Source organism: Mixophyes fleayi, chromosome 4 (assembly GCF_038048845.1).
Source record: "Mixophyes fleayi isolate aMixFle1 chromosome 4, aMixFle1.hap1, whole genome shotgun sequence".
Lineage (NCBI taxonomy): Eukaryota > Metazoa > Chordata > Amphibia > Anura > Limnodynastidae > Mixophyes > Mixophyes fleayi.
Window position 1 is genome coordinate 116,409,195 of NC_134405.1, and position 72,089 is coordinate 116,481,283.

Consider the following 72,089-nt stretch of genomic DNA (forward strand, 5'->3'; position numbering starts at 1 on the left):
TAATTTTGTTTTACTTTGTGCTCATGGCAAACGACTGTTGAATGGTCACATAATGGCAAAAAAATGAGTTGCAAGATGGAATTGTCCTTGGGCCCTCCCACCCACCCTTATGTTGTTGAAATAGGACATGCACACTTTAACAAACCAATCATTTCAGCGACAGGGCCTACCAAACAACTGTGGCTGAAATAATTGGTTTGTTTGGGCCCCCACACCAAAAAAGCTATTCATCTCTCCCTGTACAAACTAAACAGGCTCTACTGAGGCAAGATGTCGTCCTCATCCTCAACCAGTGATTCCTCTCCCCCTACAGTGTGTGCTGGACTCCACAACCACAGGTCCCTCTGTACTATCTGGAGGGCAGTGCTGTACTTGATTGAGGAATTGATAATTCATTTTTATGAACATCATTTTTTCAACGTTCTGAGGAAGCAACCTCCTTCGCCGCTCACTGACCAGGTTCCCCGCTGCACTAAAAACTCTTTCCGAGTACACACTGGAGGGGGGACAACTCAGGTAAAATAGAGCCAGTTTGTACAGGGGCTTCCAAACTGCCTTTTTTTTCCTGCCAGTAACAATATGGACTGTCTGACATGTCTATTTGGATGGTGTCAGCAAAATAATCCTCCACCAATTTTTCTATTGTGACAGCATCCAATGCAGCAACAGTAGACATGTCTGCAATGGTTGGCAGGTCCTTCAGTCCGGACCAGATGTTATCAGCATCCCGCCAGCGGGTCTTTTAGGAAAACTGAGCTTTTTCCTCGCAGTAACAGATGTGGAAGAAAATGAGGGTGGAGCTGTTGGCATGTCACGGTCCTCTTCAGAGGACAATCTCCTGACCAGCAGGTCTTTGCACCGCTGCAGACTTGTGTCGACTGGAAACAGAGACAAAACATACGCTTTAAACCGAGGATCGAGAACGGTGGCCAGAATGTATTCCTCTGACTTTAAAATAGTGACCACCCTCGGATCCTGGCAAAGCGTACGAAGGGCTTCATCCACAAGAGCTACATGCTTGGTGGGATCGCAATGGTTTACCAGCTCCTCCCTCACTTTCTCCAGTGCTTCTGCAACAGCCTGATCAGGGAAATCACCTGACTCAAGCTGGCAGTGTCGGAACTGACTTCTCGTGTGGCAAGTTCAAACGGCTGGAGAACCTTGCACAACACGGAAATCAGTCTCCACTGCGCTTGACTCGCATACCCACTCCTTTGCCTATGTCGTAGGTGGCGGTGTAGGCCTGAATGGCCTTTTGCTGCTCCTCCATCCTCTGCAGCATATAGAGGGTGGAGTTCCAGCGCGTCACAACCTCTTGTTTGAGGTGATGGCAGGGCAGGTTTAGGCTTTTTTGATGTGCCTCGAGCCTGCGGTAGGCACTGGCAGAATGCCGAAAGTGTCCAGCAATTTTGCGGGCCACCGCAAGCATCTCCTGCACACCCCTGTCACTCTTGAGGTAATGCTGCACCACCAAATTAACAGTGTGGGCAAAACATGGGACGTGCTGGAAATTGCCCATATGCAATGCCCGCACAATGTTACTGGCGTTGTCTGACACCACAAATCCCCAGGACAGTCTAAGTGGGGTAAGCCACTGCGAAATAATTTCCCTCATTTTCTCTAATAGGTTGTCAGCGTTATGCCTCTTATTAAAGCCTGTAATACAAAATGTTGCCTGCCTTGGCACGAGCAGACGTTGTGTAGATGCTGCTACTGATGCAGCTGCTGCTGTTGCTGCGGATGGGGATGCATCTTCCTAGTGGGCTGTCACAGTCATATAGTCCTTCGTTTTGGCCAGAACCACTTGTCCACATGTCCGTGGTTAAGTGGACAGTGGGTACAACCGCATTTTTAAGAGCACTGAGGACACTTGCTCGTACTTCTCTGTACATCTTTGGTATCGCCTGCCCAGTGAAGTGGAATCTCGACGGGATTTGGTACTGGGGACACAATACCTCCATCAACCCTCTAAATCCCACTCCACTAATGGCGGACACCGGGCTTGTCTAACACCAACATAGCAGTTACAGCCGCAGTTATACGCTTTGCAATAGGGTGACCACTATCGTATTTTGTGGTCATGGCAAACGACTGTTGGACGGTCAATTGTTTTGTGAAAGACGTAGCGGTCTTACGACTTCCCCTCTGGGAAAATGACCGACTAACAGCAGCAACAGCAGCAGTGGCAGTAGTAGGCGTACCGCTGCCGGATTCCTCGGATGAATCCCGTATAGAAGAGGACTCAGTCTGGCTGGTGACATGGCCTGCAGTACTAAATCTAATGGAGATCGTGGAGGAAGTTGACGAGGAGGGTGTTGGTGGTGTGTATCCAACAGGACCAAGGGATTTAGGTGTCCCTGTACTGATGACGGTCCTAGGCCCAGTTCCTGAACTAACCTCTGAACTATGAAGGTTATTCAGGTGACGTATAAGGGAGGATGTCCCTAGGTGGGCAAGATCCTTACCCCTGCTTATTTGAGCTTTACATAACCTACATATGGCCATACATTGGTTGTCCGGATTTGGATAAAAATAATTTCAGACCGAAGAGGTGCATTTTTTTGGTCTTCTGACCAGGCATGACGATGGTCTTTTTCATCCCATGGACATCAGCTGTTTCCCCCCCTGGTGCCTCATTTACAATAACCACATCACCATCCTCATCATCAAGTTCCTCCACAGCGCCAGCTACATCAATAGCCTCCTCCCGGTGTACAACATTGACACCTTGATTATCCAAATCTGGATCTACATTGTGGGTGATCCTTCCAACATATGCAGAGGGTGTGCTGCAAATGCTGGATGGAGTCACCTCTTCCCGTACAGTGATGGGAAGGTCAGGCTTCACAACCACCAACACCCTTGGACTCGCCTTGGGGATTTGTGATGTCATCTGTTTAGAAGGCAGAGTTCTTTGCTGTTTTGTTGTTGTTGCTGACAGCATAACTCTCTTAAATTTTTTGTAGGGGGGGGGGGAGGGCTTAGATCCTTGGGTGAAGCTGGACCACTAGTCATGAACACGGGCCAGGGCCTAAGCCGTTCCTTGCCACTACGTGTCGTAAATGGCATATTGCCAACTTTACGTTTCTCCTCAGATGATTTTAAGTTTCTCTTTTTGCTACTTTTTGAGAACTTGGGCTTTTTGGATTTTACATGCCCTGTACTAGGAGATTGGGCATCGGGCTTACCAGACGACGTTGATGGCATTTCATCGTCTATGTCATGACTAGTGGCAGCAGCTTCAGCATTAGGAGGAAGTGGGTCTTGATCTTTCCCTCCAAATTTTTGTTTTCCATTATATGTAGCACAAGAGAGCGTACCCCTAAGCCACACACACTCGGCAAAGCCTTTAAAAATTATATGCGGCACAAGGGAGTACCACTGGAATTATACTGCTGAATCAGTGAACTTTGTAATATAGCAGTACCAATGGACTTATACTGCTGAATCAGTGAACTTTTTAATATAGCAGTACCAATGGACTTATACTGCATAATCAGTGAACTTTGTAATATAGCAGTACCACTGGACTTATACTGCTGAATCAGTGAACTTTGTAATATAGCAGTACCACTGGAATTATACTGCTGAATCAGTGAACTTTGTAATATAGCAGTACCAATGGACTTATACTGCAGAATCAGTGAACTTTGTAATATAGCAGTACCAATGGACTTATACTGCAGAATCAGTGAACTTTGTAATATAGCAGTACCACTGGACTTATACTGCTAAATCAGTGAACTTTGTAATATAGCAGTACCACTGGACTTATACTGCTGAATCAGTGAACTTTGTAATATAGCAGTACCAATGGACTTATACTGCAGAATCAGTGAACTTTGTAATATTGCAGTACCACTGGACTTATACTGCAGAATCAGTGAACTTTGTAATATAGCAGTACCAATGGACTTATACTGCAGAATCAGTGAACTTTGTAATATTGCAGTACCAATGGACTTATACTGCAGAATCTGTGAACTTTGTAATATTGTAGTACCAATGGACTTATACTGCAGGATTGTTTTTGGATTTTTTTTAATTTATTTTTTTTTATAATTATTTTTAAATTTTTTTAGAACTTGGGAATAATGGGGAAATAACAATGCCCTTAGAAGGACAGAGCACAGGACACAGCACCACTGGACTGAACAGGACACAGCACAGGACCCAGCAGCACTACTGAACTCAGAAGAACAGAGCACAGGACACAGCACCACTGGACTGAGCAGGACACAGCACAGGACCCAGCAGCACCACTGAACTCAGAAGGACAGAGCACAGGACACTGCACCACTGGACTGAGCAGAACACAGAGCACAGCACAGAACTGAACAGCACGAGATATAGTAGGTACAGAGGACCACCTAACACACCCTCCCTCTACTCTGATCAATGCCCGAGTGAAGATGGCGGCAACTAGCGGGGAATGTATAGGATCCGAGTATCGCGAGATCCGACAGCGGGATTATGACTCAGAGCCTCGGTTTCAGTTTTGCAATTGGCGGGAATACCCGGATCTGTCTCGGATCCGGCTCGGATCGGCAACGTTCGGGTGGGCTCCGATTTCAGAAATCCGAGTGCGCTCATCTCTACATTTTACACACATTAGAACTTGTGTGCGTACACGTTCTTGTTAAATTTCAATCATTTTGGGTGTTTTTAATTGCAAACAGTGAACCTCGAACGTGAACGGTAACAGTGCTCGTAGTCCAATTTAAAAATGAGTTAAAATATTTTTTATACAAAATGAGATGCTGTAGGCACTAAATAGTAATACAAAAAAAGACAATCACATTAATATTGTGACAAAAATTATAATAAATTATAAAAAGACAAAAAAGAGTGGTAGCCATCCTTGATGCACCTCTTTTCTCCCCTGGTGAAAAATATCTGTGAGCAATACTATTAAGAATAATGGGAATTCGATGGTGATGTAAATAAGTTCAATGAATTATGATGTACACTGGAGTAGTGAATGAACTTAATATATAGTAATAACAAATAATAATAATGTAGCGAAGGCTTAGCTGTGTTAACAAATAACCCTATGATGTCTTACATGTGCAATTCATTTGTTTATTAAAGATTTTTTTCATAGAAGGCAAGTCTGGTGAGAATTGGGGCAATTATTCCTCCACATTCCTTTCTGCAATTTAGGCTGTTCATCACTCTCTCATGAGTGCTTGCTCTGTGGATACCAAAGCTTTCTTGGATTCCAGAGCCACAGAGAATTTCATAGCTTTGGACTTCACCCACAAAATGTAACTAGCCTTGATTCTGAAGGTCAGGCCAGTGGCCTAGAAGCTGTCGATGCTGACCCATAACACCAGCATCAGTAACGCACTTGACTATACCAGGGCAGATGTGTGTCTGTTCCAGCTCTGGAAGCTGATCCCATTCAGGGATTGTCGTTAGTACTCAGATTCCCTAAGACTTGGATAACAGGAGTAACCCTGGAACAACATCAGGGAACACTGAGGGTTTAAGGAGCATGATACAGAATCAAGGGATGGGCATTAACAAAAACTGGAAGAAAGACACTATGGGACAGGATGACAGGATACACACAATAGACCAGACTAAAAAAAAGAAAGAGACCAGATGAGAATGGAAGTCACAATGTAACATGCTGGGACAAAGACTAAAATGCAGGCCGAGTACACTAAAAGCATGTTCCCACAAAGGTGGTGCATGTAGACTTGAAGAAACAGGTAAATGCACCTGTTAGGAGGTGTATGATTTGCACCTCCTCAGGCTGCTGATGATGATCATTAAACCAGATACATATGTTGCTGACGCAGAGGTGGACGCATCCTGAGATTCATATGGCTCTGCATAAATACGTTTGTGTTCTATGCTCTTTTGCAAGAGTAAGTTACTCCCGCAGGTACTTTTCTATAATACCGTCTCTCCAGCTATCTGGTAAGGAATGCATACCTTATATCAACACCCGGATGGGCTATCTCCCTGAATACTATCTCCCGATATTCCCGGTCTTCTCAAGTTGTCATATTTCTTCTTTCTGGAACATTACATCATATATACGGCTCTGAATATCACCACGTTTTCATATATACTGATGGAACTTATCTTTACATTTTTTACATTTTATATTTTTATTTTTCTCCAGTTGTTGTTTTTTTATATGCGCAATTAGGTCATAAGTAGGTGCACCTACTGTACCTATTAATGTGGTTTATATAGTGGTTTATTCCATTTTGAACATATATATATTTGTGCATGTGATAACTGTGTTGATTATCAATAAATATATTCTTTTTAACCCTCTGCAGTGCATTATCTCTTTGAGTGAGTGTGGTGACCATTGCAATTTTCTGGTTTTATTATTGTATTTATTGTTTGGGGCAGCAGATTCCCTAGCTTTGGCATCTCACCACTCAGTCAATATTAGTACCATAAATATTTGTTGTGCTTATTAAGTTACTCCCACTTTACATCCAACTCAGCATCAGCACCATGTATGAACAAAATCAATTTAATAGAAGAGATCAAAACAGTAAAAAACTAACATAATCAATAGTGTACATTCTGTCATATTAAGCTTTAAGAGATGAATCACAGCTTAATAATATCTTTAAGTTAAAACCAGCACAAACCTGCTCGGAATGTCCTTATTAACAACTGCCTTAATTACGCATATCGGAGGTGAAATAAGCTCATAAACATCCTTGTAATGTTTACTAACAGAGAGAATCTCTATGGATACTAATTATAAATTATTTTTTTAAATTTAAATATGATGACCACAACACTACTTTCTTCATAATAATGTAGTATTTTGCTGAATTCTGAAATGGAAGTAAGAAATAGCAGTACTCTGAGCTCACACTCAGACAAATTGTAAAATGAAAAATTATTATTGTTGCCTCTGAGTTTCAAAGAATATACAAAAAACAATATTTAAAAAGTAAGAAAATAAGAGGGAATGAATTAAATGTAACAACAATAAGACAGAACCTTTTTCAATCAGTTAGAGTAAAAGTTTAAGAAAATCTGTAGACAATCTCACTTTAATGTCTCATTAGTAATTATAAAAACAGTATTTCAATCAGTAATTAAAGCAGCAATCCCATGAATAAAATCATATGTGTTTTTGTAGCATAAAGTACTGTGGCAGTCATAAAAACAATGTTGGTATTTGCAATGTTTTCTTGTTTTCTTTCTTCAGGTTGCTATTAATGATTCTAGAATACCATGGCAACCACAGTCACATGATATACTGGGCAGAGAGGCAATGGAATACCCCTCTGAACTTTGTCTGCTCTGTGACATCCTCCTTCTCTCTATCACAAATCATGATCATAGCTGCAAGCCTGTGTCTGTGTAGCAGACTGACTAGTCTTGGTTTATCAAAGAATGCAAAGAAAATACAATGGGCCTGATTCATTACGGAAAGTAAGGCAAAAAAATTGGGTAAGTTTTCTCCTGGACAAAACCATGTTACAATGCAAGGGGTGCAAATTAGTTTATCTTTTGCACATAAGTTAAATATTGGCTGTTTTTTCATGTAGCGCACAAATACTAGATAACTTTATTTGTACACTGAAATTTAAAGTTAATCTAGTACATGCCCTACCCCAACTATAAATCTGTCCCCACATTTTAAATTTACCTCCCCCTCCAAAGGCAACATGATTTTGCCAATGTGAAAAGTTAGTAAATTTTTTCTTTCCCTTCCTTAATGAATCAGGCCCAATTTGCCTTATTTCTAAAATGGACAGAAATTGCAAGCACATATAGGGGGGTATTCAATTGACGGCAGGATCGCCGAAAATCCCGCGCTCAAAGAATATTACCAATAATACGGTAATTCTGTGCGTAAATACCATTAATACGGTAATTTACTCGCTGGATTTCAGCTCAGGGAGCTGCGAGCTGAAATCCAGCGTGTAATTACCGTTTTAACGGTAATATTCTTTGAGCGCAGGATTTTCGGTGATCCCGCCGCCAATTGAATACCCCCATAAGCGGATGTGAAGAAACGTTTCCATTTGAATTTGGATCTAAGTATGCTCTACACTTGCTGCATGCAGACAGACACAACACACTGCAGGATATGCATAATGCAAATGTGCAATAAGAAGTCCCATCAAAACACACAGTAAAAAAATATTAAATACATTTACACCTGTTAATAAACTAATCATTAATAAAAATGCATTGGAAAAAAATGTTTGTTTTTTTTAATTTTCTTTTGACATAAAATACATTTATCAGAAAAATATTAATGCCTACTGTACATAAAAAATTTTTTTACAGTTGCTTTTAAATGATAACACATGTTCTGGCATGCATATGTGGTCACTATTATTTGGCACTTACACCTGCCCTATCGCTGGTGCAAGTGATATGGTTAAAAGTCACGAGAGATGTCCAGAGCTTAAGCCATGGAAGCATCCTATCACGAGGGAATGCCCTCGTGATAGGAAAAGTGGTTGCTGTAGGCAAGGCCAGCACTGGAATCTCCAGTTACCCTTTGCCGGAGCTTGCACATGCGCAAGTGAAACCCATTTGGGGCTTCACTGAGTATGTGCTGATCCCCCGTAGCGTTGCAATTATTCAGAACCCTGCTCTAATCAGAATACAATGACACACATCACCAGACTCCCCCAAAAAAATATTTTTAGGTGGAGGAATCTCTCAGAGCACTCCAGGAATCCTGCACCCTTCTGCTGCTCTTACCAGGCCTACTGTATTCCTCTGACACTAGGTGTAGACAGAAGCACACTTAGTGGTGTCAGTGACGAACTCTTCCCTACCTGGCGTCAGTGTTTGTTCTCTTTGCATCTATCTTTCTGTTAACCTGATGTGCCTTTGTCTAGTTATTTATCCTCTGTCAGGATCTGACCTGTGGGCAAGTTTACATTTTATTATGGATTCCTAGTATGAAAATCATGGAGAATAATTGTAAATGCAAACAGATTGTCTTTATTTTGAGCACTGGTCACACAGAATATAACCAAATGCAGTCAATGGTAATGAAGCTAACATGAGTCCATAGGTACAACAGGTAATGCTGGTAAGATATATTTGCAGACAGGAACAAAAGTACTTGATAACGCTGGTTAGATATATTGCAAACAGGAGCAAAAGTACTTGATAATGCTGGTTACCAGGATTAGCAGATGAGCTGGTCACTAGGCACAATAGGTCAAGTGCAGATTCAGATTACCAGGTTTAATCAGGAGGTACGAGACACAGGTTAACCAGGAGGCACGAGGCACTGGATGATCCACGGGAGAATCGGGCAAAAGGTTTAGGCAAGCCAGATGTCAGAACCCAGAGATTCACAATATACTAGGGAGTAAGCAGGAGCAAGGTCAAATGAAGCCATGGTATTCAAAAGGAGGTGCATGACGATGGATAAAAGCATGAGTCAATTGCCAGGGAAAAGTCAGGATCCAAATATGAGTATCACAAAAACCAGCAGCAAAGACAAACTAACTGGCATCTAGTCTGTAGGAGAAGTCAGTTTTAAAAAGGCCAGACGCAGGTGTTCTGATCCAGATCAAATGATGAGGGCTCTGGTAGTACAGAGGTTTTGCAGGCCAAATGCAGAATAAGAACAAAGTCCTAACACTGTTCTGGTCCTTGACCTTTGGCTCTGTTAGTACCTTCTCTGAGTTCCCTCTAAACCTGACTGATTCTAATTAACCCTTTGTAATCTTCAATCCTTGCTAGTTCTCTCTAGCTCCTGTGTCCTGAATATAATTTACCATTTAAGAACACCAAACATCTGTCACTGGCCGCCGCGCTGCTCCCGACAGCCCGTCTCTGTCTTGCAGCGTCTCGGCTGCTGCCTAGGCAACCGAGACATCGCTTCTGCTCTGAGCATCCTGGTTGCCTGGGCAACAGCCGGGAATCTCTCTCTCCTTTGCCGCCCCGCCCAGCGATCTGTCAAACAGCCAGGCACACGTGCAGTTTCACCTGGCCAACCACAGCCTTCTGAGGCTGATTAGATGCAGGTGAATGACTGCATTCTCATTGGACAATAGTATTCTTTAAGGCAGAGAAGGCTTAGCCTCCCTGCCGGTTATAGCTTTAGAGCCCTGTGTGCTAATCTGCACCTGTTCATTCCTGAGACTCTCAGTTTCCATTGGATTACCTTCTGTTGTGATATTTGCCTGTTTACTGGATTTTGCTTGAACACTTGTTGCCCTGACTTCTGTCTGCTTACTGGATTCTGCTTGTCCACCAGTTGTCTTGCACCATCCCGGACTCAGTCCTGTCTCCAGGTATCCTCCTACCACACACAATAAACTCACCAAATATAAGCTCCTACTACTTAGAGTTAAAGACTTGAGTGCATCTGAGTACCTGTGACCAATACTTGCGCTATGGGAAAGGCGGCTGCTATAGGCAAAGACCTCTACTGCCTGTTCTAGGAGTTTATATTTGGGACGCTAGCCTAACAACAGCATAGTCAATTAGTTTATTCATTTCTTGTAATAAACATATGCAATTTGCAGCAGCTGGGAGGAATATATAAAATGCTACTCCTCCATGTTCGTGTTACGATGGGAGTGTGGCACTTGGCTATGATGTCTGAGGATGTTGCCCCCACCTCCTGTCTGCAAAGGTAAGAAGAAGCATGGGTGGGGCACCACCCTGCATATGCTGGCTCTCAATTCAAATTGACTAGTAGAAATGAAGATTCATCAGACCAAGTACTATCTATGAAATCCTATTGTTTGTGTTCCTTAGACTACTGCATCCACACTCTTTTTGCTGACATGAGGGAAACATGACAGTTGTCATTTCTGATAAACCTCTTTCATCACTACACTTAAATTTATAGATTACCCATCTAGTACTATGAAGCCTCATTTGAACCCTTTCAATAACAGTCTGTTGCCAACTACCAGACCGCAACTGACTGGAAGTTCTTTAGGTGGTGAACCCTTCTTGAAACACCAGTGACAACGTCTGGCATTAAAACCCAAGTAGTGTTGCATTTCCTCATAACAACCAGACAGCATATCTAGCGTCCACTACCATGCAGTGTATTAAGCTGCACTCTCAGATAACCATGGGAGTTATTTATACTCATCACCTTTAAACAACTGCTGAGCAGGGGGCTGAGTGGGAGAGACAGTTAGAAGCCTTAATCTCTATGGTATGAAAGATTGTGACTTTTTATTGTTCCTCCCATTCACACACTCCTTCACAGCATCACACAGCCAAAGTTGCAAGATAAACCACAGAGCCCCAAAAATCAGCTGCAAGAAACAGCCCTGGGGATGTAGTGAATGGCTCCCTGGGTACAATGGATATTTCACCCTATCTGGCAGTCAGTTAAATATTTTGCCTCTACCATTATCTTTTTTGAATCACTTACACTGTTTGTACTTTTATAACTGTTTTAATATAGCATTATCTACAATTCCGATGCTGTCACTAATTGAGTTATCGATAACATTTGAAAAGTGCTACTCAATGTATAGATAATTCAGTTTATAATCTCTGCAGTTTAGTTTATACAATGATTCCAGATATTGGGCCAATGGTTCTATTTCCAGTGAATCAATAACAAATAATATTTAAGAATATGTAGTACAGATATAAAACATATTTTATAAAGTAGATCTGTTCATTGTTGTCATCTGTTAAATTTTCTTTAACTGTTCACAATGTGTCCAAAATGGCCTTTAATTTTTTTTTAGACTATCAAACTATATTTCAGCCCAACTGTCACAAAGTATCTTGCTGGTCACAAAACAATGCCATTTGTAGAAACTTGAAAATGACGGAAATGTACACTGACATGTATGTTTCTTTCTAATGTAAAATAAAAGACTATTTTAAGTATTTTCAGATGACAAGTTGCTATATTTATCTTTGATTATATAGTACCAAATGCGTTCACATGTTCCATATCTCAAGACATGCCTTACAAAAAACTGTGGATAGGGGTAATGATTAACCTAGTCCAAGATTAAAAAGTTCCTATATACACATCTATCTATAACAGACTGTACATAGGAACTCTCCACTTAATACACATCACCACATTCATAAATACCCAAAGCCAAAAATTATTATTACCAGTGCTGAAAGAAGGTATAATAAATATAGGTGTGGTCTCAGCTCTATTATACCTTTCAATAAGAACATTGCACATTTAACACAGAAAGATATTTTAGAAATGCACATTTAAAAAAACGAAATCATGTGGAAAACTTTTAGGATGAGCTGGGTTGTTTTTTTTGCGTAGTTTTATCCAGCCAATGATTGCAGCCATGGAACTTTTTGGCAGTATATGAATCAGTCCTTTCAGTGGTGCTGATGTACCGAGTGCACTCTTTCCAATGTGGCTTAAGGTTTGAATGGGGAGCCAAAATCTGCAGAAGATGTCTGAAACTGACAACAACAAGAGCAGGAGAAGCAGCAAGTACAGCACCATAGACCTGACGGAAAACAGGAGCTGTTTAGACAAAATAGCTCTGAGGAACAGCCTGGCTAAAGAAACTCTGTCTGAATTTTTCGGCACATGTTTATTGATAGTAAGTGTCAGCTGTTTTCCTGTGTGACTGTGCTGATGTGTGCTCTTTACAAAGTCTTTATGTGGAGTTCAACTGTTTTCACTTTGCTTTAGTATAATTATTCTCTTTATTTATATAGATACTGTATAATACACAATTGACTTTAATATAAGTATCATACAAAAGTAAAGTGAACACTGTGATAACATACTGTACAAAACATTAATATAATAATAATAACAATGATGATGCTAATACATGCTTAAACTCCTGTAGTTTGTAGTTATATATTTATTGAGTTCTTTAGGGCAACATGTGCATTATATATAATAATATATGAAATAATGTACATTTTAAGTATATTAGAATTCACAGAGGAGCTCTGAGGCTATATAAAGGCACCGGGTCACTGATCAATTGCGCTATACAGGTCACAGAAAGCCACGCTGCATTTATGCTGGTCACAGAAATGGAATCATTTATGTTATTGTGCATTATTTCGTACAAAACACAGTATTTCCTATTGAACACTGACACCATAGCTCACTGTTTAATATACCCATGTATACATGTTTATATATAACAACATATATAATTGTGTGGCATTGTCATCGCTTATAACTATGCAGAGATGACATCACCAATTTCTTATGATAAGGAATACTATACACCTGATTGTAGATGATGCAGATATTGAAATACATATCCAAGATATTCTAGCAGGATGAAAGCAGTCACATGGCCTTCTGTTTTTATATGGACACATAGTGGCACTTAGTAGCTTGTAGCATACTTTCATTTACAAGCATAAGTTAATTAACCCCTATATAATCTCCTGTAATAAATATTGGTGTAAATTGTAAGTAATTATGTCATCACGTGAGTGAATCAGTGAATTGAATCAGTGAAAGTCATTGCCTCAGTGTATAAGTGAAATACTCGTGTTTTATGAGGAATAACATATCTAGCTCTATGGACTACAATGCTATGGGTATCACCCTTTGAGGGCCTACAGATTGCTGTAAATTCTGAAACCCATGCACATTATCTTATGTACATTTAGAGCTGTATGTTTATCCAGATGCCATTATTCTGTCATTATTAATTCTAAAATACATATTTTAAAAGTCCTGCTCAAATATGACAAATTTCTATTTTTTTTCCAACTAAAATGAAATCCAGAGGGGTTAATGATTAAAAAATATGGATTTATGCATCTCTCACCCAGCACTATTATTTACTTTGACTGTTTTTTCTTTACTTTGACTGTTTTTTATCAGATATTTGCTGGGTTGAACTCTACACTTTTGTTTTGGACACATTTTTAGTCATGTGAATTTTCAGTTTTGTAACTTTCCCTATTTCATAGAGAAGTATTTCTGCCAGGTTGGCACTTTTTACTTAAAGGCATAAAACTGCACAAGGGGCTGTAAACAGCTATCTGTTTTTATGCCTCGGCAACAATTGTTTATAAATGTATACATAATAAGCATACATTCATGATTATGAAATGAATTAAGCAGAAATGTGTGTTTTAGTACATTCTACACGAAAAAGATGTCTAATTCACTTAAAATGTTTTGTAGATTTTAGACAACCCCCAAGTGACTTATGCTCTCTTTCACAAGAATAAACCTTTTGCCAAAGCTTGTTGAAATGTGCCCTGAATGCCTCTGCTCATGAGGAAATTCAAACAAGTTCTGACAAACAATTTTATTTATATTTAAGTTCACCTATCAGATGTTAGGCCAACGTGTGCAGACTAAGGTCTCGTACACACGTGTTTATTCTGTGTCTGTAGTTCATTCACGTTGAGCTGCATTCATTCATTCAGCTGCATTGGTGACTGCAATCCAACCAGCACTGTAAATGAGGCTCAAAGAACTCTATAAGGAAAGTGCTCACTAGCTTTCATAGTGAACACTGGACAGATCTGGATGCAGCATGTCCTATTGTCTGTCTTCTATGATCCTTTCTGAATTCATTTTGAATGCTTCTGTTTGCAAATTCCTCATATGGTTCAATGAACCTTATTTGCAGTGACAGTTGAGCTGGATATTCAACAAAAGGTTAAACCAGCTCAGAGTGAACATATCATGGGTGCAGGAAAACACACTGTGTGTATGAGTCCTACATTTTAGTAATGTTTGATATGTAATGTAATGATTTCTTGTATAAAAGAGAAGGCTCTTGAATTAATATTGTTAGGCTGCTAGTGGTCAGATAACGAACCCGCAGAACAGACTGGCGGAGGTCTTCGCCTATAGCAGCCGACTTAACTCCAAAGTAGTGCAGGTTTGTTATACTAACCGCAGCGCAGGCCTGGAGACAGCACAGATGGTAATGGATGGTCAGACAAAAGCCAGGGTCAGGGGTCACTTGCAGGGAAGAATAGTCAGAAAACACGCCAAAGATCGGGGTCACGAGCAGATCAGCAGAATCCAAGGTATGGGCCAAAAGGTCAGGGTCACAGGCAATAAGGCAAGGTCCAGTAAACAGGCAAAAGGGTCACAACAGAAATACAGCAGAAATATAAAGCAGGTCAGCACAAGTATCACACTAGGACGCTATAACCGGCAGGGAGGCTAAGTCCTCCCTGCCTTATATACTGACATGGGCCAATCAGGGCTTAGCCCTGTAATGATTGACAGAGTGGGACTAACCAATGAGGCAAAACTTAATCAATTAGCCCGCAGGCTAGAACATTTAGCGCATGCGCCCGGCTGCAGCATTTGCCGGGGCTCACCGCTTCATACACTCGGTTCATGACACCTCCACAGAACGTTCTGGGCACCAATACTATGGCCAGGAATCCAATTAAATGCTTTCTGGCCTCATCACTGGAACCACAGGCTACAGCTGACAGTTGAGAGTTCTTTCTTAGCATTATCATACATTTGCACTACTGTACAAACACATTTGGCATAGGATTGCCATTCTTATTCAACAAGAAGAGCTGTATAAAACATATTAGTTTAATATTAGGTTGACATTTTATATAAAAATAACATGTATTGTTTGTTTTATCATCCTTTATTAGTCTTGTTAGAACAGATAATGGAAACCCCCAAAAAAAAATAAAAGTGTTATGTTTTAATAGCAGCGACACATTTCAGGCATTGTCATATCAAAACTCCACATAAAATGTGAAAATTTGTTTTGGGTACAGTCCCATGTTAAGTTAAAATATCCTACTGGTGTTGCAGAGTACTTCTTTGATCTGATGGGTTCTCTGCTGTTTCCAATGGTCCAGTGCTGCTTCCATGCATGCTTCTAAGGGCTCGCGCATTTGTGTGCAATTGGAAAGTTTGCAGGGGAGAAGCATCCACAACATAGTTGCGTATTTGAAACAGGCCAGTTGGTCGCAATATAGCGTCAACCATTAAGGCTTGATCGGAAGAACAATGCAAAACTGATTAGTAATACTATGTATTGTAGCTTAATTACTGCACTTCACCCAAAACTGTGATGTAGTGTTCTAGTTATCCTTTAAGAACTAGCGCTTTGCACCTTTTTCATACATAACACTAAAAGGTTGTTTACCAGCAGTAAAATATATGGGTACACAGTACACTTCAATTTGCACAAATGTGTCTAATTTCTGTCTTGCACAGAGAGCACACCTTCATAACAGGTTTTAGAGCTCATCCCAAGAAAACACACGGATTTAACAAGGTGCATTCCTTTCATGTTGAGATTCTGGTTCATGTTGACATGATAGCTCTACGCAGTTGCTGCAGATTTATCGGTGGCACAGTCATGTTGCAAATATCTCCAGTTCCACCACAATCAAAAGGTATTCTATTGGATTGAGATCTGATAACTGTAAAAGCCATTGGAGTACACTAAAATCATTGTCATGGTCGTGGAACCAGCTTGAAATGACATTTGCTTTGTGACATGGTGCATTATGCTGCTGGAAGTAGCCATTAAAAGTTGGAGAGACTGTGGCAAAAAAGGGATGTACATGGTCAGCAACAATACTCAGGTAGGCTGTAGTATTTAAACAATGCTCAAGTGGTATTAAAGGGCCTAATGTGCACAAAGAAAACATTCCCCGTACCATTACACCACCACCAGTCTGCACCGTTGACACAAGGCCATATGCATTAATGGATTCATGTTCTTTGCACAAAATTTTGACCCTACCATCTGCATATTACAGCAAAAAGAGATTCTTCAGACCAGGCAATGTGTTTTATCATCTTTAACTGTCCAGTTTGGTAAGCCAGTGCCCACTGTAAACACAGTTTCATGTTCTTAGCTGGCACAAGTGAAACCAGTGTGGTCTTCTGGTGCTGTAGACCATCCACTTTAAGGTTCAATGTGCTGTGCTCTTAGAGATGCTCTTCTGCATACCACTGTTGTAACATATAGATACTTGAGTTACGCCTGTCAGCTTGAACCAGTTTGGCCATTCTCCTCTGACCTCTCTCATTAGCAAGGCGCTTTCGCTCACAGAACCCACTGGATGTTTTTTAGTTTTGCACACCATACTATGTAAACTCTAGAGACTATCATGCATGAAAATTCCTGGAGATCAGCAGTTTCTGAGATACTCAAGCCCCCCCCCCCACCTGAGCGCTCCCCCCTCCCCCAGCACCAACTATTAGTCCACGGTTAAAATCATATAAATCTTCCCCATTCTATATATATATGTACATATGGTGGGGAAATGAGTAAGAAATATTAATCCAATGTCTACACATATGATCTGGCCACATACCCTAAAAAGTTTTCCACCACATTGACACTGGATTAGCATTTCCTTACTCATTTCCATTTTAGAAGGGTGTTTCCACACTTATGGACCCCCCGGTATATTAGAAACAGAGTACGTATTCTTTGTTGGATTATATTGCCTTTTCGTTGCCCATTATGAAGTGTATAATAGAGACATCTAATTCACCACTACAGAAACACATTTATTGTTTAGATTTATTCTGGGAATTTAGCAAATTGGATCCTAACCTTTTTGGTGTTGAGACATACCTACCAACATAAATGCCACATATTTAATTTCTTTCGGCACACCAATGTTAAAATATTAGAAGAAATAAAATCAGAATCATGAATAGCTGTGTTTGAAATGAATACTAAAGTTATTTTACTTATTGTGTGTCGTATACAATTAAAACGTAGTTAATCCTCTTTCTATATTTTCATCTTATTTAAAATTTTCATCTGTTACCCAAAATTTCTTTGACACCTCCAGCCTAGTATCATGATGCACAATTGTTCTCTGACACACTAATTTAGCGCAGCTAGCACATGTTAATATGCATAATGTTCTTTACATTGAGCAGATGACAAGCCAACCAAACAAACTAGAAATTAAAGAAAACACAAAATTCTGTTTATAAATCAGATGAAATAATATGATGGCTGCAGTGACTATAGCGATTATATAAAGTGTCTGGTGGTTTCTGTGAGATGACATGAATGCTGATACATCAGATTTATTAAGTCGTGTTGAGTAAACAAGATAAACATTTATAATAACCAATATTCCTGTTTATACAACAAACCACCAATAACATTCTCAAAAAAACCCCGAAATGATTATATTAACTATTTCTTTACATATACAAAACTCTAATGACAACAAACTGCCTATAAAGAAACATGACATAGAACCTACTTTTTCTGCTACTGATATATTCAAGGTTGAATTGTGTTGCAATTCTTCAGCTTAATAAAGTAGTTGTATTATTCATTTGTTCATAATCAGTCAACTACAAATTATAACTTACTAAATATATTTGTATAAAAAATGCAATGATGGTTGCAGTCATAAATCATAAATATGTTGTAATTATTTTTATTACACCCGTGTCTTCAGTAATAATTTATATGACACAGTGAGTCAGCAGAATGATAAAAATAATTATGTACTTTTCATGCTTTTTTATTTCGTTTCATTTTACTGTGTTCACAAAACCCACTACATGTAATTTTCTATATACCTGAATTCTTCCACTTCATCTATGTGACAAAATATATAAAAAATCATGTTTTACAAGACACAGTCATCTATGAAAACTTATAAAGTTTAGGAACCCCTGAGAAAAACAGATTTTTTCTGTCACAAAGCTTTTGTCAAGCTTACAGTTATAACCTAATTATATTTGTTTGAATTGAAACTATTGGGAACAGCCATTTTCAATTTTTGTTAGATCTGAGAAGAGGACAATTTATTTTTAAAGATGAAAAACATAGATCTTTTATTATTGTTATTATTATTATTATTATTATTATTATTATTACTTCTCTATTTAAAGGCATAGTACCTCAAATGTGTGCTCAATTAAGCCTAGTACAAATACATATGCTACATGGTTTTGTTTTCTTGTTCAATCTATGAAGCAATTTATGGGTTTGTAACTGCCTCCATTTTGCCTGTAGTCTGTCATTTTCAATCCCATAATAGTATGACATCTGCCCCTATATCTACGCTCTGCCCCCAACACATTGTATTGTGGGTGGGGCATCACACATAAATATGATGAATAGGATAATTTAGGAAGGGCACAAGGGGGTCATTAGACAAAAAACAAACAAACACAGTGGTGCTATAGTGAATGCTCAAACAAGCTATGAAAGTCGCACTCTATCTCCCAAAATGTGCACTATGCAATTGCAAGGGTAAAATACAAAACTAGGATAAGTTGTCCTTTAACATTAGTATCATTTATTTATATAGTGCCAGTCATATTACAATGCACTGTACAGATAATATGTAATCATTCACGTTAGTCCTGTCCAATTGGAGCTGTCAATCTAAATTCCTTACTACATACACTTGACTCCATTTTTGTCAGAAGCCAGTTAACCATATTTATTAACCTGCCAGTATGTTTTTGGAGTGTGGGAGGAAACCAGAGCACCAGGAGGAAACCCTCACAAACAGAGGGAGACCATACAAACTTTACACAGATAGGGCCTTGTTTTGAATCAAGCTCATGAACCCAATGCTGTGAGGCAGCAATGCTAACTCCTGCAACACCATTCTAGCTATATAGAGTTCATCCATATATATATATATATATATATATATATATATATATATGTATATATATATATATATAAATATATATATATATATATATATAGAGTGTGTGTTCATTCACATTGTATGTGACAGAATGGTCATAGCTGCTCAAATACATTACAACATAAACATCACTTCTGAAATATCCATTGCCAAAGTATTTTTAGAATGAAGCCTGATAAAATGCTAGCAACATATGATTAAATCCTTATTGGTTAATATCTCATTTACTTTTATATCCAGACTTTAGGCTGTGGATGCATTGCCTCATCTGTTCTCAGCAATGGAGCCGCTGGAGGGCACCTGACCAATAATATTGGCTTTGCGTTGGCGGTCACTATGGCAGTCTATGCAACTGGAGGAGTGTCTGGTAACCAAGTTTAATATTTTTTACAATGAATTGTCTCTTACTTGTTTACACAGTAAAACCATTAAAATACTATGCAGTGGTAATACTAACTTGTGGATTAATCAACCTATTAACCAAACAGCACATATATTATCTCTGTATTGTTCCATAATGATTCTCACTTTCATTTTACTATATTGTTAAAGGCAGTTTAAACTTGTTAACCCATTTAAAAAACCTCCATCCTTTTAAAGGTAGAATATTATTATTTCAACAAATCTTTATCTTGGGCCTGATTAATTAAGGATCTTAACTGAAGATACTTCTTATTTCAGTCTCCTGGAAAAAAACATGTTACAATGCAAGGGGTGCAAATTAGTATTCTGTTTTACACATAAGTTAATTACTGACTGTTTTTTCATGTAGCACACAAATATCAACTTTAAATTTCAGTGTACAAATAAGCTATCAAGTATTTGTGTGCTACATGAAAAAACAGACAGTATTTAACTTATGTGCAAAACAGAATACTTATTTGCACCCCTTGCATTGTAAAGCTGGGTACACACTACACTGTTTTCGTCCAATAATCGTCTCAAACAGCCGACATACGACCGCTCGTTCAGTGTGTGCAGTGATACGATGGTCGAAAGTCTTCCCAAATGGACGATTGTCGCCTCATTTGGTTGGTCGTACCGTTTAATATTTTCGTTCCAATCTCGTTTCCGCTGTGTAGTGTGTATAAACTTCCGACCGATCCACGACAATCCTCCGATACTTCCTCGACCTGGGGGGCATGTGTATGTAAATTTTTTGATGTCTGTCCCAGTCCCACGTGGTGCGGAATCCGAACATCACAGGCTTGTGTTTTGTATCGATGTATATTGCACCTGTCTGGCTGCAGACCATTACACTTGTATAAAGCACGTGGGTTATTACCCTTTGCGTCTATGTCGGCAATGTATTCATATTTACTCTTTATACACTTATACCTTTATAACCTATTAAAGTTATATTAACCCTTATTAACTTATAATTGTGAAGTACCCAGAATAAACCACACAGTGTTCAAACAACATTTTTATTGCAGGAAAAAGGTACAAAAATTTTAACACACACAGCTGTCAGAAAGATCCGCATGAGAAGTGAGCGCACCCATACCAATCAGAGCGCAGAGTACTGCAGAGTATTATTTTTAGTATTTAGTATTTTTAAAGGTGCTACTGGTTTGTGGCAGAACAGGTCTTGATGTCGCTTGGGTTTCTGTTCCCTTTGATTTCTTTATCTACGATACAAGGAAATAAAAAAATGTTTACCATTTAACTTTCTAATCTGTAATTTATATTCAACGACATAAATACTCTCATTTTCTCACCTTTCACACTGCTCGAGATCAGTTTATATTTTGGTCTCTGTGGCGAAATCGCAATAATAGCGGGCTTAACCTCTGAGCATTCTGGAAAACAGGCGCCATTTTGGTTATTATAACGGTACAGGTATGTGCCCAAAGCATTTAGTTGTCTACACATGTTCACTGAAATACCTTCGTGAAGAACTTCTTTAGTATATTTTTCTTTTTCAATTTTTTCTTGTTTGATAACAGGTGTAACATTAGTGGTATCAGTGGTATCTGAACAGGTCTTCACACCGTTAATTCTTCGTTCTGACATAAAAAAAATTAGGTTACAAAATAGTTTACATTGCTTTATGTGACACTAGAATGAAATAAAGTCCTTCTAGCAGGTACACTACATGTGCTACTGACCTTTTTTAATGTCGTTGTCGTCCTGGTCCAGTACTTTTACCATCATCTCCACCTCTCTTGGGCTCATTGGATTTGCTCTTTGCGCTTCTTGAGTATCTCCATCCCCCACCTTAACTTTTCCAACATTTTTTGTCCCTTCCAGCACCATCTCTGACTCTGTCTCCGTCTCCGTCTTTGTCTCCATAGCTGCAACCCCCACTGACACCTTCTCCTCACCCGCAACCCCCACTGACATCTTCTCCTCAACTGCAACCCCCACTGACACTTTCTCACTCGCCATCTTCTGATGCTCCTCGGCGCCAAACAGGCTCCTCTGTCATTTTATATACTTAACATGGGCCTTCGTTTCTGCTGTGGACCAATCAGCGATGATGCACGCCGAGAATGGAGCATTCCATTACATACAAAGGGATTTTATTATTAGGGAATATTCATTGCATTGCACTTTAGCAGTTAAATGTTTTTCTAAATTTAATGTATATTATTAAATTTCTATTTTATAGAAATGAATGAAGAGACAGTGTTGCCTTCTCTTTTTATGCAACTTTGGGTGTTAACTATAGCGAAAGCTCTGTCCCTTTATGCTAATGTCTTTGGTATCTCGTTACATTTCACTCAAATGTCGCTGCAAGTGTGTACGAAATTAAAATCATTGCTCACGTCAACATGGCTGTAAAAAGTCGCTAAAGGGACGTCCGCTCTTCCCTTTATCGTCCTAAACAAGGCTAGTGTGTATGCAGTCCATGGACCGAGCGATCGGAACGCATGTAAAATCGCTCGGCATAAAAAGTTGGTCGAAATTTCTGTAGTGTGTACCCAGCTTATCATGGTTTTGTCCAGGAGACTGAAATAAGAAGTTTCTTTAGTTAAGATCCTTAATGAATCAGGCCCCTTGTTCTTATCTTATCTTTTCTCCATTAGCACAAAAATCCCTGTCCCTTGCTATTCGAAATAAAACATGAATCTTCCAGCATTTTTGTTTTCTTAAATATATATATAAAAATGTCATTTATTTTATGGACTTTCATAGACTCTGCCTACATACATATACAATACAAAATTGTAATGGTTCTGAGATTTCCAGCTGTGGATATAGGCAGCCTTGCACAATAATCTCTCCTCCTGCTGCATGGTACATACAGCGCGGGTGTGAGTTCTAACTTGTGCCCCTTGACCTCCCCTCACAGTTGCTCCTGATTGCAAACACATGTTCTAGCATGTATACGCAGCTGTCATCACTAGTATTCAGCACATACCATTAACCTGTAGCTGGCGTAAGTGATACGACAGAAAAACACATAACATTGAGATGTTCAAAGCTTGAATTGGATGCTGCAGCGTGCGCTTGAGCTTGGCACTCCCCTACTGTATATTGATTACATGCATAGACCCATTTCCCTCCCTGTTCCGTCCATGAAATCATAGATTGCCATAAGTATCCTTTACACTTGAAGATTAATTGGATGCTCTTGCGTTCACCGGCATTTAGTCCGTTTCAGGGCATGCGCAGTGCGATTTTACACAAAATACGACACATATTAGTATTTACGCTCCTTAATGAATTACTCCCTCTTTATCTGCCCTGGCTCATTTTTTGATCAGAACATCCAATGGATAAAGCGTCAACTAAAGTGACAGCTCCTGCACTGCAAATTATCATTATTTAAAAGTTTACCTGGGATGCTCATGCTGGATCCATAATAACTTAAATAACCCTTTACAATTAAAAAGAAAACATTATTAAGTGTGATAACTCTTTGAAAATATTATGTCATTTTTACTGTACGAGAGTGGCATAGTTTTTGTTATACCAAGTACTGTGCCATTCTTTAACAAGGAATAGAATGAGAATAATAATATTAATAATATATTAATGATAAGTAGCAAAGTGTTTTCAGAGCATAATAACTGTTGCCAGCCAGCATTTTTAAATAACAATAATAATAATAATAATAATAATAATAATAATAATAATCTTAAATTAATTATATTAAAAAAAATAGAAAGTTTGCTAAATTTTGCATAGTACACGGTAATGCATATGTTAGACATTTCTGTCATCTGTGTATAGGCTATGAGGAAACTCAGGATGTTAATTTCTTGCTTTCTATCATTCTCCATGTATTCTGACCTGGCCATGTGTTTAATAACCTCATACCACATCCATTGCCGGGTAGCTCTACCTAACTGTTGTATTGTGGGGAGATTATCGCACATGAATAAATAAATATATACCTGACAGGAGGGCTTTGCAAGGAAACAAGGTTATTATGTGACAGAGACTAAAATAATTATTTCTAGCACATTGTTAGCCATCCCTTATCATTGCTTAGTAAAGTCCTGTAGCAAGAATATAATTATACATTCAGCTCTTAATGTTTTCATTAAGCTTATTAAAATGGTATGTGAATAGGATTTCTGTGCCTTTAAACATCTGAGTTGCTGTAAGCGGATATGTCATTTTAACTGACAGACGAGTGTATATCTAGGTGCACCCAGAGCAATGTAGTAACAAGTCTTATACACAAAACTGCCAAAAGCTTCATACACAAAACATGTAATAAGACATATCTGATTTTCCCTCACAATAAACAAGGCTAAATCAAGCAGTATTTTCGAAAAAACAATGGAAAAGTTTATATTGATGAAAGGGTGGTACTATAGTGCAGTGTTTCTTAAACCTGGTCCTCAATGCCCCTAACAGTGCAGGTTTTCCAGTAATCCTTACTTTAGCACAGGTGTAGTCATTACTGACTGATACTTTGTAACAGATCCACAGGTGGTATAATTATTTCACTGGTCATCTGGAAAATATGCACTGTTGGGGTTCATAAGGACTGGGTTTGAGAAACCCTCCGATAGTGGTAGGAGTTTTACACTTTTGCACAGTAAAACTGATCTTTCCGCACATTAAAGTGTACTTTGAGATTGTGGTTATTTTTTACTCTTCTTCAGAGAGTAGGAGTGTACCTTGATGTTCAATGGCTGGACTATCTAGGTGTAATGGTGCAAAGCCAAGACACATTGTGTTGCACATCGAGTGTTCTTTTATAAACGAGGCTCAAAATGTTTTTCAATAAATAGATAGGTAAATGTCCAGGGCCCGATTATGGGTTGCTGCCGCCCTAGGCTATTTCAGCCGTAGTACCCCCCCCCCTATCCTTCCCCCAATATAGGCATTTATGACTACTCTTGAATATGAATATTCAGGAGTATTCTCCAGCATTCACATTTAGACAGATTGTGCAATCTCTCTGACCAGTTCTTGTTCTTCTCTTGTTCCTGTTCTTGCAGCTTTGTTGTCTTCTAGCTGGATTCTGAAAATTCGAGATCCTGTTTTGAAAACATGCAGCAATTGTATTATAATGCAAAATGTTAACAAACCCTGAATGATTAGGCCCTTTAGTCCAAACACAACAGTCAATTATGGTCAGATAAAACTACCCCATAGCACAGGCTTATGTAGGCAATAATATATATGAAAATTTCTGTCAAAGAGCTATAAAAAAATACATACCTTTAACAGTCCCACCTGACTATTATTTAGTATTCTAGTGACCCTAGAGACCACAGAGATCATCCTCATAACCGCTGCACAATACAAAGATTATGCCCCTACAAAGCAACTCAGCAATTTCTTTTAGCCAGCTCACCTGCCCCTTCCAGCCACCTCACTTGCCCCCTCCAGCCACCTCACTTGCTCCCTCCAGCCACCTCATTTGCCCCCTCCAGCCTCCTCTCCTGCCCCCTCACTTGCCTCCTTCAGCCTCCTAACATGCCCCCTCCAGCCTCCTCACCTGCCCCCTCCAGCCACATCACCTGCCCCCTCCAGCCACCTCACTTGCCCCTTCAGCCTCCTCCCCTGTCCCCTCCAGCCACCTCACTTTCTGTCTCTCCCCCCTAGACATTAGAACGGACTTACCTGCTGTGGAGTCCACTCTTCAGTGCTGTGTATGTCAGGCAGTCTGGCAGCGATCGCTGCTAGCTGCCTGTCAGTGCGGCCCAGGCTCTTCTTACTCTGGTCACATGAGATGTGGAAGTCCTGATCTCATGTGACCAGAGTAAGTAGCGTCCGCAGCCACACTGACCGGCAGTTAGCAGCGATCGCTGCCAGACTGCCTGTCATGTGACAGTCGGGACCACTCCTTTAGATCAGGGGCAGATGACTCCGGTCCCAGCTACATTTAAAAAAAAAAAAAAAACATATCGGCGACGCTGCACCCCCCCAGACTCCAGCGCCCCAGGCTGCAGCCTTGTCAGCCTATTAGCTGATCAGGCCTTGTCTCTGTCTTTCTATGTAGTTTTGCTAACTATAGCTCAGTCTAACCAGAATTGTAGATAATTGTTGTTCTTTAATACTTTGACCACTGTGATCACCATTATTTTGTTTACATTGATGCTTCAGTGAAATTTCTTTACAGTTGAATAGTCTAGTATAATATTACAGCTGTCTACTGGAATAAAATTAATGTTTGTAGCACAGCTGAACTGGAATTGTCATTTAAAGATAAGTCAGATATCTTGTAGGTATCAGAGTAATGCATGTCAAGTATACAGTAACCTCAGCAGCTGGTGCTCAATAATAAAGGTCAGGGATCAATAATGGTCAAGAATGTAATTGTATTTATGAATGGAGGAGCTCATATTTTATTGCCTCTATATCACTTAGATGCATATAAATTGGATTTGCAATAATGTGAAAGCACTTGGTTATACAACATGCAGTTAAGCAGTAGTAATTCACACTTTGAAAGACGAGCTTACAAATAAGGTACAGCAATAAAAGAGAGAATAAAAAGTATTCTGTGCTCCTATAGACCAGTAGTTCCACCCATGCAGAAAGCTTAATTCCTATTGTTGACATTTGTATTCCATTATGTATAATAAATATAGTAAACACTGAAGGTGAGCCGAGTGAGTGCTATAAGTAAATTACTTAGTTTAAAGGGTTATTTTTGCTTTTATTCAGGACCGTTTCAACCATGATACAGGGTGAAAATCTCAACTCAGGTACATTGAATGGCAGCGTGAGCAGAGCAGGCACAGGAGAGAAGGCAACTTCCTCTTCCAATCTATAGCACTACTGGCACTGCCAGCTACTGCTCTGGTAATGCAGTGACTGTAGGAAAGAGCACAGGTGACTGGTGTCACATGGTGCTTCTTCCTGCAATTCATGATTCTGATAGTAGGATTGTGCTGGCTAGGGAATAACAGGGTTTTGAGCTTTTATTTTTGTTTTTGTGGTGGGCGAGCAAGGAGGGATAGCTTCAGGGGAAAGAACTCTCATCAATCGCAACATTTATTTATGTAACGCAAGCAAATTCCGTAGCGTTGTACAATTGAGAACAAACACAGTACAAAAAAAACTGGGCCATTGAAAAATCAGAAAGGTAAGAAGGCCCTGCTCGTTAGCTTACGATCTGTAGGATTCCATACCCCTGCATACAAGAAGCATTAAACTCCTTTCATGATTATTTATGGTTGTACATGAACACAGGTCTGTTCAACTTTGGACAATTTTCCATCAGACAACTTTTTTTTATTATTTTTTTTATTATAGTTGTTTGTAACAGTTTAGGCACCCCTGGTCAAATTAACACAACCTCTGTGCGGTAAAAATATGAATGTGGCCTATGTCTGCTGATTTTAATGCAAAATAACTGGTTCTGCACATTTTAAATCAAAATGACTGAAAATGAACAGATTTAGAAAATAAAACAGTGAAGGCAACTCCCAAACGTTTCTTGCAGCTAGCTAATAGTCTTTCTATTCTTGCTTTATAGATTGTTTACAACTTTATCTTGCAGAACTCTTATTGCGCAAAAATATTCTTAGGTCTTCTTGCATTGGTTGCATGTTTGAGATCTCCCCACAGATTTTAAACAACTGTAACCCCCTGTCACCGTGTATGGTCTTAGGGTCCATGTGTACGTGATGCACCTCCTCACCTGTACTCTACTTCTGAAATATTATAAATGCTAAAAAAAGAAAAGCTGCTCTACTACAGGTACATAGCATCCATTCCAATTAAATTGTACATTTACTGCACATTGTAGTTTGTAGATTATGTTATATATATTGATGTATGAAGCTGAATTTACTCCTCTAAAAACCTATGCTTGCCTCTCATTAATATACTGAAAGTCATTTGCATTAGACTTTAAATAAATAGCTTCTGTTTCTATCATTTTGTGCAGACAGGAAACCTTCCTCATGAGGCATATTATCTGTATTTACTTGTTTAAAGTAATGGTGACCTTAAGTGAAAGCAAACAGTAGCTCTGTTCTCAGGGCCACTGCTAGAAATACAAAGGTTACAAATCTCTAAAGCTGTAATGTATTATCTGTATTAGAAGAGAATACTGTTTTTAACTCTGGTGTTTTGTAATTCACAGTCCTCGGTTCCACTGCACGTCTTTCACGGTGACAGCACAGTGATAGTATGGTGAATGGAGCTTGTAATAAAAGTTTGTAATAGAAAGCAGAAAAAAGTGCATATCTTTGCACCGGTGCCCATGGCTTCTTCAGCCTTTTTTAGGGAGGGGGATAGGGGGTTACTAGTGGATCAGAAGCGCTAAACATGCCACAGGGCACTGTCATGTGACCTTCCAGAGCGCACCAGAATTCCAAACATTGACGGGGCAGCGTGTTATTGAAAGTGATAAGATTTAACCTATCACTTTGCCGAGCCAGTCTCTGTAGCTTTGAAAATGTGTGAGCCATCTTGCTGGCTTGCACATGTGCTATGAAGCTGCAAAGCTAGATACAGGCTTTCATTTACACTAATTTAAAAAATTTAAAAATACAGAGCCATTGTTCTGTAGTGATGTCTCGTGCCCACTTGTGCATAATTGTGATTAGTTTCCTGGTGATGCATGTGGGAGAACGCACAGCTTTTTCTTAATCCACAAAATAACTGAAAAATGTGAATTCTCCACCACCTCTGAGTTCTCAGAGATAGGTCTCATCCTTAAATTTATAATTGTATGCACTGTGCATTCCTATGCATTTCTAGGTACACTGTGTGATAAAAATACTAAAATACACAAAGTGACACATGCAACATAGACAGCCCCAAAGTCTTCAAAGTCCTCTCGCTCTCCTGATTAAAAGTCCTCTCACTCTCCTGATTAAAAGTCCTCTCACTCCCCTGATTAATTTAAGCTACGAATAAGGTTGAACTGAAAATGTTAGGGGAAATGTTGAAGCACATAATGCAGGTGCTCTTAAAGTGGACTACTGTTTTTATTTATTTAACTTAACTAATTTTCCAGAGCATTTTCCGCCCCATACCTATATATCCTCCAATGTGCCCCACTTCCCAACATGATGGCAGTCAAAGTAATGGAGGGGGGCTAAGAATTGGCACGGCAGTATGTAACAAAGTAGGTAATGGCAAATATGCTTGGCACCTATGCCATATTGGATCACAGTGGAACAGGGCGCTCGGTCACAATTCCAACTGCTGCAACCCCATTTGATGTGCCACTGCAACAAGGTACACTTAGCAAAGTGTTTTTTTTGTGCTGAATTAAATAAAGAGGCAAAAGAAATCCCTAGAACAAACGGACAACCCACAAATACTAGAGATATTCACTGACCCCTGTGTTTTGGTTTTGATTTTGGCTTTGCATCTGGATTAAGTTCGTGTTTTGGTTTTGATTTTGGCAAAACCGCCCGCACGTGTTTTGGTTTTGGATCTGTATTTTTTTAGAAAAATAGCTAAAATATGCTAAAATCACATAATTTTGCTCTTTTTCTGTTCCTACATTAATTATTAACCTCAGTAACACTAATTTTCAGTCATTTCCAATCAATTTTGACCACCTCGCAGGTCACAATATTATTTTCATACACTTTCGGACAAAGACTGCATCGACCTGGCTGGACGCTAAGCAACAGAGCAATGACACAAACACACAGCAGTTCATAGCACATCTCCGAGAACCGAGCCTGAGCATCTCTAACAAATACACATAAAAATATATATTCAATTGAACAGTCGTAAAACAATTTAAAAGCATAGTTGATCCCAAAGAAAATTGAGCTAGGCAATATTACTATTTTAAGGGGCGTATTCAATTGTTTCTCCGGCCGCCGGAAAAACGAGCGCTCTAAAACTATTACTGTTAATACGGTAATTACTCGCTGAATTGCATCTCGCAGCTCCCTGCGAGATGAAATTCAGCGAGTAAACTACCGCATTAATGGTTTTTACGCGCAATATTACCGTATAAACGGTAATAGTTTTAACGCGCTCGTTTTTCCGGCGGCCTGAGGAACAATTGAATACACCCCTAAAAGTAACACTGATATTTTACAATAAGCAATAGGTAACATACCACAAAATGAAGCAAACTGAAATGACCATCTGTTCCTGAGTGTCCTGAGACTTGAATTTCTTGCTGACTGAACAGAAGAACCCATTATAGTAAGGCAGAACAATAGTCTAAAAAATAATCTGTCATAGAGAAATGGAGACTACCACACACATTAAAGATCACAGTAATATAGTGAAACAAATCTCTATTAGTAACATTGTTATCGTATAGACTGAAAAAGTATATTCCTCTAAAAACTGTGTCAGTATATTATTTTGTTAAACTCCAAATTGAGGTAGTATAATACTTTTGAAATTGAGGAAGCCTATTCTTGTGTGGTAGACAATTTGAAAATCCATCAGAGGAGCTTTGGGAGTACCAAAAATGAATATCCCCTTCAGGCAGAAAGTATAATCTTTTGCTGATGAACCTTGATAGACAAGATCCAATAAAAGGCATCAATCTCAAAAAAGCTCACAATTTACTGTGTCTTCCTAAAGAAATAGTTGAACTACTATGTTAGCTATTTTAAAATATATCTCTCAAATTCTTAGCACTCCTTGCTGTCACGGCTTGCTTCGGAGAGATATATTTTACAAAACATAGAGAAGATATGGCAAAGATATGTTTCACAATTGTTTCATTTCATAGTTCTTCATGATAAATTAAGTTCTATCCTTATGCTTTTACCACACATATCTTGGATATCAATTCTCTGAAGTATTTTGAAAGATGCCTAGCTAATAGTGGTAGGCTTACTTAGTGGTGTTTGTGAAAATAGTTATATATTCATGGATTTATTTTTACACAATCACACATAAAAGCCTTATTAGTGCACATCTCTATCAGAAAGGTCAGCAGTGCCTTGGAGCACTTCACTAGGTCAATTCTTCAATTCAGACAAAACTCTTTCAAATATATAGATCTATAAAGATGCTTGAAAGAGAGGGGATGTTTAAAAAATGTGTGGCTAAAGCATTTAATAGGGCAAAACATATATGTATTAAAGAGACAAACATATATACATGAAATTGGATTGAATTGAAAGAAAAGATTTTATGCTGAATATTTAATTCACTGACATATTTCCTTTGCAACCTCACAACTGTTCCATATTCTTATATATTCAAGGATGCTATTGCATACATTTAATAGTGATATATTTGTATGCTGAGTGTCGTGCTAAATAATTGTGGCATCTTACAAAATAAAAGAGGATGATAATTACACTTCAAAATTAAGTTGAATACACTTTATACCGCATATACTCCTTATGTATGTGTGCAATTCCAAATATATTTACCACTGCATGCATACTGAAGACAAAGATCAATCATTGTCCATCTATGCAGCCAATGCGCAAGGTATTTGCAGTTTACAAGGTGGGATTCAAGCATGCAAGCATGCAGAAATACCTGCATATATATATATATATATATATATACACACACACATATATATATATATATATATATATATATATATATATATATATATATATATACAAATAAGCTGCAACTGATTGTCAGTTAATTTGTTGTAAATTTATGAAGATTGACTAGTCATATTTGTGACTCGTTGCACTATACAGACGCTGGTTCCAGCCAAACATCTGAAGGCAAGTATTTAATAAGTCTTACAATAACCTAAACTCAGAAAGCCGCATGAACAGCTGTGGCTCTGGCCATGTAGCCGTGGCTATGCTTTATTAACAATATCTCAGCAAAGCACAGCATTCCATAACCTTGTATTTAACAAATAATATAAATAACCTCAATCTTAGCTGGAGAACTTTCTTAAAGGAATCTTATTACCAAGTATCAGGATACAGATATTATTTAATGCCAAAAGATGGGTGTTATTTTATAAGAAAATACTATTTTATCATAAATTGCTCTTTTATGATATTAATGGTTTGCCATCCTATTTCTCAGTATGCTGTTTTTCATTGAAATTCCTTAGCTGTAAACAATATGTTTTCAAGCATTTATATAGCATAAGAAACCTCTGCAGAATAAGAGGCCTATTTAAGAAAAGCCCTTTCTCTGACAAGAGAGAGAGTTTTCACCAGTTTGAGGGCTTCTCCCTATTTACCAAACCCATGAGCTGGTGAAGATTGGATATTGCTGGTGATAGACTTCGCTGCAGGTCTCTGGCATAAATAAAGCATTTTTCCAAATTTAAATATAGTAAAATATATCTTATTTTTTTTATAATTTATACAATTTTATCTATTTTTTTTTTCTCTTCTCATCAAAAGTAGAACTGGACACGAAGTGAAGCAGCAAACCATTTCACGTATGCGCATTGGTGACCTTATTGGCCTGGCAAAAGGCCAGTGAGTTCAGCCTTATCACTGCCAGCCAGTAAGGCAGGTGAAGAAGATTTTCTATCGCTGCAGTAAGCGGTGATTGTAAATCTCATAACGCTGTTATTTGATAAATAAACCATTGTGTCTCCTGTTCTTTAGCCAAACCTTTATCCATTCCACTACATTTGAGTCAAATTCAAAGATTTTTTGTTTCTGAATTTATTGTGGAATATCAAATCAAGTGCATTGGTAAATTCTAAAAAGATATTTCTACTGATCCGCACTGAACAACCACTTTAGTTACTAAGTAAAAAAAATCTTCTAGATTTGTTTGACATAATCTCACACCAACTCTATGAATTGTAAGACTTACATGTCATATTCTTCCCTACTGCCTTTTTGTGTAGTGAGACTAAATTTAAAATTCTCCCATCACCTGATATTAAAACTGTTAGCAGGGAGTGGTTAAAAAGTCTGGTTTAAAGCCCTGCCAGCCCTAGTTTTTTTTCCTTGGATATATACCATTTGAGCCCATTGACTTTGAATTTTCAACTGTAAACACAAAGCAAACTAATTATTTAGACTTTTTCTCCTTCAACATTTCAACAGAATGTTTTGTTTATCTTCTCTTTGCTTCTTATCGTATTTTATTTGGTTTAGTCTTTTTTTTTTTTTACAATAGCCAGTGGTTAGAAGTGGGCTGGTATATTATGGTGTGCCATTCCACCTCTACTAATGCTTTCATTGCAAAACTATCAAATTCCATTCACTTACATTTTTCATGCCACCACTTTTAAATTTCCATACTGCCACGTCTGAATTTCCAGTTCGACCACTGACAATAACTTTATGTGTTTTATCATCCTTTTATTGGGTCTTTATTTCTTAAATGTGCTTTGTTTTCTTGGAGAACCATGTTGGCTATCTCTTCTTTAGCTTTAACTAACGTATCTGGCACAAAGCCACTTCCAGTTTCCACCCTGTCAGATATTCACATAAATAATTTCTCATTTAGCTAAAGTCAAGATTTTTAAGGTCTAAAACCTTTGTTTTGATTGTTATTAGCTATAATGTGGAATATCTTACGGAGTCTGTAACGTGCAATATCTTGTCCTTTAAGGTGGCCACATCAATCCTGCAGTTTCATTTGCAATGAGTTTAACTGGAAGGTTACCATGGGTCAGATTTCCTTTCTACGTGACTGCACAGATTCTGGGTGCTATAACTGGGTCTGCGGCTGTTTTTGGTGTCTACTACGGTAAGTATGTTTTATATATGAAACACTAGCAAGTTGCTTAAAAAATAGACAGTGGTACGAGAAGCTGCTTTAAAGTGGACGTGTAGTCTACACCAGGGTTTCCCAAACCCAGTCCTCAGGGCTCCCCAACAGTGCAGGTTTTCTGGATCACATGTGACATAATTAGGACCACCTGTGGATCTGTTACAATGTGTCAGTCAGTAATGATTACACTTGTGCTCCAGCAAGAAGATATGGAAAACCTGCACTGTTAGGGAGCCCTGAGGACTGGATTTGGGAAACCCTGGTCTACACTCAATATTCAGCCTATCAATTCAATAGGAACTAATGACATGGCTAAGGCATGAGACAGTTAGTTCCTATTGATGTATTGGTGTATTGCAGTGAAAATGAAGAGGATAACTGCCCCAGCGCAGGCCAATTGCAAAAAGGCACCATCCTAACTTATTTGTGACACACCTCAAAATGCATTGCAGTATCAGACTTGCTGTGGGTGAGCCCCCACAATATTACCTTCACATTCACGAATAGGAAAGTAAGGTCTCACCCATCTATGGACACATTTTTATGCTAAACATTTAAGGTAACAAATACTACCAGGTCTTTTGTGGACCATTTTAATATATAAGCTTTGCCGATAATATTGAGTGCAGTGCCACAAGGAGCTGACACTGGGATTCTAGCTTGGGTGTGCAGCGAACATTGGGTTTACCACTGGGATATTAATCTATATTTTACAACTTATAGGCAAGACAAGGAAGCAGCTTGCTTTAGCGCAACTTCCTGCACTAGTCATAGGGGAACAACACACTGTCCCACCACCTGACATTAAAAGAATTGCCTCCTCCGATTCTATGTCCTCAGTGCCAACACTCTGCTGGTGGTTGTGATGTGGGTAAATCTTCCAATTGTAAGCTGTCAGTGCATCAAAGCCAGTAAATGCTCATGATCATGGCCACAGGAACCACAGAATTGTCTACTCTGACACATTAGGCCCACTAGGTCTCTACAGTCATGATCACATCTTGCTGGTTTGGGTACAGTGGTCAGACAGTAAACTTTTTTTTTAATTGCTAGTGTCTAGGGAAGTGGCAAATAGGCAAATATTTACTTATGGCCCTCTAGTTACACCACTACTTTCAATATATATAATAGAACACAATATCAAAGTATTATAGGACTCACAGCATCAAGCAAACATTATTATTATTATTATCATTTATTTGTTAGGCACCACAAGGTATCCGCAGCGCCGCACACAGTACTAACAGTAGACTATACAGGGTGAAACCATACAGAACAATGAACAAAAAGTACCAATACTTCAGAAACTCCGGCTAGTCATATGCAGTAAAGACGGAGCGGAAGAACAGGTATGGAGACAGGAGGGGAGGGGGCCCTGCTTATACCAGCTTACATCCTAAGGGAGGGTAAACAGACCAGGCACAAGAGGAGCCAGTTGAGGCAAGAGGAGAGAAGGGAAGACGAGCAAAGGGAGGAGATGGGGGTTAAGTAGATGGTTGGTAGGCTTTGAGGAAGAGGTGAGTTTTGAGTGCATGTTTGAAGGAGAACAGAGTAGGAGAGAGACGGATGGAACGAGGGAGGTCGTTCCATAGAAGGGGGGCTGCACAGGAAAAGTCTTGGATTCTGGAATGGGAAGAGGTGATAAGGGTGGAGGAGAGGCAGCGGTCATTGGCCAAGCGCAGGGAGCGGGCAGGAGTGTGAATGGAGAGGAGGTTAGAGATATAAGGGGCAGTAGAGTTGGAGAGAGCCTTCTAAGTGGTGGTGAGGAGTTTGATAAAGGATTCTGTAGGGGAAGGGGAGCCAGTGTAAGGCAAGGCAGAGAGGGGAGGCAGAGGAGGAGCGGCGTGAGAGGAAGATGAGTCTTGCGGCCGCATTGAGTATAGAGCGGAGGGGGGAGAGACGGGAGTGGGGGAGGCCAGTGAGAAGGTTACAATAATCAAGGCGGGAGATGATGAGTGCGTGGATGATAGTTTTGGTGGCATACTGAGAGAGAAAAGGACGTATGCGGGCGATGTTGCGTAGTTGGAAGCGACAGGCTTGGGCAAGGGAATGAATGTGGGGGGCAAAAGAGAGAGATGAGTCGAGGGTGACACCCAGGCTGCGAAGTTGGGTGACAGAGGAGATGGTGGTGTTGTTGATGACAATAGAGAGGTCATCGTGGGATGGGAGTCTGGGCGGAGGAAAGACAATGAGTTCAGTTTTAGAGAAGGTGAGTGTTTTCAGCATAATTAATTGACATTGTGAAATTCTTCAGCAGAGTTCTGTATTATCAGACTATAGAACTGTGCAGATAGGGTAAAAGGAAGAGGTTTAAAAGTGATTAATAAGCATAGCTAAATAATTGACCCTTGATTTGGCTTTAGGATGAGAACAATAGACAGTACTAAACCGTGTCAATGTTGTCAAAGTACACAAGGTCCTTTTTTAAAATTATGATGTTGAAATATTTGAGAAAACACCACTTTCATACTTCGTAAATAGACCGCTTAGATTCCTCTGGTACATAGGATTTAGTAACAATGACACATAAAAGAGCATTGTCATGATGAATGTTCAATAGTTAATACAAGTAGAAATTAATGCAATTTAACACTAAAAGCTGTGACCATGATCTTGTCCGTATGATATACGCAATTTCCTTAATCTAATCTGTACAACAAAGCAATGACTTAGTGTGCACTTCAGAAAGTGGTGGAGGAAAAGGAAAATGGTTAATTTAACTGCAGCACTGTTTCATTCCTCTGATCCAGTAACTGGGTAACACCTTCCGATCCATGGCTCATTTCACACACAACTGATGTTCACCTGTCCTGTATATAACCCTTTTTGTGTATAACACAAAGTTGTAGTATGAAATTAAAGCTATATTTGGGACACATTTTCTTATAAAAATAACTATTTGCTATTCAATTAGACCAGGTGCATTATTGTTAAAAAAAACAACAAGCATTCACAGTTATTAGCTTATCAGCCTGAACCAGGGCCTGATTAAGGGTTCTGGCCACCCTAGGCTAATATGCCCCCAGCGCCCCCCACCTCAGTGTATAGGCACATAGGAATACATCTGAATATGGATGTTCAGGTGTATTCTCCAGCATTTATTTAATTTATACAGATTGTGCCATTGTCACTTACCTGTTCTTGCTTTTCTCTATTGCGTGTTCTTGCAGCTTTGTTGTCCTCTCGCTGGCTTCTGGAAAGTTGGGGTCCTGTTTTGAAAATGCAAACATTTATTATAATACAAAATGTTAACAAAACCTGAAAGATTAGATACTTTAGTTCAAACAAAACACTTCATTATGGCCAGCTAAAACTACCCCATTGCATATATTAGCAATATCTGAACATTTGTTGTCAATCAAATACAAACCTCTACCAGCCCTATCTCACTAATATTTAGTATTCTAGTGATGGCTGAGACCACAGAGAGCATCCATGTAACCGCCACACAATAAAGAGATTATGCCCCCCAAAGCTGCTCTATTTCTTAAATACCCCCTGCAGCCATTTTCACTACCCCCCCTGCAGCCATTTTCACTACCCCCTCCTACAGCCATTGCTCCCCCTACAGCCATTTTCCTTACCCCTTCTTACAGTTAATAGCCATTGCCCCACTCTGCAGCAATTTTCCTCATTCCCCTGCAGCCATTATTATTATTATTATTATTATTATTATCATTTATTTGTTAGGCGCCACAAGGTTTCCGCAGCGCCGTACATAATACAAACAGGAGACCATACAGGGTGACATAGTACAGAGCAATAAACACAAAGTACCAATACTTCAGAACTCCAGGCAGAAATATGAGCGAAGATGGAGTAGAAGAACAGGTATGGAGACAGGAGGGGAGAGGGGCCCTGCTCATACGAGCTCACATCCTAAGGGAGGGTGGACAAACAGGCACAGGAGGGAGCCATTAAAGTAAGGGAGAGAAAGGCGGGGCTGATGGAGAGAGGGGAGAACGAGAGAAGGATGTTTGCGAAGGTGCAACAAGGTAAGGGTTAAGTGGATTGTTGGTAGGCTTTGAGGAACAGGTGAGTTTTGTGTGCCCGTTCGAAGGAGCACAGAGTAGGAGAGAGACGGATGGAATGAGGGAGGTCGTTCCAGTGGAGGGGAGCAGCTCGGGAGAAGTCTTGGATTCTGGAGTGGGAAGAGGTGATCAGAGTGGAGGAGAGGTGACGGTCATTGGCCGAGCGCAGGGAGCGGGCAGGGGTGTGAATGGTGAGGAGGTTGGAGATGTAGGGGGCAGTAGACTGGGAGAGGGTTTTGTAAGTGGTGGTGAGGAGCTTGAAAAGGATCCTGTAGGGGAAGGGGAGCCAGTGTAAGGCAAGGCAGAGAGGGAAGGCGGAGGAGGAGCGGCGTGAGCCATTTTTCTCACCTCCCCTCCTGCAGCTATTTTCCTCCTCTCCCCCCTGCAGTTATTTTCCTCACTTCCCCCCCTGCAGCCATTTTTCTCACCTTCCCCCCTTGCAGCCATTTTCCTCACTCCCCGCCCGCAGCCATTTTCCTCACTCCCCCACAGCCATGTTCCCCACCCCCCTCTGCAGCTATTTTCCTCACCTTTTTCCCCTGCAGCCATTGCCCCCGCAGCCATTTTACTCACCCCCCCGTAGCTATTTTCCTTAACCCCCCTTGCAGTCATTGCCCCCATGAAGCAATTTTCCTTAATCTCCCCTCCAGCAGCTATTTTACTCACTCCCTTCCCCACAGCCATACCCCATCCCCACTCACTCACTCACTCACTCATTCACTTACATACTTCATCAGAGCAATCTTCCTCTGGGCAGCCTGCAGGAAGTCCGGGGGTAGTGAAAGCTTAGTTAAGTCTCATGAGATGTGGAAATCTCGCGAGACTTGACTAGAAGCTCCGTGGCTGCAGTGGCAGACAGCTAACAGCATGGGATTTGCTGTTAGGTTTGCAGTTTGCATATTAACAGTCGGGCCCGTCCCCTTTGGACCAGAGGACCAGAGCGCTCCATTTTAAAAAAAAAATTAATTACCAGCAGCACCGCGTCCCCCCTGATCAGCCTAATGGTTGATTAGGCCCTGGCCTGAACAGTTAAATTATAAGGAATATGGAAGGGTGGGGGGAGGAAAAGCTCTGACTAGTATATTTTCAAACTGAAATCATACATGTCAGCTGATATATGCACAAAAGCAAAACAACTTTAATGAATGCTTTCTTTTCTGCCAGAATGCAGCAGAAACAACAATGGCAATAATTTGCTCATGTTCATATTATTAGTTTGTGAATAAGATTTTTAAAAGTAATTTTGGATGAATTTCCAGTTTAATGAAGAGCTACGTAATTTAAAGGTTTCTTACTGTTGCAGATGCTTTAATGAAGCATACAGGAGGAGTTTTGACAGTGGATGGTCCGAATGCTACTGCACACATTTTTGCAACATATCCATCGCCATATCTATCAACAATAAATGGGCTTGCAGATCAAGTAAGTACACCAGTGTGTCTACTGGGGCACATTTAAGATGTTATGCAGGTCCTTAAACATATTTCACCTAGTACAAAATGATTTATTCTAAAATCTCCACTTATTTCCTTTAGCAGCAAACTGTACTAAATTATTTAAATGATTAGTCCATTAGGGTGTAATTTTTTAAGGAGTTAAATGTGCAAATATAATCCCTACACTATGTATGACTGTTTGCTAGATAAACTCTACTACTAAGTATATCTACCACTTACCTTAACTGCAGTGTCTCCACTTCTGGGGATTGGGAGTTGGGTCAGTTGTATACAGTCATTGACCTATGATTATGCAGCCAATCACATGCCTGATGTCATTTGGGTTAAACCAAGTAGCATGAATAACGTTTAACAATACTTAGTTCAAACCGCTAAACTAGACTAGATTGTGAGTTGATTGCGGCCCTCCACAGACACAATACTATATACACCCGGGCCCCTATTCGAAAGTCTACGTACCAAACAACTGCACATAGGATAGGGGTTATTTTTGCAAAACAGAGCCATTGAATTTGTATTGCACATTTAACCATTAAGAAAGAAAACTACCAAAGCGGACTTTTACTCAGTTGATCTTTAAAAAAACACCTGTCAAGGTCTGTTAATGTGATCAGTGGATTCATACATGGTAAATGACCCAAAGAAGCTTTGTGGCAATGCAAAAGTATCTGCATGTGTAATAAACACATGCAGAGTAGTAAATAAAAGGAATTAACATACTTTGGCATTCTGTAAACATGCGAGGAAATATTGATGTAGTTGTGTCAATTATACTCATATCCTGCTTTTTCGCTCTTATATAATGCAAAATATATATCAGACACTGTGACTTAGTTATGTCATGTCTATTTGTATAGATAATGTCTACTGCACTTTTGCTCATTATGGTATTTGCCATATTTGACAAAAAGAACATAGCAGCTCCTAAGGGACTAGAGCCGATTGCAGTTGGTCTCCTCATTCTGCTCCTAGGACTGTCACTGGGAGTAAATTGTGGAGGAGCTATGAACCCAGCTAGAGACTTAGGTCCACGGATCTTCACAGCACTGGCCGGATGGGGCTTAGAAGTTTTCACGTAAGTGATCGCTAGCATGGCAGCAAGACTGTATTTACCATAAATATGTATGTATATATATGTATATATATATATATATATATATATATATATATATATATATATATATATATGACATGCCTAAGCCAGAATTATTCAGGGATACAACAGAAGAAAAGCTAAAGATTATTGATCTATAATTTTTTTCTTGACTGTTTTGTAAGGGGTGGTCAGTGCCACTCAGAATAGGAAACGGTTAGACGCAGTGACATGCACAATTTCTAATTAAGGATGAGAGAGAGAGAGAGAGAGAGAGAGAGAGAGAGAGAGAAAAAAAAAAAAAACCCAAAAAAAACCCTTTTATTTTGTGGAACTGCAAGTCCCAGCCAGCTTGGGCTGCCATTAACAATCTAGGCATCCTGGTGCTTGTAGAACTAACCTAGTTATAGCACCAAAAGTAATTTTATTTAATTTAGCTAGAAAAAACATGGTTATTGCTGTGAAATGGTCCAAATCCCAATGTGGCTGTATACCCAGAATGGCTTTTATCTATAGTTATTAATACAATTCTTTTATTCAGAATTTGGTATTACTACTAATATTTTCGTCACCTTGCTTTTGGATACATCAATTGTAGGTTGATAAGATTTACAGTAAAATATACTACTTTGAATGCATTGATTGGAATATCACTTACATTTAGATAAGGACATTTCAACTTTGTCTTTCTCAATTAGTAATACCTTAAATGTTCATTTTCTCAGTGGAAGCATGTCACTTGCTGCTTTACCATAGTAGATATAACTTGCTTTAGGTGTATCTATACGAATTTGGCAGATAATTTGTAATGGAAGCCAACAGAAACTGATCCCAACAGCCAAAGATGCGTGTGTTGAGCAGTTTGGTTTTATACCATGGATGACAAAACACCTTATTTTACAAAACCTGAGGGCCTGATTCATTAAGGTACTTAAATTAAGAAACTTCTTATTTCAGTCTCCTGGACAAAACCATGTTACAATGCAATGGGTGCAAATTAAGATTCTGTTTTGCACATAAGTTAAATACTAGAGATGGTCACTGACCCCCGTGTTTTGGTTTTGGATTCGGTTTTGGATCTGGATTACCGTCGTGTTTTGGTTTTGGTTTTGGTTTTGCAAAACCGCCATTGCGTGTTTTGGTTTTGGTTTTGGTTTTGTTTGGTTTTGTTTTGCTATTTTTTTGGAAAATCCATGTTTTTGGGCCTAAATTAACCCAATTTAGTGCTCCAACTGTTTTAGAGACAAGTAATCTAATTGTTGAGGTAATAAATCATCCAAAAAAACAGTTTAATTCTTCGTTGGTAGGCCTATTCTACACACAAAACAGATTGTCTTCCTCTCCATCTATGCATATTGGCAATGCAGCCATCGTCTTTGAATGTATATTACACCCTACACTTATAGTTAAATATGTAAAGAAATGGAAAAAGCCAGTTTGGTTTCTGTCTCTCAAGGCCCCCCTACACTTGTATAAAATACCAAAAAATTCAGCCATTATAGACTGTACAATATTAATTGACATGGAGAAAGCCAGTTTGGTTTCTGTCTCTCTAGGCCCCCCTCCACTTGTATAAAATACTAAAAAATTCAGCCATTATAGACTGTACAATATTAATTGACATGGAGAAAGACAGTTTGGGGTCACTCTGTCTCTCTAGGCCCCCCTCCACTTGTATAAAATACCAAAAAATTCAGCCATTATAGACTGTACAATATTAATTGACATGGAAAAAGCCAGTTTGGTTTCTGTCTCTCTAGGCCCCCCTCCACTTGTATAAAATACCCAAAAATTCAGCCATTATAGACTGTACAATATTATGAAAAATGGACAAAGCCAGTTTAGGGTCACTCTGTCTATGACACCCTACCCTTAAGGATAAATTGCCCTAACAGCAGCCTTTCAAGATGGTATGTGATATGGAAATGCCACAAGTCCCTTTCCTCTTTGGGGGTAGATTGCACCCTACACTTACATAGAAAGTTTTAAAAAGATGTTATCGGCATCATCTTCAGCTTAATCCTCACCCTCATCAGTGTGTACGTCATCATCACAGACTATCAATTCATCGCCGCTTGAATCCGCCATTAGAGAACAGTCAGTGCTTGGATGTCTTGGATGGTGAAGGCCTTCCTCGTGGAAGATGTAGTTCATTTTTATAAACATCATTTTCTCCACATTTTTGGGAAGTAACCTTCTACGGCGATCACTGACTAAGTTCCCTGCTGTGCTGAACACTCGTTCAGAGTACACACTGGAGGGTGGGCAGCTTAGGTATTGCAAAGCAAGTTTGTACATGGGTTTCCAAATGGCCTGCTTTTCTTCCCAGTAAGGAAAGGGACTGTCTGACATTTCCATATCAACTACCTCTTGAAAGTAATCCTCCACCATCCTTTGCATGTTTATACTCATATTGGATGGAGTTATGGGCAAAGTGACACATTTTTTTGAAAAATCCTTCAAACCAGCCCAGATGTTAAATTGTTCTGGTCTGCCCCCTGTGTCTTCCCTGCTTCTTTTTTGGAAATGTAATTTTTTACGAGCAACAGCTTGAGAAAGTGAAGGAGGACACGTCGTCAAGCCGAGGCCCAGTTCAGCGGCCAACTTGCTGAGCAATAGCTCCTTGCAAAAGTTCACATCTCGCTCATTTACAAGTAAAGACTCAATGTAGGTTTTAAACCTTGGATCAAGCACAGTGACCAAAACGTACTGATCCGAGTTCAAGATCTTAATAACTCGAGGATCATTGTGAAGCGAATTAAGTACTTGATCGACAAGGCCAACATACTTTGCTGAATTGCTTGCTTTCAGCTCCTCCTTCATTTTCTCAAGCTGCTTTTCCAATAGTCTAATTAAAGGAATGACTTGGCTCAAACTAGCAGAGTCTGCACTGACCTCACATGTCACAACTTCAAATGGTTTCAGCACCTTGCACAACACTGAAAGGATTTCCCACTGTGCAAGAGTGAAATACATCCCCCCTCCTTTCCCAATGTCATGACTTGTGCAATATGCTTGGATGGCTTTGCGCTGTTCCTCCATCCTCTGAAGCATGTACAGGGTGGAATTCCACCGAGTTACCACCTCTTGCTTAAGTTGTGGCAGGGCAAGTTAAACTGCTCTTGGAGCTGCTGTAATCTCCTACATGCTGTGGCTGAATGCCTGAAATGGCCTGAAATTTTACGGGCCACCGAAAGCATCTCCTGCACCTCACGGTTATTTCGTAGGAAGCTCTGCACCACCAAGTTGATGGTGTGAGCAAAACAGGGAATATGTTGGAAATCACCCAGCTGTAATGCTCGCACTATATTGTTGGCGTTATCTGAAATGACATACCCTGGGGAGAGTCCGAGTGGTATAAGCCATGCATCAATCACATCTCTCAGTTTGCGTAACAAATTGTCAGCCGTATGCCTGTTAGTGAAGCCGGTGATACAAAGAGTGGCCTGCCTGTGACAAATGTTACGTAGTGGTGTACATGCTGCTGCTGTTCCTGCTGGTGAAGGTAAATGACCAACCCAGTGGGCTGTCACAGTCATATAGTCTTTGGTTTGGCCACTTCCACTTGTCCACATATCTGTGGTTAAGTGAACAGTGGGCAGAATGGCACTCTGCGATGGATTCGCAATGGAATTCTGTAACGCGGACACAAAACCTCAATTAACTGTGAAAAACCAGCTGCGTTTATTGTGGAGATTGGACGCAGATCTAACACTAACATTGCAGCCATGGCGTCTGTGATTCGCTTGGCGACTGGGTGACTGCTGTCTTATTTGCTTCCCCTCGCAAATGATTGTTTCACAGTTAATTGCTGAAATGTAGGACTGCTCATTTTATTAACCTGCCTCTGGGATGACGATTCACCCCCAGCAGCAGCAACAGCAGCAGCAGGACTAACGCTTTCTTCAGAGGAATCAATAATAGTGCCGGAGTCATCCAGCCTTAAGTGGGATGCCGGGCTAACTCCGAGCGCTACTGAGGATATTGATGAGGATGGTGTGGTGGGTGTATTTTGTACCCGTCGGTATGTCGGTGAGCGGAGGGTCTTAGCTGATGAGGGAGTGCTTGTATTCTTTTGGGAAGAACTTTCAGCTTTTCCCAACACTTTGCCATGAACTCTCGTTAAATGGCGTAACATAGACGAGGTTCCAAGATGGTTAAGGTCCCTCCCTCGACTGACTGTGGCTTCACATACACTACAAATGGCTATACAATTGTTGTTTGGATTTGGGTAGAAATAATTCCACACATAAGAAGTGGATTTTTTTGTTTTATGCCCAGGCATGACAATGGCCTTTTTCTTGTCACGTGCCAGAACTGCTGCCACTGGTGCAGGACTTACACAAACAACCTCATCCTCATCAACATCCTCATTAGCGCCCTCGTCGCCTACACAAATCTCCCCCTCATCCTCTTCTAATTCCAAAGTGGCATCCTCAATTTGGGTATCACCGGCTACACTCGGGCTATTAAGGCACACATCAGCAGAATGCTCACGATTAGACATCCCACTGTTGGATGGACTCTCCACAGGGATTGTTGTCATTTGTGAATCAGAGCAAATATTCTCCTGTAATGCCTCACTGTTATCTTGCAGCTCGGCTTTGACGCGTAACAGTAGTTGTGCACCAATTGTAGGCTGGGTAACTTTTTGGGATCTGCCACTAATAGCCAAAGGTGAAGGCCTCATTCTCTCTTTGCCACTGCGTGTGTAGAATGGCATGCTTGCAATTTTTTTTTTATCGTCACTTAACTTTTGCTCAGTTACACTTCTTTTTCGCTTCAATACAGTAAATTTTTTTTTGGTTTTTGTTTTTTGCACTAATTTGAAAACACTCTGTTGTTTGACATCGCCTTGGCCAGATGACGTACTGGGAACACTAACATCAGGACTGGTGACAGAACCTGGTTGCTCATTCAGATCATATGTGGACTGCTTTGAATCCATTCTGAGCGCAAACCACTGGGGAGTGCTAAAAATTATTTAGTAGATACTGCTGACAGTTATGACTTTTGACAGCCAGAAATATTAATGCACAATTAGGGAGGACACCCCAAAAGCACTGAGGAGTGCTAAAAATTATTTAGTAGATACTGCTGACAGATATGACTTTTGACAGCCAGAAATATTAATGCACAATTAGGGAGGACACCCCAAAAGCACTGAGGAGTGCTAAAATTATTTAGTAGATACTGCTGACAGATATGACTTTTGACAGCCAGAAATATTAATGCACAATTAGGGAGGACACCCCAAAAGCACTGAGGAGTGCTAAAAATTATTTAGTAGATACTGCTGACAGATATGACTTTTGACAGCCAGAAATATTAATGCACAATTAGGGAAGACACCCCAAAAGCACTGAGGAGTGCTAAAAATTATTTAGTAGATACTGCTGACAGATATGACTTTTGACAGCCAGAAATATTAATGCACAATTAGGGAGGACACCCCAAAAGCACTGAGGAGTGCTAAAAATTATTTAGTAGATACTGCTGACAGATATGACTTTTGACAGCCAGAAATATTAATGCACAATTAGGGAGGACACCCCAAAAGCACTGAGGAGTGCTAAAAATTATTTAGTAGATAATGCTGACAGATATGACTTTTGACAGCCAGAAATATTAATGCACAATTAGGGAGGACACCCCAAAAGCACTGAGGAGTGCTAAAAATTATTTAGTAGATACTGCTGACAGATATGACTTTTGACAGCCAGAAATATTAATGCACAATTAGGGAGGACACCCCAAAAGCACTGAGGTGTGCTAAAAATTATTTAGTAGATACTGCTGACAGAAATGACTTTTGACAGCCAGAAATATTAATGCACAATTAGGGAGGACACCCCAAAAGCACTGAGGAGTGCTAAAAATTATTTAGTAGATACTGCTGACAGATATGACTTTTGACAGCCAGAAATATTAATGCACAATTAGGGAAGACACCCCAAAAGCACTGAGGAGTGCTAAAAATTATTTAGTAGATACTGCTGACAGATATGACTTTTGACAGCCAGAAATATTAATGCACAATTAGGGAGGACACCCCAAAAGCACTGAGGAGTGCTAAAAATTATTTAGTAGATACTGCTGACAGATATGACTTTTGACAGCCAGAAATATTAATGCACAATTAGGGAGGACACCCCAAAAGCACTGAGGAGTGCTAAAAATTATTTAGTAGATACTGCTGACAGATATGACTTTTGACAGCCAGAAATATTAATGCACAATTAGGGAGGACACCCCAAAAGCACTGAGGAGTGCTAAAAATTATTTAGTAGATACTGCTGACAGATATGACATTTGACAGCCAGAAATATTAATGCACAATTAGGGAGGACACCCCAAAAGCACTGAGGTGTGCTAAAAATTATTTAGTAGATACTGCTGACAGAAATGACTTTTGACAGCCAGAAATATTAATGCACAATTAGGGAGGACACCCCAAAAGCACTGAGGAGTGCTAAAAATTATTTGGTAGATACTGCTGACAGATATGACTTTTGACAGCCAGAAATATTAATGCACAATTAGGGAGGACACCCCAAAAGCACTGAGGAGTGCTAAAAATTATTTAGTAGATACTGCTGACAGATATGACTTTTGACAGCCAGAAATATTAATGCACAATTAGGGAGGACACCCCAAAAGCACTGAGGAGTGCTAAAAATTATTTAGTAGATACTGCTGACAGATATGACTTTTGACAGCCAGAAATATTAATGCACAATTAGGGAGGACACCCCAAAAGCACTGAGGAGTGCTAAAAATTATTTAGTAGATACTGCTGACAGATATGACTTTTGACAGCCAGAAATATTAATGCACAATTAGGGAGGACACCCCAAAAGCACTGAGGAGTGCTAAAAATTATTTAGTAGATACTGCTGACAGATATGACTTTTGACAGCCAGAAATATTTATGCACAATTATGGGGGACACCCCAAAAGCGCTGGGGAGTGCCAAATATGAAGAAAAAATAATAAACCTCTATCCTCCTCTCTGCACTAGCGATTTTGGTTAGAGCAATTGCAAGAACAATATTGTATTCTCTGTCCCTGCTCTAATTAGCCTATGACTACACCCTGCTCTCTCCCTCTGTCAAATGGCGATGGATTGCTGTGGAGGCGTGTATTTATAAAGTTGAAGTATCGCGAGAACCGAGCCCCGAGATCCGACGACGTCACAATGACGTTCGGCCTCGATTTGGATTCAGAATGGGCGGGAGAGTACCGAGCTGCTCAGCTCGGTACTCGGATACCCAAAGTTCGGGTGGGTTCGGTTCTCGGAGAACCGGACCCGCCCATCTCTATTAAATACTAACTGTTTTTTCATGTAGCATACAAATACTTGATAGCTTATTTGTACACTGAAATTTAAAGTTGATATTTGTGTGCTACATGAAAAAACAGTCAGTATTTAACATATGCGCAAAACAGAAAACTAATTTGCACCCCTTGCATTGTAACATGGTTTTGTCCAGGAGACTGCAATTAGAAACTTCTTAATTTAAGTACCTTAATGAATCAGGCCCTGAGTGAATAACATCAGTATAATAATACCTGAAAATAGAGTCCACCAATGTTGTGGGCATGCAGGGTTCTCACAAACATGAAATTAGGATCTTAGAGATCTTCACCATCTGAATCAGACATAGAAAAAAAAGAATGGAAATTGAGCAATTTAAAGTCATAATGCAATACAAGTTATTTAAATATAATCAAGCAACAGTTGCCTGTGAACAATGCTTTATATCCAGTGGTAGATTCTCTGGCAAAGTAATCAATGCAGGTTATGAAATAGATATACACAGATGGTGCCTCACACTGTTACATTTGAGATTTTAAATCTTTACTGGAAATAACTATACCTATCTATTTTTCATACGCACAGTGCTGGAAATAACTGGTGGTGGGTTCCTGTGGTGGGACCGATGGCTGGAGCTGCAATTGGGGCCTACCTGTACATCCTGTGCATTGAAGCTCATCACAATAAAGAACCTAACAGCATTAAACATGATCTTGATATTGATCAGTTTGAAAAACATGAACTTTCCAACATGGTATAAGTGACTGCAGATCTTATCTGAACTGTGTTCAGACTGTGCCGCCGGGTGCTCTTACAGATACGTTCACAAGGCAACCTGCACCTCCCACTTGAACACAGACATACTATGATTGGTTTAATGTGATGTAACACTGATACATGATATAACTAATTACCTGCACAATTATACGTTTAAACTAAAGCAAAAATATTTTATTCCTAACCTCCAATCACTAACATAAAAGTACTGGGGATAATCATAATGCCCCTTAATTGCTCAGTCATAAATCATCCCTCTTAATGAAGCACTAATGGACCATAGACTGGGTCACAAAGGTATATGCAGGTAATTGGTCTTGTCATGCATTAATGTGTAATAACTGTGATCAATCATCAATACCATTAAAATTTGCTGTGTGTTAAAATGATTTTACTGTCAGAGGCCAAGAACTTCACTTCAATAGGATGCTGTTACCCATCTAAAAGAAAATGTATGATGCACTGTCATTAATTTTGCTGCTAGAGAGGTCAGTGTGTGCAGCTATAAACATTCTGTGTCTCAGGGTTACACAAAGCCACATGACTGTAGAATAGCTTCTAGAGCTATTTCTTTTTAGTATTGTTCTCTTTTTGTATGTTGCTTCTCATATAGTACAGGGCCTTCTTTCCAACTGGGCACGATGGGCAGGTGCCCGGGGGCCCAACAGGAAAGGGGGCCCAAGACAGCATGACAGGACTGCTGTGAAAAAAAAATCCTGTGTAAAGAAAAAAAAAATGTTACAAAAAACCCTACCTTTTGCGGCCACCTGACCGTTCAGATCAGGTGGTCAGGTGGCTAACCGACTCCCTCCTTGGTCCACTCTTCCGTGCTGTGCTCGCAGTGAATGTCGGGCGTGATGTCATGCCCGACATTCACTGCGAGCACAGCACGGAGGAGCACAGAACAGAGAGACTCAGCGAGGAATAAAGAAGAGAAGGGGATCGGACTTAAGGTAAGTTAAGGGGGCCCCTATATATACATATATGTAAAAAAAAGAGTGATTATATAACTATTTTTTACATATATGTGTATAAAATCACTTTTTTTTTTTAACACACACACACACACTATATATATATATATATATATATATATATATATATATATATATAGGGGCCCCGGTGCACTGCTTTGCCCAGGGGCCCATAATGTTGTTAAGGTGGCCCTGATATAGTATGGCTTCCAGTTCAAGGTGTATGAACAACTGCTCAGTGAGACCCCTTAAGATAAAATGGTCTAAAGATGCTGAAAGGGAAACTGTATCTTATTAAGCAATATGAAGTGTTTCCACTCGATAAAGAAAACTATATCATAATATTGTGAAGGAATCTTAATATTTAATATCTACGGGTAATCAGATTTTTCAACGCAGTAAGGAGGCCTGAAGGAAATTGTGCTGAGACTGTCCTCAGCTAAGTCTAGAGCCAGGCTAAATGTGTCACTTACACTAACCTAGGACTAGGCATCCATAGATTATCTTTTAGCTACATAAACATTTGCCATTGCATGGCCCCCAAAATCTGGGGAAGGCCGGCAATGTCAGTCCATTAACCACAGGCCTCTGCTCATGAAACCCATTTGGGCTTTCAGGTGCAAAAATGAATGGCCCAAAAGATGCTTCATTGCTTGATCATAAGAACATACCATGGAACGAGGCAGCAAATGGATCAGTATTGTCAACCCCCCGCCCCTCACCACCGGGCCCCAGAGTCACCACACCCAGTGCAATGATGATAATTTGCAATGATGATAATTCTGTTCTCTATAGAGATAATAAGTAAAGGTAGCAGGGGTGGTGTTCTCCTTTAAGTCTTGTTATTTTTATAACTTGTTTATTGTTATGATTCCACTTTTACAGTATTATAAAAATCTGACACAATGGGGGGTATTCAATTGTCCGCGGGTTCGAGCGTGGAAAAACTATTACCGTTAATACTGTAATCTCTTGCTGGATTTCAGCTCGCAGCTCAGGGAAATCCAGCGAGTAAATTACCGTATTAACGTTTTTTCTGCGCAGGAGTACCGTAATAACGGTAATCCTGCGCGGACCGCAGGATTTTCGGCAATCCTGCGGACAATTGAATACCCCCCAATGAATTGCTGTATACTGCAACTGATGAGATCTGTGATTAATATAGATGACAATTACCCTTGCTTCTTGAATACTCCTTCAATGCACTGTTTCTAAATGTATCTACTGTATGTATACTTTGTGTCATTGGGTGTAGGTTTTCTTGTTAAAATAATGTAGATTACATTCTTTTATGATCATTTTAAGTTCTAATTGGAAACTTAAAGCATGTAAAAATTGAAAAAATAAAAACATAAGCATCTAAAAAAGTTCTTATAATTATGTAATTGTCTTGGGGCAAATAATCAGCATATCATTATCATCATCATCAGCTATTTATATAGCGGCACTAGTTCCGCAGCGCTGTACATAGAACTCACCCACATCAGTCCCAGCGCAAATGGAACTTACAGTCTAAATTCCCTAACATAAACAGAGAGAGAGAGAGAGAGAGAGAGAGAGACTAGGGTCCATTTGATAGCAGTTAATTAACCTACTAGTATGTTTTTGGAGTGTGGGAGGAAACCGGAGCACCTGGAGGAACCCATGCAAACACAGGGAGAACATACAAACTCCACATAGATAAGGCCATGGTCGGGAATTGAACTCATGACCCCAGTGCTGTGAGGCAGAACATCTAAGTTTTAGTTCACATGATGAGTGAAAGCTCAAACATTACAACCTTTCAGCATGTGAACACACCATAAGTGAAATAGACATCAGGGGGTAGGTGAGGTAATACTACATGCCTTGACAGGTCATGGCTGCCTTCCATGTACTAACTTAAGCCCCTCAACCTTCTAGAACATGATATATTTATAAATAACAATAAAATAATTACGTTATTGCAGTTTACTGAGTAGTTGTAGAAACTAATAAAAGATTCTAATGTAGTACCAGCCAACAATTATACATATTTTTTACACTGTCTATAAAACTGAAGCCATGTGGTCTTTTTACTGCAATGTTAACAGTGTGATTACTGCTAAAAAATAAATTAGAAATAATACAAATCAGTTGTTATTTGTATATTGTTTTAAAAAAATGTGAAAATACACATAGCACAAATAAACTCACACAATAAATTGTGTTATTCTGCTGACAATATTCTGCAGCAAGTCACCATTCCCTCCCAGCAGAAAAGTCTAGCAAGTTCAATAGTTAGCATCCAGCAACTTCTTAAGTCCTTAATTAGGCATATAATTCTAGCTTGTGCAACAGAATATATTTTAGAATGTATGGAGACTGATCTTATGCATCTTCTCCTGTGTATTACAATCAGTGAAAAAATGCATGAGGAGTGTCTTCCATGTGCAAGTTAAAACAATCAGAGCACAATAGGAATATGAATCTGAACAATCAGAAATAAGTTTAGTTGTCATGTGATTTAAACCAGATTACTGCTACTTCATGGCTCTGATAGACCTGAATTGCCACCTAGTGCTTGTAGCTGGTATCTTCAAGTAATAATAAGCACTACATTTACTCTGTGTTACCAGAGGATATCATTTTTGCACAACCTAGTAATATTATCTTATTCAAACGCTGATGGATAAACATATACAAAGAGATATAGGACATAGTAAAACTAACAAGGGCTCGGTTACACCTATTCGCTACTAATGTGCGTTTCAGTTGCCAACACCTGAAAACTGCATTAATAATAGGATGAATGGATTCTTATGGGCTCATTCTCAATATTGCATTCTAAAATTACATTGCATACATTAAGTTGTGCTACCAGTATGATTGATTATTTGAACACGTCACTATCACACTAACGTGTCTAATGCATGAATTAATTTTTAATACCCATTTTTCCAGTGCATATGAATGAACCAAAACTTACAGTAATTCTAATGAAAAGGGATTTAGGAAATATATATCAGGTCTTGTGTCTTCTGGTTTAGGATATGTGAAACAGTAAGAATTCCTACTCAATCCTGGTAAGAACAGTGGTTGAGGTGGAAATTTTGAAGTGACGTATGAAAAATGTAATGGGAATGTAAGTGAATGGAATTTGCTAGTTTTACAATGAAGGCAGCAGGAGAAGTGGTGGTATGGCCTACCACCGTATACATCCCACTTTGACCACTGGGTAAGACTATACAATTTTCCATGAAGATTTATGTACCCATCTTATAGCTGTAAAATAAAGGCTTCCATCTCTATTGCTATCATCTTTTAAGTAGAGCTTTTACAATTTTCCTACATTATATTTCTTGGATGCTATTTGGTGGCCTATTTGCGACAATGAGGCACATGAAAACTGCTCCAGGTTTCCAAATACAATTATTACAGCTTCATACCTCCCAACTTTGGAATACCTATCATCGGGACAGAGGGCGTGACCTTGGGGCATCATAACGTTGTAATTGAGGTATTGCCACACCCCTGGGGGGGGTGCCTAGAGCTTTTGACACATTAGGCTGCCCCTTACCCCTATCCCCACCTCTCCACACCCATTCATTGCCATGAGCACTTACAGTCACTCACAGCAGCTTCGCTATGCACATATCTCCCAACTTTATGACCCACGGCACAAAGCTGTCCCGATTCATATGGAAGGATAAGCTCTCAAATTGGGACAGTCCTGCCTAAATCGGGACATTTGGGAGGTATGCAGCATGTCAGATGACCATTACCCTCAAATCACCTCAATGTTTTCTTTCTACCTGCCTACTTGCTTTAAATAGCACTGTCTGGACATATTAAACAGTCAATAACATGTGAAGGACAATGTACTTAATAAATTGGCCACTAAGTGCATATCATAAGTTAATGCGTCTTTCATTGTGTTGTTCTTTTGGCAACCTTCCATTTCTATTACTGTGTTATTTCCTCTCTAATAAGCTGTCATACCAAATGAATATATGCACAAATAAAATTATTCCTCTGTCATAATAAAAATCCTCTAGAAAGACTGCAACAGATACTAAATATATACCTTAATGATGGTTATCCAGTTAAGGCTTTTGGCAGTGTCTATGAAGGATCCAGTAAATGAATCCAGCTACAGCATCCCCATCCTGTGGAATGAAAGGTTGCAGCATGCATCTGTATACATCTATTATATAGACATGAGCCATGATATTTACATTTACTTTCAATAGCATTATAATCAGTTTAACAGCTTTAGCTACACATGACAGCAGGTTTACACTATGTAAAGTCCATCCAGAAAGCACTCACTGCTGAGGTACAAAATTGCAAACCCATTTAAAAAAAACACTTATGCCAGACTGGAAACAAGATCACATCTTGGGGTAAATGTATCAAGGAGATTTCTATAGGCGAGATTGGCACATCACTGTTACCCTTCAAGGAAATGTTAATCTAACAGGAGGCATAATGGAAATTTAAATAAACCATCTTTTTTGTTGTAGAGGGGCAAAAATGATTATGAATTTTCTTACGGGCACAATTTATTTTTATAATAAATTAGTGACCCAAATGTAATTATAGAATATATGTAAGTAAGCCTGCCACTCCATGTCTTATTTCACTGTCCTCGACATGAAGTTAAATTGTGTCTAGTGTGACGCATGACTCGCCCGACTAATCGGACCTTCAGTCCTAGGTACAATTGTTGTAGATAACAGGTTGGTTGGAAAATTCTCCAGTGTGTACTGAGCCTAACACAATAATTGAAAGGACCCCCTGGAAAAAATGTGTTTGATTGAAAAATGGCTAGTTCTCTGACCTATTCAAAAGAGTATGTTGAACTGGCCATCTAATTTCATTATCCTGGCCAATTCTTCACTCCCAGTGATACAATTTATTAACACATTAAATATTCAATTGTCATTTTGGCACATATATATATATACACACACACACACACACAGACACACTATATGGCCAAAAGTATGCTTGATCATTACACCAACAGGGACTGTAATGACATTGTATTCAGATACATATACTTCAATTGATCCCCCTTTTGCAGCAATAACAGCTTCCACTCTTCTTGGAAGGCTTTCCACAAGATGTTGGAGTGTTTCTGTGGGAATTTGTGACCATTTATTCTGTAAACATTTATGAGGTCAGACACTGATGTTGGACGAGAAGGCTCTCTGTAATTTCCTGCAGAAAACTCTCCCCATGGGAATGACACGGCAGGAAAAATTGAACCTTCCTAACAAGGACTGAACCTGCCTCAGTGGACTGGAGCTGGAATCTAACACCTCCGCAATGGCCTCGTACATCTTCGCCACCTTATCAGCAGGGAGCCTGCAGATCCCTGCTGATGTGTCGATCTCAATTCCCAGGAATGAGAGACACGTAGCTGGGCCCTCCGTTTTGTCAGCGGCAATGGGAACGCCAAGCACACTGAATAAAGCCTGGGTGGAAAACAGCGTATCTTGACAACTTGTGGAATCAGGTGGTCCGATAATCAAGAAGTAGTCAAGATAGTGCGCAATCCACCGACACCCTGTCCCTGCCTGAATGCACCAATGCAAGAAACTGCTAAACTTTTCGAATAGCGCGCAGGAGATTGAACAACCCATGGGAAGACAGCGATCGATATAGTTTCCACCACGATGCCGAAAACCCATGTATTGATACGACTCCGGGTGGAGGGGCAACAACCTGAAAGCCGACTCGATATCAATTTTAGCTAAAAGGGAACCCCTCCCGCATTCTTGCACCAATGCTAGTGCAGACTCGAAAGACTGATAACTAACCGAAATAATGGTGGCGTCGATTGCGTCATTCACGGATTGACCAGCAGGATATGACAAGTGCTGGATCAATCTGAATTTCCCCTCTGCCTTCTTGGGAACTACCCCCACCGGGGACAAAATCAGGTTTGGAATGGGCGGAAGTCGGAACGGGCCAATCATGCGGCCCAAACCAACCTCCTTCCCTATTTTTTCATCTAACACTTCTGGGAGAGCAAGAGCTGATTTCAAATTAACCGGCGCTGCCGTAGAAATGCTACCCTGGACTGGGAGTTTAAAACCGAGGTGAAAGCCATCGTGAAGGAGCACCGCAGTATCTCTATCATCAAACCATGTGAGCCATTTGTCCAACTTCACCATATTAATTGGCGATGGACCCTTGACTAGGCATAGCTGGATTAGCGCCTCTTCCCCTAACCCCGCTTCCTCGGGACTTTGCACATTCCGCGGCTGGATGCTGTCCGCCACATGACGTGCAATTGTGCCTGAATCTACAGGAGGATCCTCTCTGACAAGACCCTGCGTTAAAATCATAGCACCTTCCTCTTGTGGGGAGGGTACTTTGTGCCCTCCCCGGCCCTTGAAACCTTTTGCCTGCGCCACCCTCTGCCGCCTGGTTGCTCGGTCTCATCAGTTCCAACCAGGGGGTAAATGTATTAATGTCCGGATTCTTCAACTCCGGCGTGTTCAGCGTCTTCGGCGATTAAATTTAAAGCGGCGCTGCATTGAGATAGACCGTGGCAAAAACGCAAAAGGCATTCACCCATCTAGGGAACGATCGGTACCTCTCCTCCCCATGCCTGTCTTTTCACAAGCCGCTGCCAAAGCCCTCTTGTCCTCGTCCGTCAATGCATACATGTCCACGTACTTCCCTCGTTTTATTCTATCTCGTACGCTAGGCCTAATCCCATGCGTTATGACTAGGGTTTCGACCTGGCCTAAATCACTCCTGACCACTGACTGTTCAGTGCTCCCTGCCTGAGATGTCTGCTTACTACGTTTGCCTAACAATTGCGTCTCCAACAACCTGATCAGTTTTCTAGGTCTATCCTCAGAGTCAGAAGACTCACTGCTAGTGGAAAGTACTGGTGACCCCAACAGCTGCGCTTTGTGTGTAATAGCAGAACTGGATTCACCCACAGGAGCAGGATTAACGGCACTGGCAGATGACCCTCCATCATTGCCTGTCACGACCTGCCCTCCAGACGTGCACGGTGTCGACTCCTCGCTGACCCTTGCCGGCCTCCGATCCCGTGGCTCAGACGCAGATTGTCGTCCGCTGTCAGCCCTTGTCTCTCGATTAACGACCACAGGTTCTGAAACGGGAAAGGGAACAGTAAGCTGTGACCTGGGCAAGTAATCCAAGCGCTGCCGCGCCAAAGCCACTGCCGCCGTACTCACGGGCTGGTGCTGCATATTGAAGTGGGCTGACATACCTCCTAGCCTCATTCTGACCTGACTGAACGGGAGTTTCGTACCGCGGCTGTAATGAACCACCGCCATAGCCACTCGGGGGAAACTGATCATGTGATGGCGGTGGCCGGAGGGACAAATTACCGACGCTCGAACGGTGATAATCAAAAACTAAATTGTCAAGACCGCCGCCCTGCCCCATGGATTCAACCCCTCTCGCTGCGCTAACCGGGGAATGATCCTGTCGTGCCCTAAATGACCCATCTGCCATTGGCGATAGGCTATGACGGTAGAGGGGGGGCCACACAGGCGCCTCACCCTTTACCCTAAAATTACCTCCGACCCCGCTACCAAAAGAGTCTGCCCCCGGGTGGCGCCGTTCCAGCATGGTCCGTGGCGACATAACCCTCTGGGGTGTGGACTGGCCATATCCGCCCATCGCAACCCAGGAACTAGCACTGTAATGAGCCCCCCATGCAGAGCCCCTGCTACTGTGGGACAAAAAAGGGCTTGGCGGAAAATGAAGCTGATGTGGGGCTGGAGGATTGTAACTCAGAGACCCGTGAGATGAACTAGGGGGGGTGATAGGGCACTGCATGAAGCCACCATCCCTTTGAGAGTACCCTGATGCGCTTGTGGTAATCCCCTCCCCACTCCCCCCTGCATGGACTATATGAGGGCCAGAATCAGCCGCCGGCTGAGTGAGACCCACGGTCTCATCGTTCAAAGCGCCGCCTCCCCCCTCCACCCTCCTTTCCCCGCTGACTGTGGAAGAAGACAGGATGGCCGGGCGCGATGGCGCCCTAGCTCTGCGCATGTGCGACCCGGCCGACGGATGGGAGATAACCGCCCTACCCCGCTGGGCGCCGCGAATAGCTGCCCGCTGCCCCGCCGTGGCACGGCCGGAGTGAGGTGACCTGGGCACGGGGAAGCTGCGGGTGGGGGTCGGGGGACCACCGCGGTAGGCGGAACATGAGGGAGGCCAAGATGGCGGGCAGAGGCTGCGGGGGAGGGGGACCTGAGGCGCGCCAGGCGGGAGGTAATGCGCCTTGGACGGGGCATGCTGAAGGGTGAAACGGCACAAAAAGGGGGCACAAGGAGAAGGGAGGGGCAAAGGACAGAAAAGGAGAGGTGAAAAGAAGAAGGGGAGAAGGCAGAGAAAGGGGAGGAAATGAAATGGAGGGAAAACAGAGAAGGTAACAAAACAAAAAACACACAGAGGGGAAAAAGGCACAGAAAGAACAAATAAGTCAAAGGAATACACAGGGGGAAAATTTGAACAAATATGAACAGCAAATAAAGTGGTACTTATCCATTTCTCCGTCGCAGGGTCTCCAAATGGATCTCGTGCTGCAGAGTGAAGCAGACCAGGAAGTACATCCTGCTATATTCAATCAAGGTCCCTCCCACAGGAGCTTCCATTGGTCGGACCCAACCCTATGTTAACCCCTTCAGGTAAGTGTTCAGCTTGCTACAAACACTGTCGCCCTTTAAGTGCGTTCATCCTAAAAGCCTCACTTGTCATATTGTCTCTTGTTAGGACACTCTCCTCAGCCTATACAGCGCTGGTCTGTCTCATTATCGCCGTAGCCCTTGCTCAATACTGTTTCCTCTCCTACAAAATCCTTCTCCTCTTCTTCCCACTGAACCCCTCCTGAAAGCACAGAATTGGCTACACCCTAACAGCCTCATGTATTGCAATACACCCAAATAATTTTGTCTTTTTTTCTTATATACTCATTTGCTTCTTTGGTTGTCAAATAGTTAATAGCTAGTTATTAAGATTTTAAATGATAGTTTTAGTTAATTGGTTGATTTGTTTCTCAGCGTTGATTATTTTACAGATGTTTTGTGTCCCCCCCCATTATATTAGTAATGTAAAATGGAAGGGGAGGAAATGGAAAATATCTTGTCACACTAGGTGGAGGGATGTGCCCGTATCAGCGATGATTAGACACCAGCCCCGAAAGAAAGAAGCCCCCCAAAGAGGGACATTAAGGGGAGTGATGGAGGAAGTAGAGGCACAAAAGAAAGAGTGTTGCACTAGCAGCAGAGCATTGATGTTCACTAACAAGGGGAGCAACACTGTTGTCAGATATATCCTGCGTTTCTATGATTCCATCCCGGGAACAAAGAGCAAGATACCTCCTCTAAGGTGAGCAACATAAACAATTGCAGGTATAGTCAACAGCTCTGTGAAGTGTACAGTACATGTCTGCAAGAAATGCTGCCGTGACTGCCAGCATACAACAAAAGCGGAGATGGACAAGATCAAGAAGCGCTTCCTTGGCACAGGAGGAAGAAAACCACTGTGGATTCAATACTTTAATTGGATGGAAAAGCTGAAGGAACACCTGTATCTGATCGTTTTCAAAGGATGTGCAGGCTTAATTGAAATAATCGAAGCTGCCACTATATAAACCATGGAAACACATTATCAAAAATGTAAAAAATAGTCATAGACTTTATAAAAAATGCTTAAATTTAAAAAATGTGACCAATGATCTGATCTCTAAGCACAGAGCTTCCAAACCAGCACACTCCCACAGCAAGAGCCATATCCAAATGGAAAATGATGAAAGAAGGAGGTAAACTAATGGAAAGCTATATGTTGTGCATTAAACAGACTTCCCATCCTGTATGGTTCTTGTATCTTTCCTTTCCTTATTCTTTAGTCACCGATTCTACATAAATGGTCAAACAGCGTCCCTGGGCCAGCACGTCGAGAGCAAGAGCATCAGAATTCCACAGTCTTCTGACTCTGTCTGGTCTTTCCTTTCCCTTATATGATTTCACTCTTGTGTAAAATGTTTCTCATGTTCCTCACTGTTCTTTAAGCATAGACTTATTACTTTCAAAAATCCTCCCAAATCCAGCATGTTGGCAGCAAGAGCGGTGAGGAGGCAAGATAAAAGAAAACATCACATTTGCTCAGACTTTTTACCATATCTGTATTTCTGTTCCTCTCATATATTTCACTCTTGTGTTAAACATTCCTCATTTTCCCCTCTGTTCTTTCTGCATAGAATGTGCATAAGTTGGGAAATCACAACCTTCGTTGTCTGGTGCATCAACGGCAAGATTGTCACCTGGATGAGTTCTGATAATAACAAACATTATTCTTCAGTTACAGACTTCCTACCCTGTCCCTGTAAGATTCCTTTACAAGGCAGCGCCGCTTTAAATTTAAACGCTGAAGACGCCGAACTCGCGGGTGTTGAAGAACCCAGAGCTTAATACATTTACTCCTTGGTCTTCAACAATTTTTTTTTGCAGAAATCTATGCTCCACTAGCGTTTTAGTGTTGAAGAACCCGGAGCTTAATACATTTACCCCCAAGACTCAAGAACACAATAATCAATCCCCTCTCCCTTTGCAGATGCACTTACAAGCTGACAGGGAAAAGTGAGCGATGTAATTGAAGTTGTATTATTCCCACAGTTTAAAGCACACAGAGACACTGAACATTTTAACGCTGGAGACAAAGCTGCTTACAATTCACTTGCGTAATGAAGTTACTTTTATCCTAATCAATACCGTAAAAATGCCCAGACGTTTCAGGCACAATCGAACGGGCACAATTTTTCTAATGGAAATACTTCTTGACACTACTGGCCTGAGTCATTAAGGAGACCAAAGCATAAAAAATGAGTAATTTTGCACCTGGGCAAAACCATGTTGCATTGGAGGGGGAGGTAAATTTAAAATGTGGGGACAGATTTATAGTTTGGGTAGGGCATGTCCTAGATCAACTAAATTTCAATGTAAAAATAAAACAATCAAGTATTTGTGTGCTACATGAAAAAAAAGCTAGTATTTAACGTATGTGCAAAATAATAAACTAATATGCACCCCTTGCATTATAACATGGTTTGGCCAGGAGAATATTTACTCCTTTTTTGCCTTACTTTCCTTAATGACTCAATTAAGAGATCAGATAGAAAAAGATTCTAGTGTAATTTTGATTTAATAATTTAAAAATGTACATTACATAACATTTGTATACAATTGGATAAAAATATAATAGATATAAATATAGTGCACGTCAATACAGCAGAACTCAGACCAGATGTAAAAGCAATAAGTGCTCATATGAAGTGGAGAACACAACCCCAGATATACAATTCACTATCCGCTCACCAGATCCACTGACTGCACAAATTTGTCTTTTTCAAGGGGATAAGGGGAGTGGCCATACCTTAAACTTATTTAGCCCGTTTCTTCAAACTAAGCAAATTAAAATGTTCCATTCTCTGATGTATTTGTCTAAGCCACTAAAACGAACATAAAACACATTACAAATTCAGTCTGTCAATCTCGGAGTAACAAAACGAAAAAATATATAAATGATCAAACAAGAGGCTACAAGCATCATATACAAAATATCCACTAAAAATAGTAAAACTGAGATTAAAATTAAAACATTTTTCATCACAATTTATATTGCTGATATTAAAAAATAGCATGATATGCAAATGTTTATGTAACACCCCCTCTGGTGTTGTTGTTCACACCTCCCAGTCACTGAGTGCGGCCTAGCACTAGGACCTAGAGAAGTCACATTGGGAATGTTGCTCAGCAACATCAGACTGGTATGGGGGGATCAGAACCAATGTAGCGAGGAAGAGCCAGGGACCCAGGACAGGGGGGGACCCCACTTATAATCTGGGGTGCTGGTCCATCACCTGCTGCCACTATGGGCCATAGTACAACAACACTGACAGAATACCAGTGACATGGGGCAGATTTCAGGGATAAATTACATCAGAAAGTGACAGGACGATGGAAAGGAGCAGCACACAGGGAGTGTCTGTCATGTCCAGCTGAGAGATAATACACCCAGAGGACGGGAGGGAGATATTACCCCTGCAGAGCACTGGCGATAGACATTACCCCCTCAGAGGATGGGAGAGAGATATTACCCCCGCAGAGCATTCGAGAGAGACATTACCCCCTCAGAGCACGGGAGAGAGATATTACCCCTGCAGAGCACTTGAGAGAGACATTACCCCCTCACAGGATGGGAGAGAGATATTACCCCCACAGAGCACGGGAGAGAGATATTACACCCGCAGAGCACGGGAGAGAGACATTACCCCCGCAGAGCATGGGAGAGAGATATTACCCCCGCAGAGCACGGGAGAGAGATATTATCCCAACAAAGGTGTCACGGGCACTAGGAGTTTTACCCAGAATTCACCAGGTGTAGCTACACTTACCAGAGGTGCGGAGAGGAAAGGAATGTCAATAGTATAAATGCTGAGTCTTGGCACCGTGGAACTGTGATGGTACAGCAGTTTAGTAAACAGGATAAAATGAGGAAAGAGTCCAAGTGCCTTAGCACACTGGTAGCATATAGCAGGCCAGTACTTGATAACTGGATAACGTTAGGCAAAGACCAATCAACAATATAGTAGAAGAGTCAGCGACTTGCAGCTACAATACAGAGGCACTTGTAGACTTTAGTCCAGCTAATAGGTACCATACAGAGTAGAAGCTATATCACAAGGAAACATGAATGGTCTACAGCTGGTAAGTTTCACCACGGATATGTAGAGAAGACTTGTCCAGCGCAGGTGTGTAACGGAATAGCGTGAGTGGTCTGCAATTGGCAAGTTGTACCACTGATGTGTAGGGAAGACTTGTCCAGGTGCAGGCATGGAACGGAGTAACGTGAGTGGTCTGCAATAAGCAAGTTTTACCACTGATGTGTAGAGAAGCCTTGTCCTAGCGCAGGCATGTATCCAGATAACGTGAGTTGTCTGCAATTGGCAAATTGTACCACTGATGTGAAGGGAAGACTTGTCCAGGTGCAGGCATGGAATGGAGTAACGTGAGTGGTCTGCAATAGGCAAGTTGTACCACTGATGTGTAGAGGAGACTTGTCCAGGTGCAGGCATGTAACGGAGGTAGCAAGAGTAGTCTGCAGCGGGTAAGTTCCATACTGATGTGAAGAGGGGACTTGTCCAGGAGCAGACAGGTAATGGAGGTAGCGAGAGTAGTCTGCAGCGGGTAAGTTCTACTACTGATGTGAAGAGGAGACTTGTCCAGAAACAGGCAGGTAACGGAGGTAGCGAGAGTAGTCTGCAGCGGGTAAGTTCTACTACCAATGTAGAGAGGAGACTTGTCCAGAAGCAGGCAGGTAACGGAGGTAGCGAGAGTAGTCTGCAGCGGGTAAGTTCTACTACCGATGTGGAGAGGAGACTTGTCCAGAAGCAGGCAGGTAACGGAGGTAGCGAGAGTAGTCTGCAGCGGGTAAGTTCTACTACCGATGTGGAGAGGAGACTTGTCCAGAGCAAACGGATAACACGAGCAGAAACAGGAAACACCTCAGAGTCTCAAAGAATGAGAACCAAGAACAGGCAAAGGTAATAGGGCAACAGGTGCCTTAAGTACTGAGAGGTGATTAATTAACCAATGAGACTAGAGGCGAGGTATTAACAGTTCAGGGTTTCTGCACATGCGCAATCTTAGTCAAGATGGCGGACGGCCACGGCTCAGGAGAGGCGCCGGCAGGAGCGAGAGAGACCCATGTCCCAAATTAGAGGCACTAACAGTCCGGTGAGTGACTGTATCCCCCCTTTTAAAGGTGGGCACAAAACACTTAAAACCAGGTTTGCCTGGATATTTGAAATAAAACTTTTTCAGAAGAGCTGGAGCATTAAGATCATCTGCACGGATCCACGAGTGCTCCTCTGGACCAGAACCTTTCCAATGCACTAAGAAGCGAAGGACTCCCCTAGAGATTTTAGCATCCAGTATATGAGTAATCTCAAACTCCTCTTTTTGTTGAGCTTGAACTGAGCGAGATACTGAAGAAGGAACAGAAAATCGGTTGATGATGAGAGGTTTGAGTAATGAAGCGTGGAAGGAATTGGAGATACGAAGGTTCTTCGGTAAAGACAACTTAAAACAAACAGGATTTATCACTTGAATGGTTTTATAAGGACCAATAAAACGTGGAGCAAACCTAATGGAAGGAACCTTCAGGCGAATATTCTTGGTAGAAAGCCATACACGATCTCCAATTTTAAGTGCTGGAATTGCTCGCCTCTTTTTATCAGCAAAAAATTTATATCTTGAAGATGCCTTTTTCAAAGAGAATTTAACCTGAGCCCAAATGGATTTAAACTTTTGACATAAACCCTCCACAGCAGGAACTTGGGTGGGAGGGAGGGCAGGAAATTCTGGGAGAGACGGATGGTGACCGTATACAACAAACAATGGTGTTTTAGAAGATGACATGATACATATTGTTATGGGCGAATTCGGCCCATGGAAGCAAATCTACCCAATTATCCTGGTTGGCTGAAGAAAAAATTCTTATGAAAGTCTCTAGATCTTGATTGACTCTCTCGGTCTGTCTATTTGATTGAGGATGGTATGACGATGATAGTGACTATTGGATACCCAAGGTTTTGCAAAGGGCTCGCCAAAATCTGGAGACAAAATGCACTCCTCTGTCCGAAATGATTTCAGATGGACAATCATGAATTCGAAATATTTCCTTGATAAATGATCAGCCAATGTAGAAGAAGAAGGTAATCCTATCAAAGGGACGAAATGAGCCATCTTAGAGAATCTATTTACCACTACCCAAATGGTATTGCATTTCTTGCTGAGAGGAAGATCAGTAACAAAATCCATACTTATATGGGTCCATGGTTTAGAAGGAATGGGTAGTGGTTGAAGTAGACCCGCCGGTGTTCTACGGGAAACTTTAAATTGGGAACAAACATCACAAGCAGCCACAAACTCCTTGACATCTTTCCTAATAGAGAGCCACCAGTAACTTCGAGAGAGAATCTCTAATGTTTTTTGTTCTCCAGAATGCCCAACAAAACGAGAGGAATGATACCATGACAAAATCTTTTTACGAAGAAGTGGTGGAACAAAGGTTTTCCCAAACGGTAGAACATTGGTGGAAGAAGCAGCTAAACTGATACATTTAGGATCCAGTATGGGACGATCAAAACAATCTTCAATATTAGAGGAAGAGGCCACCGCCCGAGACAATGCATCTGCTTTTTTATTCTTAGAAGCCGGTTTGAAGGTTATAATTAAGTCAAAGCGAGAGAAAAAAAGTGACCATCTTGCTTGTCGGGGGTTCATACATTGAGCTGACTGTAGATAGAGAAGATTTTTATGGTCAGTAAAAATAGTCACGGGGTGACGAGCACCCTCTAGTAGGTATCTTCACTCCTCCAAAGCCACCTTTATGGCTAATAGCGCCTTATCTCCGATAGTATAATTCTTCTCAGCAGGTAATAAACTTCGTGAGTAGAAAGCACAAGGATGGAATTTCTTTTGTTCAGATTTCTGAGATAGAATGGCACCTAGTCCAACATTAGAGGCATCTACCTCAAGGAAAAAAGAAAGGGTAACATCAGGTTGTCGAAGAATAGGAGCAGTTGAAAACGCCCTCTTAAGGGACTGAAATGGAGACCATTGCTTGGTATTAGCACCCTTACGGGTAAGAGCCACAATAGAAGAGACAATGGAGGAGAAACCTTGAATAAAACGTTGATAATAGTTAGCAAATCCTAAAAAGCGTTGAATAGCTCTGAGATTAGTTGGCTGGGGCCAATGTAACACTGCATTCACTTTCTCCGGATCCATCTCCAGACCTACTCCAGACACAATATATCCCAGGAAGGGAATCTGAGATAATTCAAAGGAACATTTCTCTAGTTTACAGAATAACGAATTTTCCCGGAGTCTAGAAAGGACCTCTGCCACATGTAATCGATGGGATGAAAGATCTTGAGAAAATATCAATATGTCATCTAGATAGACAACGACACAAACATACAAGTCCCAGAAAATCTCATTCACAAACCCCTGGAAGACAGCTGGGGCGTTACACAACCCAAAGGGCATGACAAGATATTCATAATGTCCATCCCTGTGTAACGGACTTACCTGATCTCCGCCGCTCCGTCCAGAAGCCGCACTTCCGCATCCAGGACCACGTGACCGCACCCGGAGGCGGTCACATGACCACAACCCAGAGGCGGGGATTTTGAATCCCCTTCAGCATAAAAACCTCACTCTGGCACTTGCTGAGTGTCAGAGCAACACTTACCTGTTCCTGGCTCCTGTTCTTCGTGGATTGCAGTGTTTTCCAGTTTCCAGTGTCTACCTGTGTGCTGATCTCTGCCTGTTTGACTTCCCTGGTTCTCCTATCCCTGTGTACCGACCCGGCTTGCTGACCATTCTCCTATTCTTGTGACCCGTGTACCGAACCTGGCTTGTTGACTCCGAGTTGCCTTCTGATTCTGCCTGACTCCATTCCTGTGTACCGAACCGGCTTGTTTGACTCCGCTACCTCCGCTTCACTCCGCTGTACTACATCTTGGGGCGAACCTGGGGACCGCGACCTGCGACTCCTGGCAGCGAAGCACACCCCGCCTTGCGGCGGTTCTTGGTGAACACCGGGGAGATCGTTAGACTCCGCACCTCAGGTAAGCCAGCGCTAATCAAGATTAGTAATATAGTATCCAGAATCTGTTACAGTTTGCTCTGACCATGGATACCACAGCTAAAGATCTGTTGGAGCATTTAGTAGGAAGGATGGATAAGCAAGAAGCTAACCAAGAGCAACTTTTAAAATTCCTCAATAGTTTATCTACTCGGTTGGATGTTGTCCAGAACACCCTAGTGGCTGGTGGATCACCCGGGCCGGCAGTGGCTCCTGTACCTCAGGCCGCAGCAGCAGCTTCTTCCTCACAGTTACGGTTACCTAACCCACCCAAGTTCGATGGAAATCCCAAGTATTGCAGAGGATTTTTAAATCAATGCTCCATACAATTCGAGCTTTTACCAGGGAACTTCCCTTCTGAAAAAACGAAAGTGGCCTATGTGATTTCGTTATTGTCCGGTCAAGCCTTAGCATGGGCTTCCCCCTTATGGGAGAGGGACGACCCCATTCTACATAACTTCAGCGTCTTTTTGTCCACTTTCAAGAAAATATTTGATGAGCCAGGAAGGGTGTCCAATGCCGCTTCCGGCTTATTACGTCTCTGCCAGGGAAACCAGTCTGTGGAACAGTATGCGGTCCACTTCAGAACTATGGCCTCTGAACTTAGCTGGAACGATGAAGCCCTAGTAGCTACGTTCTGGCAGGGCCTTTCAGACCGAATCAAAGACGAGCTGGTATCTCAGGAACTCCCTACGTCTTTGGACGATATTATCTCCCTCTGTGTCAAAGTTGATTTGCGTTTCAAGGAACGTAATTCCGAGAAGGAACAGTCTCGGCGTAGTATGATTCGCTTGGCCCCCAACTTCCAAACCCCTGTTCTTCCTCCTGAAAAGCCCATGCAACTGGGGAGGACCCGCCTGTCAGCCGAAGAAAGGGAGAGGAGATTTCGGAACAAGTTGTGTTTATATTGTGGAGAGAGCGGCCATCTTCTGAGTTCTTGTTGTAAACGCTCGGGAAACGACAGGGCCTAACGAGTTCAGGAGCTGTATTGTTGGGCCTCTTTTCTCAGTGTCAGTCAGTTCCCAGTAGTAATGATTGCCTGTCTATTCCCATTTCCCTTCAGTTAGGACAAAAGACTTTCCTGCAGTCGGCTCTTCTTGATTCCGGAGCCGCAGGAAATTTCATCTCTGCCGCGGTAGTTAAACAATTTGCCATTCCCACACAAGCTTTGGAACAACCCATCTCTCTAATGGCCATTGATGGGGAAAGAATTCCTGAGGGGTCCATTCTGGTACGCACTATTCCCCTACTGCTTCAGATAGGAGCGCTTCATCGGGAGAAGATTTCTTTCCTAGTAATTCAAAGATCTACCAACCCAGTCATCCTAGGACTTCTATGGCTTCGTCTCCACTCCCCCACCTTGGACTGGAAATCAGGTCACATATTGTCCTGGAGACAGTCCTGCTTCTCTCACTGCCTACAGAGAGTGGTTCCTCCGAATAGTCCTAGACGTTCCCAAGAATTTCCTGTGACACTTTTGCCTGAACCATACCAAACCTTCTCTGATGTTTTTTGTCAACAAGAAGCCACTAGACTTCCCCCTTACAGAATCTGGGATTGTGGCATTGACCTGATACCTGGTAAACCCATTCCCAGGGGCCATGTTTACCCCCTTTCCCTCCCGGAGTCTAAGGCTATGGAGGAGTACGTCCAAGAAAATCTAAAAAGGGGCTTCATCCGCAAGTCTGCCTCCCCAGCTGGGGCTGGCTTCTTCTTCGTAAAAAAGAAAGATGGGGGCCTCCGCCCTTGCAATGATTACAGAGGCCTGAATGCCATTACCGTTAAAAATCGGTATCCACTGCCACTGATTTCCGAATTATTTGACCGGATTAAGGGTGCCACCATCTTTTCTAAACTTGACCTCAGAGGAGCGTATAACCTCATACGCATTAAGGAGGGAGATGAATGGAAGACGGCGTTCAACACCCGAGATGGCCACTTCGAATACCTGGTCATGCCCTTCGGGTTATGCAATGCCCCGGCCATCTTTCAGGGCTTTATGAATGAGCTGTTTCAAGACCCCTTGTACCAATCCGTAGTCGTCTACTTGGATGACATTCTCATCTTTTCTCAAGATCTAGTATCCCATTGCACTCATGTATCGGAGGTCCTCTCTCGTATCCGAGAAAATCATCTATTTTGCAAATTGGAGAAATGCACCTTCGAGCAGAAACAAATTCCCTTCCTGGGATATATTATTTCGGGCACCGGTCTACAGATGGATCCCACGAAATTGAAAGCCATACTTGACTGGCCTCAACCTACAGGCCTTAAGGCCACTCAACGCTTCCTAGGATTCTCCAACTATTATCGTCAATTTATCAAAGGGTACTCTTCTCTCGTGGCTCCCATCACAGCATTGACCCGTAAATCTGCTGACGCTAGTGTTTGGTCCACTGAGGCTATCCAAGCCTTTATATTATTAAAGTCTCTTTTTTCATCTGTACCCATTCTTCAACAGCTGGATTGTTCACGTCCTTTTGTCCTGGAGGTAGATGCCTCTTCTGTTGGCACAGGAGCTGTACTATCACAGCGAAGCCCTTCTGGAAAACTTTATCCCTGCGGATTCTTTTCCCGTCGCTTTTTACCGGCTGAGAAGAATTATGGGATTGGCGACAAAGAGCTCCTGGCCATCAAGTTGGCTCTCTCCGAATGGAGACATCTACTAGAAGGAGCGCAATTTCCTATCACCATATATACCGACCATAAGAATTTGCTTTACTTACGCAGTCCTCGATGTCTAAACCCTCGACAAGCAAGGTGGTCCTTATTCTTCTCATGTTTTGATTTCAACATCACTTTTCACTCGGGATCCAAGAATACGAAGGCAGACGCCTTATCTCGCTCTTTTGATCCAGCGGACATGGAATCCTCGGAAGATAATAAATTCATTGTAAATCAATGTCAAGTATTGGCAGCTACACACCTGAAAAAGGGTTGTCCCCCGGGCAAAACATTCATCTTGCCACATCTACGCACCCGGCTCCTTAACTGGGCTCATCACTCACTCTTCTCTGGGCATGCCGGCATTCGCAAGACCTGGGACTTATTGTCCCGAAGTTACTGGTGGCCTTCCTTGCTGGAAGATGTGAAGAGATTTGTTGCTGCTTGTTCCAAATGTGCTCAACACAAGACCTCTAGGAAGAAGCCTTATGGATGCGTGCTCCCATTACCCATTCCTGATTACCCGTGGTCACAGATCTCCATGGATTTTATCACGGACCTTCCTCCTTCCAAATCCTGTACTGTGGTGCTTGTGGTCACGGATCGCTTCTCTAAAACAGCTCACTTTATTGCTCTTAAAGGCCTTCCTTCTTCCTCCTCCTTAGCCGATATTTTTATCAAAGAAATATTTCGCCTCCACGGCTGTCCTCAACATATTGTCTCCGATAGGGGATCACAATTCATATCAAAATTTTGGCGGTCTTTTTGCAATAAATCCGGGATTAAGCTTGACTTCTCTTCCGCATATCATCCCCAGTCCAATGGGGATACTGAGAGAACCAACCAAGAATTAGAGAAATTTCTAAGAATATTTATCTCAAGTAACCAAGACAACTGGGTGGATCTTCTCCCTTGGGCCGAGTTCGCCCATAACAACCATTTCCATGAGGCCATCTCTAACTCCCCCTTTTTTGTTCTTTATGGCTGCCATCCTAGACTACCCACCTTCTCTCAAATCTCATCTTCGGAAGTTCCGGCGGTGGACTCTCGGTTTCGTAACTTCTCCGCTATTTGGGAACAGACCAAGATAAGTTTAAAGAAAGCAACCACTCGTTCCAAGAAATTCTATGATAAAAGGAGGAGAATGACTCCAAGTTTTTCAGTCAGTGACAGGGTATGGCTATCCACCCAGAACATTCGTTTAAAGGTTCCCAGTAAAAAATTTGGCCCATTCGCTATTTCTGAGATTATTAATCCCGTAGCCTTTAGATTGAGTCTGCCTCCCTCTATACGTATACCCAATGTCTTTCATGTCTCCTTGTTAAAACCGATGGTAACCAACAGATTCTCCACCTCGTCCAGAACTCCTCCTCTTGTTGTGGATCGGGATCAAGTCGAATACGAGATTAAAACTATCCTAGATTCTCGTAAAGTTCAAGGTGCCATACAGTTCTTGGTGGATTGGAAGGGTTACGGCCCTGAGGAGCACTCATGGGTAAGAGCCATTGATCTGCATGCTCCCCGTCTGCTTAAATCCTTCCATAAAAATTTTCCTTTGAAACCCTATTAGGTGTTCGGAGTCCACCTTTATGGCAGGGGGTACTGTAACGGACTTACCTGATCCCCGCCGCTCCATCCAGAAGCCGCACTTCCGCATCCAGGACCACGTGACCGCACCCGGAGGCGGTCACATGACCACAACCCAGAGGCGGGGATTTTGAATCCCCTTCAGCATAAAAACCTCACTCTGGCACTTGCTGAGTGTCAGAGCAACACTTACCTGTTCCTGGCTCCTGTTCTTCGTGGATTGCAGTGTATTCCAGTTTCCAGTGTCTACCTGTGTGCTGATCTCTGCCTGTTTGACTTCCCTGGTTCTCCTATCCCTGTGTACCGACCCGGCTTGCTGACCATTCTCCTATTCTTGTGACCCGTGTACCGAACCTGGCTTGTTGACTCCGAGTTGCCTTCTGATTCTGCCTGACTCCATTCCTGTGTACCGAACCGGCTTGTTTGACTCCGCTACCTCCGCTTCACTCCGCTGTACTACATCTTGGGGCGAACCTGGGGACCGCGACCTGCGACTCCTGGCAGCGAAGCACACCCCGCCTTGCGGCGGTTCTTGGTGAACACCGGGGAGATCGTTAGACTCCGCACCTCAGGTAAGCCAGCGCTAATCAAGATTAGTAATATAGTATCCAGAATCTGTTACACCTTGGTGTTAAAAGCTGTCTTCCATTCGTCTCCGGCCTTGATCCGAATTAAGTTATAAGCACCACGAAGATCCAGATTAGTTAATATCCGAGCTCCCTTAATGCGATCAAAAAGTTCAGTAATTAACGGAATGGGGTAACGATTTTTGATGGTTATGGCATTAAGACCTCGATAATCTATACATGGTCTCAAAGACCCATCCTTCTTCTTAACAAAAAAGAAACCTGCTCCAGCGGGAGAAATGGACGGTCGAATAAACCCACGATGGAGATTTTCCTTGACATAGTCAGACATCGCCTGGGTCTCTGGTAATGCAAGGGGGTAAACACGACCCCTAGGAGGATTTTTGCCAGGTTGTAAATATATTGTATTTAGTAACTGTACATATTTATCACTGCAACCGTTTAAGAATGTGCTGGAGTGAAGAAGGAGTGTAAGTTTATTTTGCAATATAGAGATGGTCTGGCGCACGCATTATTGAGACATCTAATTGCACTGCACCTCCAAATTACATCCCCCCTGTGTCCCAACAACTTCACAGAGACTCATAAGAATAACCTGCATGTGCCGGGACCCACTAGTCATCTACATCCATGTCAGGAGCTAGCCAGGGCTGAGAAGGAGGTGCACTGCCTAAACTGGGCACCTCAACACTACACAGTGACCAGGGGTTACACTTACTTGTACAGAGTCTCTGACATATTGAACGAATTAAACAATCGCATCAAACTCATACAGAGAAAAGGGATATATAAACAAAATATCTTTAATATCTATATTAAAACCTATATATCTAGGTTTTAACCAAATGGTGAAAAGTGAAATATCACTGTGATACAGACACATTAAACCCCAAGAAACCACTTCAACTTATAATCCTGATTCAAACCACCAGGAGCCAAAGTTTTCAATTGGTATATTCATTTCGTTTTTGCTAGATTAATGGGGCCAACTCTTTTCCAATTTTTCTCAACTTTCTCGATGGCTACAAAATTTAATAAACCAAGATATTGTCAAAAACCCTTCCTAATATTACAAAGGTGCTCTGCCAGCCTAATTTCTAAAGGTCATGATGCTCTCCCAACATAAAAAGAAAATAGATGGCAGTATCATCCTACATTACACATAACGGTAAATGGCCGCAGCACTACATAGTACAAATATATAACACAGATTCTCAGATCCCAAATCCTGTAGGTGTTGATGCTTGACTCACAAATACAAACACATCAGAATGCACATAACTATTATTTGATCATGAATTTTTTAAATTTTTTTTATTTATTTTCCATAAATTAT

General features: G+C 41.1%; 1 protein-coding gene across 1 annotated transcript; it reads left to right on the forward strand.

Annotated features, from left to right (window-relative positions):
- Positions 1-12,188: 12,188 nt before the first annotated feature.
- Positions 12,189-51,349, forward strand: AQP9 (aquaporin 9). The gene is made up of 6 exons (XM_075208062.1): positions 12,189-12,530; positions 19,804-19,930; positions 33,427-33,564; positions 38,923-39,041; positions 39,934-40,151; positions 48,073-51,349. Exons 1-6 carry the CDS (start codon positions 12,354-12,356, stop codon positions 48,245-48,247), a joined length of 954 nt encoding a protein of 317 aa, XP_075064163.1. The 5' UTR covers positions 12,189-12,353; the 3' UTR covers positions 48,248-51,349.
- The last annotated feature ends 20,740 nt before the right edge of the window (positions 51,350-72,089 follow it).

Excerpts from the sequence above, each read along its gene's own strand:
- AQP9 (XM_075208062.1), top strand. The coding sequence starts at position 12,354 with ATGGGGAGCCAAAATCTGCAGAAGATGTCTGAAACTGACAACAACAAG. Across the intron at positions 39,042-39,933 it reads TAAATGGGCTTGCAGATCAA|ATAATGTCTACTGCACTTTT; the intron begins GTAAGTACACCA and ends CTATTTGTATAG. Across the intron at positions 40,152-48,072 it reads TGGGGCTTAGAAGTTTTCAC|TGCTGGAAATAACTGGTGGT; the intron begins GTAAGTGATCGC and ends TCATACGCACAG.